Source organism: Vigna umbellata, chromosome 1, assembly GCF_029865625.1.
Source record: "Vigna umbellata cultivar VRB3 chromosome 1, Vumbellata_1.0, whole genome shotgun sequence".
NCBI lineage: Eukaryota > Viridiplantae > Streptophyta > Magnoliopsida > Fabales > Fabaceae > Vigna > Vigna umbellata.
Genome location: NC_142165.1, coordinates 31,385,994 through 31,458,082, shown reverse-complemented (window position 1 = coordinate 31,458,082; position 72,089 = coordinate 31,385,994). Strand labels below are relative to the sequence as shown.

At 34.9% G+C, this 72,089-nt stretch overlaps 4 protein-coding genes and 2 pseudogenes across 6 annotated transcripts; 3 read left to right on the top strand and 3 right to left on the bottom strand.

Moving 5' to 3' along the window:
• Nucleotides 1-16,127: 16,127 nt before the first annotated feature.
• On the bottom strand, nucleotides 16,128-19,018 carry LOC148205141 (uncharacterized). Of its 3 annotated transcripts, none has more exons than XR_015785037.1 (5): nucleotides 18,649-19,018; nucleotides 17,976-18,272; nucleotides 17,434-17,521; nucleotides 16,734-16,976; nucleotides 16,128-16,460 (listed from the first exon to the last, which is right to left on the bottom strand). XR_015785037.1 is itself a non-coding variant. In XM_088109974.1 (4 exons), the coding sequence occupies exons 2-4, from the start codon at nucleotides 18,199-18,201 to the stop codon at nucleotides 16,447-16,449; spliced, it is 483 nt and encodes a 160-aa protein (XP_087966100.1). In that variant the 5' UTR covers nucleotides 18,202-18,272; nucleotides 18,649-19,018; the 3' UTR covers nucleotides 16,128-16,446. The 3 variants fall into 3 exon arrangements, 1 of the variants encoding a protein (XP_087966100.1); XR_015785036.1 differs by having other exon boundaries at nucleotides 17,434-17,516; XM_088109974.1 differs by lacking the exon at nucleotides 17,434-17,521.
• A 1,334-nt stretch (nucleotides 19,019-20,352) lies between these two features.
• Nucleotides 20,353-22,951, top strand: LOC124827836 (14-3-3-like protein). Its single transcript, XM_047300987.2, has 4 exons — nucleotides 20,353-21,011; nucleotides 21,917-22,039; nucleotides 22,366-22,482; nucleotides 22,584-22,951. Exons 1-4 carry the CDS (start codon nucleotides 20,526-20,528, stop codon nucleotides 22,641-22,643), a joined length of 786 nt encoding a protein of 261 aa, XP_047156943.1. The 5' UTR covers nucleotides 20,353-20,525; the 3' UTR covers nucleotides 22,644-22,951.
• A 7,438-nt stretch (nucleotides 22,952-30,389) lies between these two features.
• Nucleotides 30,390-32,091, bottom strand: LOC148205140 (uncharacterized). The gene is made up of 4 exons (XM_088103302.1): nucleotides 31,938-32,091; nucleotides 31,275-31,705; nucleotides 30,973-31,196; nucleotides 30,390-30,552 (listed from the first exon to the last, which is right to left on the bottom strand). Exons 1-4 carry the CDS (start codon nucleotides 32,089-32,091, stop codon nucleotides 30,390-30,392), a joined length of 972 nt encoding a protein of 323 aa, XP_087959428.1.
• Nucleotides 32,092-52,088: 19,997 nt separating this feature from the next.
• On the top strand, nucleotides 52,089-53,612 carry LOC148205139 (uncharacterized; annotated as a pseudogene).
• A 12,310-nt stretch (nucleotides 53,613-65,922) lies between these two features.
• Nucleotides 65,923-66,747, top strand: LOC124827834 (VQ motif-containing protein 9-like). Its single transcript, XM_047300986.2, has one exon. It carries the CDS (start codon nucleotides 65,974-65,976, stop codon nucleotides 66,502-66,504), a length of 531 nt encoding a protein of 176 aa, XP_047156942.1. The 5' UTR covers nucleotides 65,923-65,973; the 3' UTR covers nucleotides 66,505-66,747.
• A 3,432-nt stretch (nucleotides 66,748-70,179) lies between these two features.
• On the bottom strand, nucleotides 70,180-70,494 carry LOC148205138 (secreted RxLR effector protein 161 pseudogene; annotated as a pseudogene).
• Nucleotides 70,495-72,089: the final 1,595 nt, after the last annotated feature.

Below are 72,089 nucleotides of genomic sequence, written 5' to 3'. Positions count from 1 at the left end.
CACATTGTTTGGCTGGGAAGCAACACCGAAAGCCTATTGTTAACACTTCGACAAGTGTACCGAATCGTATCAAGTAATAATAATTGGTAAGACCAAGTATCGTTTTCCTAGAGACTCACAGCCTAAACATTCATATGATTTCTTGATTAATTAGGACTTGTAAACGAAATCATTGTGTTTGTATTATGGAAAATAAATATGCATGCAAGTTTGATCAATTGGATTGAAATATGCAAAGGTGACTGATATAAAATAATGAATGATTATGTTGTTGGGGTTTCCGACTTATCCTATCCACTCTCATGTATTTATGAATTCATCTTCTTCATTAATGTTAATGTCACTTTCTAATTTACCTTAAACCCGATGTCTCGGTGAAGAAAGCCTACTCCTAATTATTAGTTCACAATGTCTTGTCTCCCTAGAATTTAATCATGCATTACATTCGCACAAAAGCTTAAAGGCAACCAACCCTTCTATTCCTATGTCTAGGTAATATTGATTTTGGGAGAATTTCCCCAATTCTAGATTTTCTCATGTGTCCATTGTGACAAAATCAATAATCATGCAATTGAATAAGTTAAACAAAGCATGCATAGAGTAAAGAGGAAAAACCCTAACAATTAATGAAGTAAAACATTTTATAATAAGAATCAATTCAATACATGAGAGTTTCAAAGGATTACATCGTTTCCCCAACAACAATGGAGGTTTAGTTCACCATAGATATGGTGAAACTAGATGAAAATAATGAAAAGAATGAAAGATAGAACCCTAAAAGCTGAAGATCGGAGCTTTGGCATCCAAAATTCGCCTCCAATGGGTGAAAGGAGTGTCTTTTCGCCTCCTTCTGTCCAAAGATATGAACCCTAGAACGTCTAAAACTTTAAATAGTTTCTTCAAAATACAAAAAAATGGCCCAAGCCCAAGTCGTCAGCGCTCAGCGAGCTGCGACACTCTTTTGACCCTCAACGGTGGCGCCCAAGCGTGAAACAGTGCTCTCAGAACTAAGTTGGCGCTCAGTGGTGGCGCCCAGGCGTGAAACAATGGTTCATTTATGTGTCACTTTCCAGCCTTTCATGACTCCAGCTCCTTGCTACTTCAACTTCTTCATCCAATTCATCTTAATTCCTATCAAAACAAGGAAAAAACAAACATAAAACCCATCCAACTCTCTTATTCTCACAACTTAATCAAAAGCATGATTTCAAGCTAGTTTTTAAGTCATAAAGGGTGTTTTTAATATCAAAATTAAGTATAAAAATAACGGTTTTTCAACCGTAATCACCTATGCCCAAGAAAAGTATGTGGAGAGCATAAAAAAAGCTTCAACTTGTGCATTCAGATATATGTGGTCCTATCAATCCAATATCAAACAGCAACAAAAGGTATATTCTGAGTTTTATAGATGATTTCTCGTGAAAAATTTGACTTTATTTCTTGAATGAAAAATCAGAAACCTTTTTACACTTTAAAAGATTCAAGGTGCTGGTTGAAAAAGAAAGTGGTGTAAGCATTGGATGTTTAAGGACAGATAGAGGAGGAGAATTCACTTCAAACTAATTTGGTGAATTTTGTAAAAGCCACGACATACGTAGGCAGTTAACTACAACCTACACACCTCAGCAAAATGGAGTTGTTGAAAGGAGGAACAGAACAATTATGAACACGATGCGATCTATTCTGATTGGAAAACAAGTTCCCAAAATATTTTGGGCTGAAGCTGTTAGGTGGTGTGCTCATAGTCTCAACAGAAGTCGTACAATAGTAGTAAAAGACAAAACTTCAGAAGAATTATGGAGTGGAGTGAAGCCTACTATTGATTACTTTCGAGTATTTGGATGGTTGGCTCATGTGCATATACCAGATCAGCATCGAGCGAAATTAGATGATAAAAGCAAGAAATGTGTTTTATTAGGAGTAAGTGATGAATCCAAGGCATATTGGTTGTTTGATCCTGTCAACAAAAGAATTTTAATTAGCAGAGATGTGGTTTTTTAGGAGCAAAAAGGTTAGGATTGGAAGTAGAATGAAGAAGAATGTCAACATGATATTCTAGAATGTAGAAATAATGAAGAATACGTGAGTGACTCTAAAGAGCTATTTGAAGAAAACATTGTGGAAAATATTGGTGCTCAAGAAATCACAGATCAAACTGAAGATGCTGAGAATAGTTCTGCAGGTACTGATATTTATCCTAATAATTCTCATATTATTAATTATGAGACTTCAGTTGCAGGGAGAGCTAGAAGGAATAGAAGTGAACCAGTTTGGATGAAAGATTACGAAACAGGAGAAGGTCTTTTAGATGATAATGAACTAAATGTAATGGTGGTCACCGAAGATGACCGAATCTCCTTTGAGGAAGTCATTAAGAGTGGGAATTGGAGAAATGCTATGAGGAAAGAAATGAAATCAATAGAGAAAAACATAACTTGGGAGCTGACTGACCTGCCAATAGGAGTAAAGCCAATTGGAGTCAAATAGATCTTTAAAACCAAATTTAAAGAAACTGGAGAAATAGACAAGTTCAAAGCTAGGCTAGTAGCTAAAGGGTATGTTCAACAATATGGAGTGGATTACACAGAGGTATTTGCTCCCGTGGACAGACTTGACACAATTCGTTTAATTCTTGTTGTAGCAGCCCAATATAGCTGGAATGTGTTTCAGCTAGATGTGAAGAGTGCATTTCTTCACGGTGAACTTAAGGAGGAGATATATGTACAACAACCAGAGGGATTTGTGAAAACAGGTGAACAAGAGAAGGGGTAGAAATTAAAAAAAGGCATTCTATGGCCTTAAACAAGCACTGAGAGCCTGGTACAACAAGATAGAGGCTTATTTTGTTCGAAATGAATTTGATAGATGTCTTTGTGAACATACACTGTTTACAAAATCAAAGGACGGAGGTAAAATTCTAATTGTAAGTCTTTATGTGGATGATTTGATATATACTGGAAATGATGAGAGTATGTGTGATGAGTTTAAAAGATCCATGATGATAGAATTTGATATGTCAGATTTAGGAAAAATGAGGTACTTTCTTGGTATTTAAGTGATACAGAATTCAAGTGGAATCTTTATATGTCAGAAGAAATATGCTCAGGAAGTCTTGTCACGTTTTGGCATGGAAAATTGTAATGCAGTTAAGAATCCAATTGTTCCAGGAACAAGATTGTCAAAAAATGATGCGGGTTCCAAGGTTGATGCAACTTTGTTCAAACAAGTAGTTGGCAGTCTTATGTATTTGACTACAACTCGGCCAGATTTAATGTATGGAGTAAGCTTGATCAGTAGATTTATGTCCAACCCCGCTGAATCTCCTTGTTGTGCAGCCAAAAGAATATTAAGGTACTTGAAGGGAACAACTGAACTAGGCATCTACTATAAAAAGGGAGGAAATACAGAGATTGTAGCATACTCTAACAGTGATTTTCCTGGGGATATAGATGATCGAAGAAGCACTTATGGATCTGTATTTTTATTTGGCTCTGGAGCAGTCTCATGGTCCTCGAAGAAACAATCAGTTGTCACATTATCCACCAGAGAAGCAGAGTATATAGTTGTTGCCTCTTGTGCTTGTCAATGCATTTGGATTCAAAGGGTGTTGGAGAAGCTAAATTTAAAGAACAGAAGAACACATTGATTCTATGTGACAACAATTCCACAATACAGTTATCAAAGAATCCAGTGTTTCATGGGAGGAGCAAACATATAGACATTAAATTTCACTTTTTAAGAGACTTAGTGAAAGAAGGAGCTATCATGTTAAGTTATTGTCGCTCACAAGTTCAAGTTGCTGATATAATGACCAAGCCACTCAAGTTAGAGCAATTCTCAAAGTTGAGGAGAATGTTAGGCATGTTGGAAGCTTCAGAAATAAACTAAATGCTACTGCATATATTTTAAGGGAGGGAATATTAGTAATTAAAGATTAATTTCTGTTTTATTAGTAATTAAACGTCAGTTTCAGTTTTAAATTTTCTGTTTAAATATTATGGTCAATTATTGACCTATTATTTAGGGATATAGTGGCTTATGTTTAGGAAACAGCCTACTACGTGCAGAGTCTATTTTCTTTTCTTATAGAGTTATTTTCTCTGTTGTTGTAAGGCTATAAAGCCTATGATCTGTTATTTGAATTAATAAGAGTGTTTTTCACACAAAAACAGAAAGTACTTTATTTGTTTACACCACGAACAAGTCAAGCTGCCACCAGTGTCTCCGCTATTCGACCCTACTCGCATCGGCGCCGCTGCAACTCCCAGCCACCATTTCCGGGTTGGTGGGAAGGTTGATAATGATGGGTGAAGAAAAAATAGTGATATGAAGAATGGAGGTTAAGGTAGAAGCCAATTAGAGAGCGGTGTTTGGTGGTGATGAAGATGTCATGGAGTTAATGCAGCAAAGAAAATAAAATACGATGCAGAAGAAATCCTTGAAGTTAAGTGCGGATTCATATACACAAGATTAAATAAGACTAATAAGCTCGAATAGAAAGACTGGCCTTCACAATTTGAGAAACTAGTTTTCTGTCTCGTTTTCCTTCCTGACTGTATCTTTAAAACTGTGTAGTTGCTCCCTATGTGATCAATAATGCTATGTGCTCTCTAGCTTTTCTTGCTTCCAACAACTTTTCAATGCACTTTATCCCCTTTTTTTCTTGTTTTTTCTCAACCATTCTCTCTTTTTCTCTTGAATGTGGACCAGTGTTTGTTGTGATGATGAAAAAATTTAGATCAAGTTTTTGAATGCTGGTCATGATGATATTCAATAGTGTAAAAATTTTTGATTATAGGGCTGCTATGATTGCCCTGTCCAATAGAGGAATGAGGGAAGAAAAAATAGATGATTGGTTGCATTGGATTGGGTGGTGGTAGCAGTTGCTTGCATGAGCCTTTTTCTGCCTTGCGTGTAGGAGTAAAATAATAGTTGGTAAAGAGAAAGCCAACAAAACGGCCCTAGAAGGAGGGAAAATGCATTGTCATTCTTTCCTATCCCAAAATCTCAAGTTCATCTTCATTATCTTCCTTAGCTTCAACATCGACACTATTATGTTCGACACTAGAGGAAGGTTCTTGTGCATTGGATGGCGATTGTTAGCAATAGGAGACCAAATTTGCAACTTGACAGTAGGATTAATACAGATACAAGGTCCATTAGCTCCGCACTAACCAAAAGAGAATAAGAAACCAATATATCTTATGGATTATCACTTGAGGAATAAAGGTATTTGATAGAATCATATTTTCGTGATGTGTCAATTAATCATAGGTTCTCTTAAGGGAATATATCTTTTGTTAGTTTTTATTTCTTAGAAATTTGATCAGTTGACAACATATATTTACATTTATTTCAGCAAAATGAATGAAACCTGTTAAAATTATTTCTCTTTCCTTGTCTATTTAATTTCTAGGAGGTTGCCTTGATCTCAAATGAAGGTGGTGAAGCTCATTCTAAGCATCACACATGTATAACCATCCATGAATAAGAGAAAGCAACATGTATAACCATCATGAATCAGAGAAAGCAACAGAGAGATATATGTGGAGTGGAAACTAGATGCATAAAGGTGTTTGATGTGTATGAGGCAATGGTGGTATTTGAAATGTCTAAGCTCATAAAGCATTTCTTTTGATGAAGGAAGTTAGAGGAAAGTAGCTGAACTCGAAATTCAGAGAATGGCTAAAGAGTAAAAGAGGTTGGATTGATTTCTACAACATATCATTAAGCTCAAAAGTGAGAAAAATACAAAGACCAAGTGATGACAAATTTATGAACACCGAAAAACGGCGCCACAAACTTGTTGAACAATCGGTAAGTGTGACCGAATCGTTTCAAGTAATAAACTCGGTAATACCAAATATCGTTCTCCCAAAGGACTCACGGCCTAGTTTAGTTATGTGATTCGTTGATTATTTAAGACTTAAGAACAAAATAAGTGGAGTTTAATATGCAAAACAGAAAATAAACATGTATGCATGAGTTTGATCAATGGCTAAAACAAAATACAAACACTTCAATGGAATATATGGATGAGTATGTTGTTGGGGTTATCAATTTCATCGTATCCACTCTCATATACTTTAGGAATTCAACATTCTTTTCATCATTGTTAATGCCACTCTCTAAATTACCTTGCAAGAAGGCTTATCCCTAATTACGAGTTCATACGATTCCTAGCATTCCTAATAATTAGTTCTTTTAGTGCAGGAGCTTAACGGCAACCAATATACTATTGGGAGAAATTCCCCGGATCTAGACTTCCCCGTACGTTCCTGTATCGACAAAATCAATAATCATGCATTGAATGAGTTAAACAAAGCAAGCATTGAGCAAAGAGGAAAAACCCTAACTAATGATGAAAGAAAGCATAGGTCTTAAATATAAGATGTAAAAACAAATTCCATATATGAGAGTTTCACAAGACTACATTGATTCCCCAACAACAATACAAGGTTTAGTTCACCATATTCATGGTGAAACTAGATGAATAATAATGAAAGAATGAAAGATAAAACCCTAGAAAGGTGAAGAGGTAACCTGAGCATCCAAGATCCTCCTTCAAAGGGGTGGAAGAGAGAGTGTTTGCTTCGTTTCTGCAAAGATACAAACCCTAGGACGTCCTAAAGCTTATATACTATTCTAAAATTACAGAAAATTTAGGCCCAAGCCCATAAGTGTGCCGCTCAGCGGTAAAGTACCGCTCAGCGGTAAAGTACCGCTCAGCGGTAAAGTACCGCTCAGCGGTAAGTGCGTGAGTTGGTTTCTTATTTCTGAAAATATGAATAAAAGCATGATTTCAAGCTAGTTTCTAAGTGTTAAAGGTTGCTTTTAGTATCAATTTCAAGCATGAAAATAACAGTTTTTCAACTATTATCACAACCCCAAACTTAGAACTTTGCTTGTCCTCAAGCAAACAAGATGTAACTCAATCTTCTACCAATTCATATGATGGTTCACTCATTCAAAAATTTCTTTTCAAGATAAGCAAAGACTTCAATCACACTTTTGACCAAGATTTCAATCAAGATGTGCACATGCTTTAGTGTTCACAAAGTCAGTTAATATCAAACAAATGCTATTTTTCATGAATGATTAATCAATTAAGCATGGATGTTCATGTGCTCTTGGAATACTTCCTCACCAGGTAAAGTGTTTCACTCACACACAAGTGTATAAGAGGTAATCACTCATTCACTCCACTATCACAATGTCACATGAATCAACTTTGCCTTTCATTTAACCACAATCAAAACATTTACAAGCATGCATCATCACAAGGACTTTTCAATGGCTTATAACGTGGCTTGGCTAATCAAGAAAATTGGTTTTTCTGGATCACAAAATCCTTGAGTTAAGAGAATCATAACAACACAATTATTCTTATTTTTCCCAACTTGTCTTTACATTGAGCTTTGCTTTTTCTTTTCTTTTCTTTCTCTTTTTCTTTTCTTTTCACATTCTTATTCTTAACTTTTTGCTCAATGCTTTTCCTTTTTCTTTTTCATGCTTTCCCAACAACCCCAAACTTGAACATTTAACAATATCACAAAAGATTTTCTACTTAACTCAAGGAAAAGCTTTTCAACAAGGGTTTTCAATTTATGTTCAAGGCTAAGGGTTCAAAGGATAGAACACAAAGTGTTCTCTTTTAGTGGGCTAACTTCATTAATTTGGCCAATAAAAAGGGTTCCAACAAACGGCCTTGATCATATGATGCAAAACAAGCAATTGATTCAATCATAGAAAACCTGGGCAAAATCATTCATGCTTTCAAAGTAATAGCATTCAATCAATAAAAACTCTGGAGCTCAAAACCTCACAAATAGGCTCATTCACATTTGACATACACATCCTGCTTAATCTCACAATCACAATCATAATATCCTGCATTTGTTCACAAAGCTTTGTGAATCACCTGTATAAGCATTTAATGTGCACATCTATCTCAACATCAATCAATCAATAATCATCATCAAGCATTACTTATCACACAATCACAGTCAATAGCAAACCATCATAACAAACCAGGTTTCCAATAGAGTACATCAACCTTAATCTAAAACAAAAGTAAATAAGTTCAGAACACTTAAACCAACAAAAGTATAAGTTCATGATAGCATTCATTAGTAAATGCTATCTCAGCTCCTCCTCAATCTGAGTTGTCCTATGTATTCTCCTTCTTCTTGGATCTTATAGTCTTGATTCTCTTTGCCTGATGAGGAGGCCATCCCTGCATCAAACATAATTCACAAAACCAAAAGATACATTGTTAAGCATTAGTACCACAATGAAGAAATCATCCCCTTCAATGATGCTCTCTCCCAACCCCAAACTTAGATGCAAAACTAGTGAGCAAGTGAGTGAAAGAGAGATTTTCTCAAGAGGGAAGAGCGAAAAGATGTGGAGAACCTTGGAAAAGGTATGTGTGAGTGAGTGTGCAGAGAAGAGCCTGAAAATAGAAGCTTATGCGCAGCTTAGGGTATAAAAATACCCTAATGGGCTCGGGTCCCGCTAAGGGGAAACTAAACCCACTCTACGATAGTACCGCTCAGCGGCACTTTCGTGAAGTGTTCTTCTCCTACGTGCCTCCTAAACATGCCCCTTACTGGTTCCTTGCAATTCAATCTTCAGAATACTTATGCAAAACCTATTATGCAACTAAAATGAACAAACAGAAACATTCAATCAACTGGGTTCCTCCCAGGTAGCGCTTGTTTAACGTCACGAGCCTGACCCAAAATCCACCAACACCCATCAGTAGGTGTTACAATCTTACCAACACCCATTAGTAGGTGCAGAATTTTCTTACCAACACCCATCAGTAGGTGTTACAGACTTACCAACACCCATCAGTAGGTGTTACAAACTTAGTATCCTTCAGTAGATACTTAACCACCTAGCATCCTTCAGTAGATGTTATATCCAATAAAGTATTTACAAAAATAATGTCCACAAATTAAAAGTTACAAAACAAAATCAAAAGTTTTTAAATCACTGGGTTGCCTCCCAGCAAGCGCTCTTTTAACGTCATTAGCTTGACCCAGTAAAGTTCAAATTCCTTCTTCATAGTTGATGTTCTTGTCCCACCAACTCATCAGTTGTTTCCTGTGTACTGCTTTGATTTTTCTAGAATGTGGAGACTCTATCTCTATCATCTCCTTCTCTTTATAGCCTTTCACAACCCACAACTTGTTTTTGATTCTCACAGGTGTACCAAGTTGGGGTCTTCCTTTATTCCAGTCATCAGGAACTTTTCCTCCTCTTCCAATCTGTTCTCCTTTATGCACCTGAAACAACAAACAATGGTTACCTGTAACCTTGGGCTTTTCATCTTTATGGCTAGTCATGTGTGCATCTTGAAATGCAGCTTTATAACTAGCTTCTTCCTCCTGTGTTTGCGTCTCATCTTTAAAGACATCTACAACAACTCTCTCCTTTCGGTCCTGGAGCACCACTATACCTTCGTTTACATCAATGATAGCTTTGGCCGTTTTCATAAACGGTCTTCCAAGAATGATAGGTATCTTTTCTGTCTCCATCTTCATCACCACAAAGTCTGCCAAGAATTGGAGTTTTCCAACACAAACTATGATGTCCTCTGCAATCCCACATGGTTCCTTTGAAGATCCATCGGCCATTACTAAATTAACCTTTACAGGCTTCATATTAACATCGCCGATTTGCTCCAGTAAAGAGTAAGGTATCAAATTAACACTTGAACCTAAATCAAGAAGAGCTTTTTTAATCCTTTTCTTCCCTATGGTACAAGGGATAGAAAAGCCTCCTGGATCTGTTGCTTTTGGAGGGAATGGCTCCTTTTTAACAGTTTTACACTTCTTTGCCTCATCATCTCTACGTCTTTTCTTTGTAGAGACGTCTTCATCAGATTTAGTGTAAACAGTAATTTGTTGTAGAATCTGCTCCCAAGGTGCATCATTATCCACCATCTTGAATAATTCTGTGAAATCCAGTTGTTTCCCTTGATGTATTGGAAAAGGAGAAGTATTTTTGCTCTCTATTTCTCTTTTCTCTTCTGTTTCTCCTTTGTCTAACTCAACTATCTCATTTTTAGCACTCTCTACCACCTTGCATTCTTCTCTGGGGTTAACCTCAGTATTAGCCCCAAAATTTCTATTTGGCCTTTCTTCCACCTGCTTGGTGATCTGCCCCATCTGAATCTCCAAATTCTTGATAGCAGCTTCAGTGCTCTTTTGGGTAGACTCAATTTTCTGTATGAAATTATTAAGAGTGTCTTCCATCCTCATGGACCTTTCATTAAGCATAGAAATCTGCTGCCATAAGGTGGGTTGCTGTTGCTGCTTATTAAATTGACCAGCTTGCCCAGTTTGCCCTTGACCAATGCTTGGGTGTGGTTTCCACCCTTGATTGTAGTTCCCTTGATGGTATTGATTGGTCATGTAATTCACATCCTCCACGGCTTCTGCTGGAAAGGCACATTGACCATTGATATGGTCGCCTCCACATAATTCACACAACTGAGATTGTACCTGTGCAGCAGTTTTCAACTCTTTAGGCAATTGTGCAAGTGTTTTAGTAAGAGTCTCCAGCTGTTGAGTTAGAATTTTATTTTGTGCTAGCAAGGCATCATGTGTCTGTAATTGTAGAACTCCTTTCTGTTGCATAGGAGCACCTCTTTCACTGTTGAACTCATTATCACTAGTAACCATATTTTCAATAATTTCTGTTGCTTCCTCTGGAGTTTTCCATTTAATGTTTCCTCCTGCTGAGGCATCAAGCATCATCTTGGTTTGTGAACCAAGACCTCCAAGGGAGGTAAGGACTACTTCCACTTCATCGAATCCATGCGTGGGTGTTTTTCGTAGCAAGCTTTTGTATCTATCCCATGCATGACCCAGTGATTCTTCCATGCCCTGCCTAAATGAAGAAATTTCTTGCTTGCCTTTGTTCACCTTTGACTGTGGGAAGTATTTATTTAGAAACTGGGTTACCACTGCTTCCCACTCTGTGAAACTTCCCTCTGGAAAAGAATTTAACCAAAGCTTAGCATTGCCTCCTAATGAGAAAGGAAACAAGCTAAGTTTGATCGCTTCATCTGGCACCCCATTGATTTTCACTGTGTTGCAGATCTCATTAAATGTAGTGAGGTGCTCATATGGGCTTTCATGAGATAACCCATTGAATTGATTGCTCTTCACCAGTTGGATCAATGCTGGTTTGACCTCCATGTTAGCTGCATTGACTCTAGGTCTAGCTATACTGTTAAAGTGCTGAGGTCCAGCTGTATTGGTATAATCAGCAAGAGTTCTTCTGATATTATTGTTCTCCATATTTTTTGTGCTATGGTCAGAACCTTGTGGTGATGGTTGCAACAGAGTTTCCGGAGGAGGGAAAAGTTCTCTAGATGTTCGGATTCTTCTCCTCCGTCTACTGTCGTCTAAACCTTCAAGAAGAGGTTTTGCAGTTATCTTGCTCCTAGTTCGAATTGCCTCCTGCATACACAAGAACAAAAAACCCTAGAATATTTGGTTAGCACAAAAAGATATAGGAGAAGATATAAGATTCAGAGAATAAAATAAAATAAAATAAAATAAAATAAAATAAAATAAAATAAAATAAAACAAAATAAAATAAAATAAAATAAATCAGAAAAAATAAAAACAGAAAAATAAAAACAGAAATTCAAAATTAAAGTCAAAGATAATCAATAATCACACAAATTAACCAGTTAAACCACGAGTCCCCGGCAACGGCGCCAAAAACTTGATGACAAATTTATGAACACCGAAAAACGGCGCCACAAACTTGTTGAACAATCGGCAAGTGTGACCGAATCGTTTCAAGTAATAAACTCGGTAAGACCAAGTATCGTTCTCCCAAAGGACTCACGGACTAGTTTAGTTATGTGATTCGTTGATTATTTAAGACTTAAGAACGAAATAAGTGGAGTTTAATATGCAAAACAGAAAATAAACATGTATGCATGAATTTGATCAATGGCTAAAACAAAATACAAACACTTCAATGGAATATATGGATGAGTATGTTGTTGGGGTTATCAATTTCATCTTATCCACTCCATATATGAGAGTTTCACAAGACTACATTGATTCCCCAACAACAATACAAGGTTTAGTTCACCATATTCATGGTGAAACTAGATGAATAATAATGAAAGAATGAAAGATAAAACCCTAGAAAGGTGAAGAGGTAGCCTGAGCATCCAAGATCCTCCTTCAAAGGGGTGGAAGAGAGAGTGTTTGCTTCGTTTCTGCCAAAGATACAAACCCTAGGACGTCCTAAAGCTTATATACTATTCTAAAATTACAGAAAATTTAGGCCCAAGCCCATAAGTGTGCCGCTCAGCGATAAAGTACCGCTCAGCGGTAAGTGCGTGAGTTGGTTTCTTCCCCTCAGCGGCCATTTTGCCCCTCAGCGGATCCCCCGTGAGCTTCTGAGTGCCGCTCAGCGGTAAACTGCCGCTGAGCGGCAGTTGCGGCTTCTCCTTTTGCACTTTTTGATGTCTTTTCTGATTTCATTTCTCTCCTTCTTCACTTCTTTCACCAAATTCACCTTAAAACCTGCACAAAAACACTGAAATCAAGCATAAACCTGTCCAACTCTCTTATTTCTAAAAATATGAATAAAAGCATGATTTCAAGCTAGTTTCTAAGTGTTAAAGGTTGCTTTTAGTATCAATTTCAAGCATGAAAATAACAGTTTTTCAACTGTTATCACCAAGCACATCTATTTATAGCTTGAAGGAAGCCTTAAAGTCTGATTAATTTTCCCGCTAAAATTCAAAAGAAATTAGTTGGAGAGGCCAACTGTCGATGCACATGATCCAGGCCTGCTCACATGGACAACCACACTTCACATGGAAAATGCTTCTCGTAGTGGTTGGGCGCACCAGAGTTTTGGCTGAGCGAAAATCTATTCCGAAAGTCACTCCCCTTCACAAATCCAATCTATGCTTCCCAAACCGAAAGTTATGCAGAAAAAAACCCTTTCTTGGCTCTTTTTCTTCCTTTGACAAGTAAGGCTCTTAGTTGATTGGTCCATGATCTCCTAGCTTTATTAAACCTACCAAAACAAGAATTAGAAGTATTTAATGGTTAGAATCCTTCTAAGGCTTAGAGGAAAAAAAAGAAGAAAGAGCTTTTAAAAGTCCTTCTACTTCCCTTCTTAGCCTTAGCTTAAGTTGATCAGCTTTTAAAAGTCCTTCTACTTTTGAATGGATTTTCCTAAATAGGTTTCCATCAATGAGATTGGTTGTGGAACTTGAGATACACCTTCATCAATATCTCAAGGTCGTTTTCCTCCATAAACAATGTTCCTCATCAGTCGTAATTAACTGAAAACAAAGTCTCATATTCAATTGAGTACCAACTACTCCACCATATTCGGCAACTTGAAGACAACTACTCCCCTCTTGCGGATTAAGCTTGATTCACAACCTCTTCCTGTCCTTCTTCCTCCCTAGGAATTTTGAAGGTTAGATTTTCTTGGGGGCGACAACTTGAGGAGGGTGGATGTTTACAATTGGCCCCTTTAAGGTAAGCATCAAGGACCCCTTGCCCTAGTTCTTGTTACCCATCAGTATTTTATTCTTTAAGCTACAGAAAACGTCATCTTTCCTAATCTTTTGCTCATAATGGTTTATCAGTCTTGCTAAGGTCGAAACATATTCATATTAGCCGAATAGTCCATTACTAACTTGAAGAAGTATACTTACCAAGCATGTCATTCAAGGGTTGGGAGGACAAGTATATCTTACTAAGCTCTCTAATAGGAAGCTGACGAGGAATCTTGTCTAGAAAACTCAAAATCCTCCTACCCTCCAATACCTCATCGAATTGTCAATCCAATAAAAAAGGAAACTTACTGTTGTTGTTCTCAACATAAAAATGATAATGGCCTTCCATGGTCACCATGACCCTAAGAAAACCATTCTTAAATTCTTGAAAGATTCAGAGTAAGAAGCCTGCAAATATGGTCTTGACTGACTAAAGAAAACTAATTGGATGTTGAGGATGGGTACTATAAACATCCAAAAAACACTACGATGTATGGCCTTTAAGAAAGAGAGATAGTCGAAAGTGGCCATGAAAGACTTGGATTCTTGAATGAATACAAAGGACCAGATAACACCAAAGGGTGAAACAAAAGATTAGTAGATCAAACAATTGGAAGGGCAAACTATTTGCATAGGTACCAATTTCACTAGTGAACAAAAAATATTTATCTTTGTTATGCTAGAGAGCAATAAGGACCTATTCGCTTGCACGTCACCAAATATGTCGAGCATTCATGAAGGAGTATGATTGAGTCATGATTAGACTAGTGATAAGTAAAAGCTCATTAAAAAATCTATAAATAGAGTATGTTGGTAAGGTAGTCAGGTTATAATATTGCAACATTTAATACCCTTATAATTGGACCATTATTGACTTGATTATCGCAGTGTTTTCTATAGGTACAACCCAAACGACTTGGACGAACGAACTAGACAATCAAAATGTTAAAGGATTGCTTAAATAGAAAATCAATTGACAAGAGACCTTTGTTTATTGAAGTGTTTATGGTACTTGATCGGTCACATAAAACATTATACATTGCAAGTAAGAAAAATGGTGCTCCAACACACATGCACTTACATAACATGTCTCGTGATGTGTAACATATTCCATGATGACACACTTAGTAACATGTTCCATAACGCCACACAAGTAATAGAATGATAAGATCTTAAATAAATAAGTTAACTTCCAAATTGATTTTGGAAAAACCTAGATATTTTAATATTTTAATAATGGTTGAGGAACCAAATTTTCAATAAATCTCCTTCTATGAAAAGTAATATAACAAGATAAAATTATTTGTCTATATCAAGAATTTACACAATGGATACATGCTTCATTTGAAGATAACTTGAAGCGTTCGTGCTATTATGACAAAGCCAAGAAATTAATATCCCATTTGTGCTTCAATATCTAATTATTTCCCATCTTATTTCATTTCTTTTACTTTATGTTTGTGTTACACTACCAAAATTTCCAACTTTGTCGGGGGTTATTTTTTTCGTTTTCGGCGGTTTTAACCCTCGGAAAGTGCGTTACCTGCGGTTAGGAAAACCGTTGGGAAAAACTGTGTCGTTAAGTAATTACCGGCGGTTTTTTGAGAAACTACCGGTATTAGCAGGGGTTTTGGGAAAACCGCCGGTATTAGTAGGGGTTTTAGGAAAACCGTCGGTATTAGCGGAGGTTTTGGGAAAACCGCCGGGATTAGCGGGGGTTTTTCAGAAATCACCGGGATTTGCGTGGGTTTTCCAAAACCGCCGGTATTTTGGGAGATTTTCAGAAACCGCCTGGATTTGCAAGGGTTTTGCAAAACCGCCGGTACTTATAGAGGTTTTTCAAAACCGTTGGTATTTATTGGGGTTCTCCAAAATCACAGATACTTACTTATTTAATTATTTTTTATATTATTAAAATTATTTAATTATCATTTGTTTTAGTAATAAAATAAAAAATTAAATGATTTAAAACTAGAATTAAATATTGTTATATAAAAGTTGATTCAAACATCAATTATAAGCGAGTAGAAAATTTATATATAGTACAAGCACATTTTATTGATTCAAACATCAATTATTATAAATGAGAAAATTGATATTAGGTTTTTATTGATTCTACAAAAGATCCTTTAAAAAGATTTTATATGCGTTTCTTCCTTAAAATCTTATTCTAAAACTTATTCCTACTTTCATAGACAAATCCTCAAAACTACATAAATACAATGATTTAGTTGAGAGACTTGCATTTTATAACTTAAGTGAAAAAGGATGGAAACAAATGTTACATTTAACGATAAACATATATATTATTAAAATATAGCCAACGATATAAGAAATGGAGGGACACTTGAGAAATATAAGAAATGGAGGGACACTTGAGAAGTTGAAAGAGACTCGTCATCATAAATGATGTCCAATAAAATCTCAAAATTAGGTTTATAATGAATCCATCACATGGGTTCAACTAAAACCTCAGAATCCTTACATTTTATTGATAAAACATAAAAATAAAAAATAGAAATCACTACACTATGATTATCAACTTCAAAATTCATATGCCGACATGTTTATAAACTTTTAAAGATGTACAAAGAATACAAATTAAAATGTAATCTTAAAGATGTACAGAGAGTAAAAGTTAAAATGATTAAAGTCAAACTTACAACAATGGCATTAATTACCCACTGGTACCAACCAAATCTATAAAATTACCCTATATTTCGTATGATGCTTGTTATGAGGGAAATAAAACTAGCGCAACAAAAATAAATGTTACTTAATAATTTACACGCTTCATTATTGACCTACACTTGAACACACTGAGTGCACCTTATCGTTAAGCATCTGATTAAATTTGAATGTGTAATTCGTTAATCTGTTGATCCTCAAGTCAGCATACCTACAAACACAAATTGAAGACACTAACATAAGGGGCATAGCAGTGGGAGAATTTTTCTTATATTTATTATCTTTTAAATATAAGAAAAACAAACAGTGGGACACTTTTTCCATTCTCTCTCACTGTAGGGAAATAGCAATTTGAACAAATGCCTAGGTAGCATAGAAACAATTTACCATCCTAGTTCATAATAAAGAAAGCTAAGATATTGTTGATCCAATATTATACAATTCAAATGTCATTGAGCAAAGTCATATTGATTAGAGAACTTACTTTTCTTTACAGGGAGATTTTCTTTTTCAAATAAATCAGCAAAGGATGTAGATGTGGAAGTAGAAGCCACAATATTAGAAGCACGTTTTCTTTTGATAATTTCAAACCTTTGTGGATGTTGATTTTCTTCAATTATTTGGGAAATAGCTTTCCCTCCGTGCAATCCTTGTGATGTGTACTTATCATCATCATCTTCATAATCACTTAGGTCCACGATCTCCTTTTCCAATTTGAATTTTACCCCTGCATGTACAAAGAATATGTGCTAAAACTTAACATTATTTTGTTAACATGTTCAGGCAAAAGCTAGGAGAATGAAGAGTAGTAGATTCTGGAATATGAGTAAGAAATTGGTTGTTGTCTCAACATTTCTTGAAAAATACAGCCTTCGGCTCTACAAGTAATTAACTACGTATACTTTGATCAAATTCAGAGCAGATACATGTAATTTTTTTTTTGTATGGATAAACAAAATGAGTTACCTTCTTTGCATGCTTCTGTTTGTTCTTTCTTTTGTTCTTATTGAAAGAAAACATTTTCAGGAGAAAAGAAGAAAACACAAAAGAGATGACTTGCAGTTTAAAATTAGGAGCCTCAAAGATGACCAGAATTCTACAACAAATCAAGCAATGGGTTGAACATCTGAGGAAGACAATGAGAACAATGATGAGTTTGGCTTGAGGATAGGAACGAAAAATACCTTAGATTGGAAACATGTGTAATTTGTTTGTGTTGAGGTCCAATGAATGGTCTCACCTACCATGTGGATCACTTGCTCACTACCTTACCTTGCATTTGCAAGTGGACATATTAGTCTATGCTTCAAAATTAAAAAATTCATTATGTAAACTTGGATGAACTTATTAATGATATTCTTACTTCAACAACAAGATTGGATGAAGTGAGGAGTGTGTGTTCTTAAATTTTGTCTACTAGTTGTTGCAAACTGTGATGATTTTTTGAGTATTTGAATGTAATCTGGTTCAGTCTTCAATTAATCCAGTTTGAGTAAGAATTACTTGCCTCGCCACACCATTTCAATTAATTTACTAAAACATGATTTCCGCCAATAGCCATTTCCTTCTCTCAATAAATCTCATGGTTCAGGGCATAAAGAAATGTGACTAAGGTATATTAATCAATTGTGTAATCCAATTAAAAAATTTTAAAGGAAATTATAAAAGGTAAATATGTATAATAGATGTAAGAGATGAAAAAGAGAACAAAATTCCATTTCCATACCTAATGCACCTACAACATCCTCCTTGTTCCCTTTTTTAGGAGACTGACCAGTGCCAGAATCAGTAGAGTAATGAGTATTTTCATCCCTTTGTAAAGAAACAGGTTGCCTAGTGTCATTTTCAAGCTCGTGGTCACTAACATCCTTTTCATCTTTGAAAGCGAAAGAAACTCCAAGATTAGGATCCACTTCAGTGTTCCCAAAATCAGAGGCATCTTCACGCATCATTTATTTTCTTTGCAAGGATGGTTCCCTTTCTAGCTTTCTTTGTCTGGTTCACCACGAAAATGGTAAGGATTCTGTCACAGGCAATGGTAAGGTATGAACCAGTAGTATACAACAATGCTACTTACTAATATGCATATATCTAGCTCTACCATGAATGCATGCGCCACAAAAACATAAAATTAAAAAGGAATCGCGTTCTGCGAAATTTCACCAACTAGGCCAGTGACAATTTAAAAAGATTCCCGAAACATGGAACTTCAGTACAAAATCATGTCAATATTAGAGTGTCCCTACAATTACCAGAAACCAGAATTATGACAAAACATATTGAGTCGAGAACAGTCGTGATTCTACCATTTTCCTTATACAAACTCACTCCCGAGTCTTAACCACTTCTTAAAACTGCGATAAAAAAATTTTGAAGGAAAAAAAGGACAAAAACCTTACCTGTGATTACAATTGCTGATATGGATCTTCTTAAACCTTCAACATAGCTTTATGGACCATGGTTTCCTTGTGTATTTTGATGACAATAGAGAGGCAGCGGTTGTGGTGCCATGTTTCGGTCGTTGCAAAAAATCTTGTTGAAAATGTTAGAAGGGGATGAAACTATGTTGGTTTGAGGGGTTTATTGCGGGTCCCTAGATTTTCGGAAGATAGATGGAGGAGGGATTTCAAAGAGAGAAAAGCCAAAGAATTAGGGATTTAAAGGAGGGGAAAGACATAAAGGATGAGAAATTGAGAAGCAAAGGGAAGCCATTCGCCAAAAAAATCATGGCGCAAAGTGAAAGTTCAAAAACAAGAAAAAGACAGTGGAAAGGATGGGTAAGACGCATAAAAACGCGATTTAGGTAGGGTTAGGATAAATATATGCAAACTTATTAAAACAAAACCGTCGAAACTTTATTTTAAATAAAAGATAATAATTTTAACTACGTTCTTGTAATCATCCACCAAAATTTTAAAATTAAAAATATAGATAAAACATAACTGCGATTTTTATTAAACCCTTTCTAAAATACATAATTTTTGTAGTGTTATATGTAATTTTCAATTTTTTTATAGCAGACAAAATAAATTTAATTTTGAAAGTAATTAATATTAATAACCATTACTCAAATTTATCATACATTAAATCCTATTTAAATCATTATTACAAGAACAAATGTTTTCTAAAAATTACATTTAACAGCATTTATTATTAATTTATATTTAAATATTTACGTTAAAATTTATTACAACATTTAAGATTAATGTATTATCGACGATAAATTTATCTCAATTATTTAATTAATTTATTTTAATAGTTTCCCTTCAAAGTATACATATTACTTTTTTTAATTACAAACTTTCAATATACATGCATATATATATATATATATATATATATATATATATATATATATATATATAATTATTCATCAAAACCCAATTTATAACTGGTGTTTGCAAAGGTCCATATTTTTGTTACCTGTAATTTAAAAAAAGGAAAATGACACTTGAACAACCATTTTTGACAACATTTAGACACGCGCACACGTGTCAAAATCTGAGTGGTCCATTTTCATTTAATTTTTCCAACTGGACCACTCAGATTTTGACACGTGTGCGCGTGTCTAAATGTTGTCAAAAATGGTTGTTCAAGTATCATTTTCCTTAAAAAAAAGGTACGGGAATAAAATTATATATAATTTTGTTTTGGAAAATATACTTTAACAACTTTTATTTTCCTTTTATTTTCTATAAAATTTGTATAAAATGAATATAAATATAGTTTATTAATTTTGAAATGTGATGCAAGCTTCGAATTTGAAACCGGTGGGTACACCGTAACACAGCCATCCACGCTAGTCACCATGGGAGTGCGTGAGTCACACCTTTCCGCCAAACTAAATAATCAAACCCGTGCTTGCCAGCTATTCGCCGTCTCTGTCTCGAAGCATTGAAAACAATATTCTTATATTCTTATTAATAAAAATATAGAGGAAGAAAAATTCGCAGAAAAATAAATAAAAAATTGATAAAATGAAGAGGTTAAAAATAGAAGAGAGAGAGAGAGAGAGAGAGGGAGTGAGGGCTATTTTTGTCATGGGAATGAATGAATGGGATCCAAAAGTAAAAATAAGTCCCTCGAAAACGCAATCATGGGTGGCAGAAACGGAAGCACAGCAAGAACCAATCCCAACCTTTCGGTTCTCCCACAAATAAAATAGTTAACAAAACCCACTATTTGTTGCTCCCAATCCCTCTCACGCACTTTCCCTGCCTCTCTTTCTCTCTCCAACATCTCTCTCTTTCTCTCACATCCCTAATCAGATCCCGCAATGGCCAGCGCTCCTTCTCCACGCGAAGAGTTCGTGTACATGGCCAAGCTGGCGGAGCAAGCCGAGCGCTACGAGGAGATGGTGGAGTTCATGGAGAAGGTCTCTGCCGCCGCCGAGAACGAGGAACTCTCTGTCGAGGAGCGCAACCTCCTCTCCGTCGCTTACAAGAACGTCATCGGCGCCAGACGTGCCTCCTGGCGCATCATCTCCTCCATCGAGCAGAAGGAGGAGAGCCGAGGCAACGAGGACCACGTCGCCGTTATCCGCGACTACCGATCCAAGATCGAGAGCGAACTCTCCAACATCTGCGACGGAATCCTCAAGCTCCTTGACTCGCGCCTCGTTCCCTCCGCTGCCTCTGGTGACTCCAAGGTCTTTTACCTCAAAATGAAGGGCGACTACCACAGGTACCTCGCCGAGTTCAAGACCGGTGGCGACCGCAAAGAGGCCGCAGAGAGCACGCTCTCCGCCTACAAATCTGCACAGGTTTTCGATATTTTTTCATATTCTAATTTTCGTGTTATAGATCTGTTTGCTTTACTCGCCAGATTTGTGATTTGATTGATTGTGAGTAAATTATTCTTATGCGCGCGTGGACGCTCACGCGCGCACCATTTGGTCAATTTTTTTGGTTAGAATAGGGGAATCTAATACGGTTAAAGTGACTTTTTGTAGCTAAGCAGGTTTAAATTTGGAAATCACTTGTTTAGAATCTTAAATATTAAATTGTTAAATGATGTTTGGTCTGTGTTTGATCTACGATTCAAAATATGTTATTATGTTTCAAATTTTATCTTGGAATTGTGGAATCGTTACGGACAGCGATGATGAAATTTGGAATATACTTTTCTGAAATAGAAAGGGCTAAGAGGTTGAATAGTGTGACAGTGGGTAGAATAATATCGCTGGGACAGATTTTAATATAACTCTGATTTAAGTTAAACTTAATTTTGCAAAACTTTACAAATAGTTTTCTAAAGAGAAGATTTATATATTATAAATTGGTCTTTATTATATAAAAAACTTTCAAAAGTATTAAATCATTGAATCGTTTTTCCTGGCGAATTTGATCTACGGTTCAAAACTTTTGGTTGTCTGTTGCAAATTTTAGGTCTAGAAGACTCTGGGTTCTCTGTGGTAACGGTGGTTTTGGAAACGAAGTAATTGAAATTCAGAAGTTATTTGTCCGCAATTGTTAATCTTAAGTAATTGAACAATTTTTGCGTGCGTGTTTGATTTACAGTGACTTCCATATTGTAACGTGAAGTAGATTTATAGCATTGTAAGAAGATTTTCTTTTGTTTGAACGGTTTGTTTGATTATATTGCGAACTGTATATTCCGCTTTTTTGTTTTTTCTGATGTTTTGGTTTAACTTTATTGTGTGTATAGGACATTGCAAACTCTGAGCTGCCTCCAACTCACCCTATTAGGCTTGGTCTTGCTCTGAACTTCTCTGTGTTTTACTATGAGATTCTTAATTCTCCTGATCGGGCTTGCAGCCTTGCAAAACAGGTTAGTGTTAAGAAAAACTTGTCTTTTTATTTTAATAAATGACTATTCGATTACATAAGATATTTTTGCGGTAAAAACAAAACAATGGCTGGACGTGGTGAAATATTCGAAGTTAGCGGTTAATGAATTGGAATAATATATTCATTTCATTGCAACAACAGCATACTATAGTTTCAGTAATGTCTAAGTAACCTTGATGTTCGATTCTGATGACTAATTAAAATCATAAAATGTTAAATGATCGTAACTCGTGATTTTTGGTTGGCCTTCTTATGTAAAAGGTGTATGTAATCGTGAACATTTCTGTTGATTTTGAAATTCACTAGGCTTTTGACGAGGCAATTGCTGAATTGGATACACTGGGCGAGGAGTCATACAAGGATAGCACTTTGATCATGCAACTTCTTCGTGATAACCTTACCCTCTGGACCTCTGACATGCAGGTATGACTTTTGGGATTTCCAACATTTGTAGAGTAATATCACTTTATTCTCTTCAGAGAATCTATACATTGATTTCGGTGTTTATTTTGTTGGGTTTTCAGGATGACGGTGCAGATGAAATTAAAGAAGCCGCGCCTAAAGGTGACGGGGAACAAAATTAAACAAATCATACCGCTAATTAGTCGTTGAACTTCCCTTCTATAATGCTTTCAAAGGGAGAAAGTGCCGATTGCTAATCTCGATGTTACTGAGATTTTAGGCATTCCATGGTCTTTGTTATGAATTGTGGATGCAGTGGGCTATTTTAGTTTGTCCTTCCATTTGTACGCGTTTCTGAATTGCCTACTTTCTTAATGACACTGAAATTTCCATTATATGCTCGTAGAATATCAAGATAATATTCTCTTTGGCAAACATGATGTTGCTCATTAATTTAGGATATGAAATTGTGACACCTTTATTTGTTTTATTCGAAAGCCTCGGAATCATAAATTTGACAGATTTTAACGTGCTTTTGTTTCGTGTGAGGATTGCCAACTTCAGTCTGTTTGGGTCTGTTTTAATTGTTCTTGAGAGCTATTTTTTCGCAATGCACATGGGTTGATCTCATGGATGTGTTTGTTATATGCAGAATATTTTGTAACTTTCTATTGCCTGTTTGATTCCTTGTTTTTAGTGGCTGAATAAATTGGATGTAGTGAAAATACGTAAATTATAGGGACTTCGGAATTTTCATAAATAATGATCCAGCTGTCAATGGTTAATGCGGAACCAAGGTGAGGGTTTGATTATTTCTCGGCTTTTTATATGGTTATGGAAATGCAATCCGTACCAATTGATCTGATTATTATTGATGATGGCACTATGATTAAGGTTCATAAAATTGAAAATATGTTAGAATCATTCGAGGCTTACAAAATTATAAATCGTATAATCATAATATATTTATTTGAAATTCTTCATTTTATATTTATTTAGATTTGGATAAAGAGATGAATATCTATGTTACCAAATGCTAACTTATAATTGTCTTAATTGTGTTTTATTTAATTGAATGATGTAATAGAAAGCACTTTTATTTTGTAATTGAGTATAAATTTTGCTTTTTTTAAAAAAAAAACATTTGTTAGCTAGTTGGATTTTATTTTAATTTAGACGGTTACAAGTAAAGTGTGTAATGACCCTAAAATATAAAACAAGTCTATATATAACATTATCACATATGCAACTCTTGGTCAGACTTAACCAAATATATATATATGTAACATGTTTATATACATTAGACTAATCTTAGACTTTCCATTAATCACGGCTTTTTCTACTCACGTTAATAACAATCATAACAGAAAAAACACAATTAAAAAAACAATGAAGGGTAAGCTAATAATAACTTTGAACATATATATCATAATTTTTTAAATTAAAGGAACTTAAATAGTAAATTATCAATCCACTCTAACAATCAATTTTGCACACATTACAAAAAAATAGACATGTATATACACAAGTTTAATTTAAACTCAATTATTCATATTCATGTTTGACTCATACTTTAGAAGCCTTGTATTTGTTATGAAAAATGAAATTCTTAAATGTTACAAATCAATAATGGTACTTAGTTCTCCATCCTTCATGATAAGGTAAATTCACTTATAATTTAGTAGAAAATGTTCTTTATGAGTATGTGAGTTTAATAAAGTTTAAGATGATTTCAAAATGAGTATCCCTAATTAACGCATAACTTTAAGGTTTAATGTCTCAATAGGTCCCTATTTTTGTTCAGAATTTGAAATAGGTCCCTTTATTTTTTGATGTCTCAATTAGGTCCTTATTTTTGTTAATTTGATGCAAATAAATCCTTTCCGTCAATTTCATCAAACGACGTTAATAAATGTGTGACGTGGCCTTACACGTGTCAATACTGTCCTCAGGCCACGTCACACATTCATTAACGTCGTTTGATGAAATTGACGGAAAGGATTTATTTGCATCAAATTAACAAAAATAAGGACCCAATTGAGACGCCAAAAAATAAAGGGACCTATTTCAAATTCTGAACAAAAATAGGGACCTATTGAGACATTAAACCTAACTTTAAATCACTTTGTTATATCATTCATCCTTAAAAATGACATTGTAATATAATAAAAATTACATCATTTAACTTAAACACCTCATTAAAATCATTTACCTCATTTTACTTGAAATTTCACATTAATTTCCCCTATAATTTCTCATACAATCATTTCTAAATTTTAGCATACTTGCTCAGTAAGATCGTTTACTCGCCTAACGAGCTTTTCGTAGAGAGTTATTTGCTCAGCAACTTGATGTCTCGCCCAAAGAGTCTATCATTGGGACAAAATGCAAAGAAGTTCACCTAGTGAGAACATACTCGTGTAGCGAATCCCCCTCCCGTTACTCTTTGTAAAATTCGAATTTGGCTTTCACTCATCGAGCAGGCCTCCCTTGACTGTCTTCCAAACTCATTTTTGGTATTCGTTCAACGAGATAAGAGCTCATATAGTGAGTCTGCATAACACAAACATCAAAATTCTGCATTTTGACATTACAAACCAATCCAATAGTTCTTCTCATGCTTTAAACAAATCACAAACACACCCAATTCATGATTGAACTTAACATCTCAACCATAATTAATGCCTTTCGATATTCATACCATGGAAACCCCAAATCTAGGACACACATAGACTTGCATAAGAAAACCTTCATCTCATTTCACCAGTTAACCATAATTGAACATACCAATTGGTCATACAATCATAGTTTTAAACGCAAAATCAACAATCAAAACCAAACCAAACATATAATAACTAAAATTAGCTTCCCTCACCTACTTAAGAACTCACACACAAATATCCCTTGGTCTCTCTACTCACTCCTATTCATAGAGAAAGGAAATATTTGCACAAGAAGAAATCATATAAATGATCTGATCATAACCTAACAACCCTAATTGAATAAAGATCCATCAAAAAATTCTAGACTAAACATGTAATTCTACATCATATACATACAATCCTAAAGACCAAAATTGCTCTAAAAAGGACAAATGAAGAACTTACTCTATTCAACAAAGTGATATGATAGAAAGGTAGGCCTCATGACTATGACTCTTACTGTATACTCCAATCTTTAAACAGATGAGAATTGAGATTAAAATTGAAAAGAGATAATAAAGAGAAAATTTAGATAGAAGGTTTAGAGAAATGATAGTTTATAAAAATGATTTTTTATTTATTAGAAATCTATTTATTGTTTGAATTTTTATTATTAATCACTATTACTCTTAGACTTTATTCTAAGTTCTCACAGAGGTATAATAAAATATATTTTTAATTTAATTGAATGATATCCTGGTTGACAATATTTGGTTAGATGAAAAAAATATGTTTAATTGCACTAATATTAAATTGAGTTGTGATTCGATTGTATTAATCTTTAATTGGGTGATGTTGCATAATATAAATAATAATGTGAACTTTTAATTCTATTAAATTTTAATTAAAGTTTAACTTAAACTGTTTAGGTTTTATTTGAACTTAATTTATTCACATAGAAAGGTGAACATGTAGTGCAATCGAGAACTTATAAAACATATTCATACAATTTTACGATTTTATTTGACTATCCTAATTATTTTACTATGTTACAATCAATGTGTGAGATTTGAATAAAAATATTATATAAAAGTATAGATATTATAATTTTACAATTTAAATTTCGATTTCAACACCAATTCTAAGAATGATCTTATTCTCAATTATTCTTTTAGATTTTTATTACTATAATTTCTTGAAGATATTTAAAATTATCTCTTTCAATATTTAATTATGCGTCATCTTGCATTGAAACATGTCATGTCGAGTATTTTTAAACGGGTTAGTTTGTTAGTTTTTTTTCTTTTCTTTTTGGTCAAATGTAAATAAAATATTGAGATGGTTTGTCTTAAATTATTGGTTTTATGTATTCTATATTCTATATTATAGTAATGAAAATAGAGATGTCTTTTTTCTTATCGGCTAATTAATTTTTATTTATTTGGTAGTTCTTTTTTATACCATCTATAAAATTGTTACTATATAATCTTAATTAATTTCTAATAATGTAAAAGTAAAACACTTGACAATATTGTATACAATTATAAAATAAAAAAGTAAACAATGAGAAAAGATAAAAGTGAATACAACAATTAAGGTTAAACGTCAAAAATGAAAAACAAATATTAGTGTTTTGAATCATTTATTTGAAGTTAGGGGAAAAAAACTAAGTCAAACAATTCACACGTACTTGATTCAAATTTAAAGTGAATCGGCAAAAAGTAATCAAATTAAATTAGTTTGATTAAAATTTAAAGTAAAATGCACTGATTAATCAAATTAACTCGAACCAATTTACTAAATAATGAAGTAATTAATCAAATTACTTTAAAGTTTAAGACTATTAAGTTTTACAAACTAAGACTTAATAATGAAGTAATTAATCAAATTTAGAATGTAAATTACTATCATTGTTTATAAGAAATAGGTGGGTATGTATGTTAGCAAATCATCCATTTATTAAAAAGCTACATCTATAATTTTCTTAAAATAAAACTTGGTAATTTAACCAATCTAGATAGGTAGATAAGTAGAGAATAGGTTAAAAAAAATGCAGTCATAGAGAAGAGAAAGGAAAATTTGTACAACATGTGAACCTTTGACCAATAATAATTAGGTGTACGGGCAACTAGGCCCCATTAATGCTTTTCTTTTTTGAAAACAGAATTCAAAATTTCTCAAATAATATTGCACCTTACTTATTTTTAATTTTACTCTTATTTATAACACTCAATTACTTAATTTATCATGATTTAAAAAATGATTTACTTAATTCATAGTAACATGTGTTTTTTTTTTCTTTCTAAATCATCCTAGCCATTAATATTTTCTATTCATCTAATTGTTTTAAATATTTTTTTGTTCAAATAAATTAATGCACAAAATATGTTGAATTGTTTTAGAACAAATGTATCTTCGTAAAATACAAAATAAATACAAAAAAAAAACACTTTGTTATATATTTTAAATTTGGTAGACTTTTTTAACCAATGTCTTAAGAAATTGCTCTCTCTCTTCCCCATCACACTTTGTCTCACAAAATTTCTCACTCAAGTTAATTTCTTGCGCTAAATTTACTAAAATATAGGGTTCAATAATTTACCAAAGAAATAGGTTAGAAAGTCTAATAATAAGTGAAAGAAAGTTAATGTAATAAATGAAAATAAGAAGAGCAACATATATAATTAGAACATGTGTTTATTGGCCATAAAAAGTACAGCCATGAGGTTCTCTGGTTGAAGGTTATGGGTCTGAAAGCCCAAAGGATGCATTCTCTTCATGGGTGGAATAATTCCACTTTATTTTCAATGGCTTAGTTTGGGTTAAATATATTTTTTATTTTTAAACTATTTTTAAAAATTCTGTTATTTTAAATTAAATATATACATATTTTGTTTTTTTAATTAAAGTTGTTTAAAATATTTTCTGATTAAATGACATGTGAAAGCTAGATTATAATTTGTGAAATTTTTCTATCAATAGTTAAACATATTGTTATTTAGTAAAGATATTTTACATAATTTTTATAAAATGTAGAAACGAAATAATTATATATTTAGTTTAAAAATGAAACAATTTTTTAAAATAATTAAAAAAACATTTAATTCTATCTGTTTTTGTCACTTTCTTTTTCTTTTGAAATTTAAGCTAGAATCATCACCTAATTCTTGAATCTATTGCTCTTCATATACTTTTCATTTGTATTTGTTCATACGAATTCCATAGTTATACAGGGTTATACTCCTTAGACTTTGGTGCTTTATTCATTGCTTACAATACACATCTTAAAGAATTGTCTTACGATGCTATGTCAAGAAAATAATTCAAGCTAAAGTACAACGGAGAAGGATAGTATTAGTCTAAACAACTATATGATCAATCAATTAAAAACTAGGTTTAATACATATTTTTATCACCTAGTTTGTTAATTTTATTCAAAGTGATAATCTTTTTAAGTTGTTCAGAGTGGTCTCATGTTTTGTAAAAATGATTCAATTTGATTCCTTTTGCTAACGACGTTAAAAACACCAACGACATAATATCCAACTTAGTGAATGACCTGTCCAAGTTTTTCATTACGTAACAACGTCAGGTGAATTACGTGGCAACGTGAGGTTTATTGATGTGCAAATGTTAAAGGTTAAAGTTATTGGGTAAAAGGAAAGGGGGGTTAAAGTTCGTATTGAAGATGGTTAGGGTTCGCGGAAGTTCTTTCCTGAATTGAGCAAAGTCCTTGTGACGAGATAGATATGACTTCTTTCTAAAGTTGTTCTTCTTGTTCCAATATACGGGGTAAAAAAGTTTCTCATTCCTCACATGGTAGTTGTTGGAGGGGAGGTGAGATAATCCCTATTTGCAATTGTTGTGATATTGCTGTAACCAAATTGGCCAAAACTACAAAAAAATGCTAGTAGACAATTTTGGGCATGTCATCATTATAGGGTTTTATGAATACCCTTTTCAGTTTATATTTATTGAATTTATGTGTTGATAGTTAATATTGAATTTGAAGTTATTTTAGTGAGTAACAGGGTGAATCTTCAAATGGGATGTCGTGTAACTTTTTCAGGTGGTGTTCTGAAGAAAACCTTGATAAAAGAGATGCTACAATTGCCAAGAAAAGGAGGAGGATATATGATCTGGAAAATTTAGTGAAAGTATTGAATAAAAGGATAAAACTTTTAGTTGAAGTTGTGTGTGTTAGTATTGCGCTGAACATTTTGATATTGTGGTTGTGTTTATGTTGATGTTTTTAGGTGGGCAATGTGGTTGTATCTTTTATTGATGTAATGTTAAGGTTAATGTTTAGGTTCAAGTGTTTAGGTTGATGTTTGCAGGTTGATGTAATGGATGATGTATCAATCTCTGTTATAATGAGTTCAAATGAAGAATATGATTTCCTTATGGATTGTTCAATTTAGTCCCCCTTTTTTCTAAAAAATGTGCAATGTGGTCCCTAATGTATATGAACATGATACATATCAAGGATACCTATCAGAATATAATAATATAAGTGGTAATATAAAACACTTAATAACATAAGATTATCACATAATAACATCATAACATTATAACAAATGCACCATCAAAGTGCTTAATATGAGTACATAATTAAAGTGCTTAATATTAGTACATATACATTATCAAAGTACTTAAAGTTGATAATGAAAATACAAATTACATCCAAATTTTCCCAATGAAAGTAAATCAAATTACATCTAAGGAGCTTTCATTATGATATCTAACTTGTTCCTTTTCATTGGTGGAGTTAACTATGGAATGAATTCTTGAGTTGGCTATGGTGGCTGAGGGGATTGGGGACCTGGTGGCTGTGATGGTAGAGGGGATCGGGGAGGGGATTGAGGACTTGATGGTTGTGATGGTAGAGGGGATTGGGGACTTAATGGTTGTGATGGTAGAGGGGATTGATGAGGAGATTGGGGACTTGGTGGCTGTGATCGTAGAGGGGATTGGGTAGTGGTGGCTGTAATGGTTCTATGATGTCAGGACGTAAGGGACAATGATTTCATTGTGCCGAAATTTACAATAGATGCTACATTTCTTTCTGTGGCCACCAACACTCATTTGGATCTCATTCCTAGTTAGCTCACATGCGTTAAACCTTCGCTTTTTCTTTGGTCTACCAAGCAACTTCCTCTTAAATGGTGGTAGTACATCTGGAAAGCTTGTTGTTTCCTATAGCAGGTGCATATTGATAGGATAAATGATGGAGGCATATGCCTCTTCATATGTGGATATTCTGAACCAACTTGGAGTATAATTTTCTTAGTCTACATTTGAGTACTTCATTGCTACAATAGCATGACAACAAGGGATGCCACTAATCATCCACTTCCTACAACTACATTGTTCATTGTCCAAGTCCATTGTGAACTTGTTCCCATTGACAGAAACATGCCTAACCTTAAACACCTTTCGTGCAGACCAACTGTAAGAAATAACGGACATGAACATCAATCAGAAATGAACATGAACATAAATGAGAATTGGATATGAACATACATGAGAATATTACCTTGGGATCCAATATCTTGATAAATTAGATTCCTTGACAAGTCTCTTTTTAATCTTTGGGCAGATAGAAAAATCCATAGATGCCACCTTGGTTCTGTTGGTGGCCCATCATTTCATGAGATAAAGTTTTATCTCCTTTAGCATGGTGATAATGGGTTTTCCTCTAGCTTGAACAATAACATTGTTGAAAGCTTCACTCATGTTGTTATCAAGGGTATCAAACATTGCTTTACTTGTGAACCAAGATGTTGACTAATACTTGTTACAAAAAAATTATGAAAATGGTTTACGCTACATAAGTTTTGTTAATGTGCATGTAAGAAAAAAAATGTACCTCAGGAGAATAACTATAAGGTATCTATATGCTATTATATTTACTTCTTTAATATTTAGCATTTCCCTTTCCCAAGCTTGGGGGTACGTGCTTGTGGCAGCCCTCCACATTAGATTCTTCAATATCTGATCGAAAAACCTTTTCCTAAAGTTTGCATACAAGTGTCTCACACAAAATCTTTGTTCTAACCCAAGAAAAAGTTCCTGGATAGTTGGCACCAACCCCTGTCCACATCAATTTACTAATAAGACCTACATCAATTATAAAGCAAGAAGTAAAACTAATCTAACTACTACACATACCTTTTGTTGGTTATACATCCACATGCATGACCCACACACTTTATTACCCCCAAGGTCTTCAACCAATAACTGTAAAAACCACATCCATGTGTCTTTGTTCTCCACTTCAACTATTGCATATGCTAGTGGTAACATCTGGTGATTTGGATTCCTTACAACAACAGTAAGCAACTCTCCCTTAAATTGACCTTTCAAAAAACAGCCACCTAAACCAATAATGGGCCTACAACACACAAAACTATCCTTATAAGCTTTCAGACAAACATAAAATCTCTGAAACATTAGGTTACCATTTTCACTGTCTACTTGAACCTTAACAGTTGACCTCGGGTTACACCTCAATAACTCATGTGCATAGTCATAAATCCTTCTAAACTGTTCTTTAAAGTCACCTTCAAGTTGACTTGATGCAATTAACTTTGCTTTGCGTGCTTTAAAATTGAAACATTGATATTCCATTTCCTTAATGCTTTAAACATACCTCATTCACCCTTAAATTGGAATTTTCTTGTAAAGACCTATCGAATCTCTCACTCAACCACTTACTATTAATCATTTTAATGTTGAATTGTCTATTGTAAGTATGAGTATAAACTATTTTCCTTAATTGGCAAAATTTGCATGATGGAAAAAATTTACAGTAAGCTACTCATGGATACTTACGTTGGCCACCCATGCATCTCACTTTTACTCTATGTTTATCATTTTTCACAAACTTTAGAGCCTTCCCAGCATGAACAACATAACTTCGAGTGACCTCCTTGAACTCATTCTTATCTGTAAATGTAGTCCCAACTTCCCATTTGTAATCTACCATTGACTTTTGTTTTCCATATGTAGGAAAGGGACCACGACTTGGTCTTTCCTCACTATCATCCTCCTCACTTGCACTATTTTCTAGAGTTAATAGGAATTCAAAATCTCATTCATCTAACAAGCCCCTAGCATGTCCTTTTGGTTCAATATCACTCTCTTGAGCTATATATTCTTCATTATTATCTTCTGCATTTCCATCAGCTTGTACCTCCAAACCAATACCAACATCTTCAACCTCCTCCACGTCCTCATCAACACTAAGATTATCCATATGTACTTCATCCTCACTGTTCAGTTCCATTTCTTCCTCATTGTCCACCTCCACTCCACCCTTTGTGTCCACTTTCACTCCACCCTCTGTGTGCAACAACTTAGCCTCAATCACCAACTTACCCTCAGTCACCAACTTACCCTCAGTCACCAACTTACCCTCAGTCACCAACTCACCCTTAGTCACCAACTCAACATCATTTTGCACCTCTACCTCAACCTTTGTGTGCACCCCCACTTTAGCATAGTCACAATAAGCTATCTCCCTATCTATATACTTAAAGGACACCTCTTGATACATCCTAGAAGATGTAGAGGAGCAGAACCGAGAGATTGGAGGCGCAAGGAGACTTGAACAGCTGCTGAAACCAATGAAACAGTAGCAGTAGCAACTGTAGATTGTGGTGCAGAATTGGAATTTCAGGAGCAGATTGGTGAAGAACTTAGGATGTGAAGCAGCGGATGAAAGGTGTTTATGGTGAATGGAGATGGAGGCTAGCTTGGAGAGGTGATTCACAACTCAGAAGGCTTCCTAGAGTGGAAGGAAGTTGCAATGGAAATCAAGCTAAGAAGAGACTCTTGGAGAAGGAATTTACTATGCATTTCAGCAGAAATTCTTTACTAAAAATCCAAAAGTGCTTTACAAGCTTTTCCTATGAGATTTTATGGATCAATCTCAAGGCTTTAAGCTAGCAATTTTCACGTTGCAGATCTGAACCCATGTGCTACATGTATGGCTTCTAAAACACGTGAAAAATGAGTTTTATGTGAAGGAAAACAATTACTAATGCAGCCCCATAGAAGGATAAGTACACCCCTTCTTGTATAGAAATGTCCTTTTTACCCTTCTCCATGTTTTGGCAGATTTGGAATATCTTCTTGTTCTCCAATTTTCCATCCAAAGATAGCAAATAGTACTTGACCTTGAGGAGAATATTCATCTTGGAGCTTTTTGGCCATTCCTCTTGTGATGGGTCCTATGGTGTTAGACCTTCTTGTATCATCCCCTCCCTCTTGAGAAGGATTTGCCCTCAAATCCAAAAGATCTTCATCTTCACTATCAAATCCTGCAAAAGGTTTAAGATCAGATACATTAAAGGTAGCATGAACACCATATTCAGGAGGAAGATCAAGTTGATATGCATTGTTATTAATCCTCCTGATCACTCTAAAGAGTCCATCTCCTCTAGGATTGAGTTTAGATTTTCTTAGTTGAGGAAATCTTTCCTTTCTAAGATGAATCCAAACTAAATCTCCTTCATTGAAGATTAACTCTTTCTTGCCCTTATTATGTTTCTTGGCATATTTCTCATTTTGTTGTTGAATTTGAATTTTAACCCTTTGATGTAAATCTTTGATAAATTTAGATTTAGATACCCCATCTTGATGAACAAAATCAATAGAATTTGGAAGGGGTATTAAATCCATGGGTGTCAAAGGATTAAAACCATAAACAACTTCAAAAGGAGACAATTTAGTAGTTCCATGAACTACTCTATTGTAGGCAAACTCAACATGAGGTAGGTACTCATCCCAAGATTTGTGATTTCCTTTAAGAACTACCCTTAGTAAAGTGGAAAGAGATCTATTGACTACTTCAGTTTGACCATCTGTTTGAGGATGACAAGTAGTAGAAAAAGATAACTTAGTCCCTAATCTAGACCATAAGGTCCGCCAAAAGTGACTAAGAAATTTTGTATCTCTATCCGAAACTATTACCTTAGGTAACCCATGAAGTTTAACCACATCTCTAAAGAATAACTTTGCAATGTTGCTTGCATCATCTACTTTGTGGCAAGGTATAAAATGAGCCATTTTGCTAAATCTATCTACCACCACAAAGATAGAATCAAAACCCCTAGAAGTTTTGGGAAGACCTAACACAAAATCCATACTTATCTCTTCCCAAGGGGTGGAAGCAACATTCAAAGGAGTATACAGTCCATGAGGCATTGATTTAGATTTAGCTTCTAAACAAGTTATACACTTAAAGCAATGCCTTTGAACATCCCTTCTCATGTGAGGCCAAAAGAATTTTTCTTTCAACATGCCAAGGGTCTTTTCTACCCCAAAATGTCCCATTAATCCTCCCTCATGTGTCTCTTTAACAAGGAGTTTTCTATGTGAACCTTGAGGAATGCAAATTTTTCCTTCTTTAAAAAGATATCCTTCTTTCACATAGAATCCTCCTTGAGGTTTATTGAGACATTCCTCATAGATATGAGCAAAATCAAGATCTTGTGAATATAATTCAAGAATGTTATTAAATCCAAGAATTTGAGCTCCCAATGTGGCTAATAGATTAATTTTTCTTGACAAGCATCAGCCACCACATTGGATTTTCCTTTCTTGTATTTAATAACATAAGTGAATTGTTCAATGAATTCCAACCACTTAGCATGCCTCTTTTGTAACTTGTGTTGACTCTTCAAATACTTAAGTGATTCATGATCACTATGAATGATAAACTCCTTGGCAACAAGATAATGTTCCCAAGTTTGAAGAGCCCTCACAAGTGCATAGAGTTCTTTGTCATAGGTGGGGTAATTACAAGAGGCACCATGAAGTTTTTCACTAAAGTATGCAATTGGGTGTCCTTCTTGTAATAATACTGCACCTATGCCAAATCCTGAAGCATCACATTCTAGCTCAAAAGTTTTGGAAAAATTTGGCAAAGCTAGAATGGGTGCTTGTGTGAGCTTCTCTTTGAGTAGCTCAAAAGCTTTTTGTTGTTTATCCCCCCAATGGAATGTAACATCTTTTTTCACCAACTCATTGAGGGGTGAAGCAAGACTAGAGAAGTTAGGAACAAATCTTCTGTAAAAGCTTGCCAACCCATGGAAGCTCCTTACTTCTCCTACATTCTTTGGAGGAGGCCAATCTTGGATGGCCTTTATTTTTTCTGGGTCCACATGAACCCCATTTTTGGTAACCACAAATCCAAGAAATATGACACTATCAACACAAAAGGTACACTTGTCAAAATTTGCAAACAATTTGTGTGTTCTAAGAATTGTTAAAACAACTCTCAAATGATTTTCATGAGTTTGCAAATTTTGACTATATACCAAGATGTCATCAAAGTAGACAACTACAAACTTCCCAATGCAATCCCTAAGGACATGATTCATAAGTCTCATGAATGTGCTTGGAGCATTTGTAAGACCAAAAGGCATAACTAGCCATTCATATAATCCAAACTTGGTCTTAAAGGCAGTTTTCCATTCATCACCTTCTTTAATTCTTATTTGGTGATAGCCACTTTTTAAATCTACCTTTGAAAAAATTTGTGCTCCATGCAATTCATCCAACATATCATCAAGCCTAGGAATGGGATGTCTATACTTGATTGTGATGTTGTTGATAGCTCTACAATCACAACACATGCGCCACTTCCCATCTTTTTTTGGTACAAGCAACACTGGTACAACACATGGACTTAGACTCTTTTGAACTAAGCCTTTATCTAGCAACTCTTGGACTTGTGTTTCAATCTCCTTAGTTTCTTGGGGGTTTGTCCTATAGGCTGGCCTATTAGGAAGAATTGCCCCTGGAATGAAATCAATTTGATGTTCAATTCCTCTTATGGGTGGAAGCCCTTTTGGAATTTCTTGTGGGAATAGATCATCAAATTCTTTCAAAAGTTTTTGAATGGATGGAGAAAGAGTTGAAGTCTTTGAATCACTAGATGTGCATGTAAGTGTCCCTTGACAAAGAAGAAGATATGAAGGTTGCTCAACTTGAAGTGTATTGATTAAAGTCTTTTTGTTTAAAAGGACTTCATGTTGAGTGACCTTAGGTGGCACACTTGTTGCTATACCTTCCTTTCTTTTTGACTTTTTCTTTTGATCATGTTCTTGCTTTCTTAAGGATTTCATTTGTGCATGATCCTTAGCCACTTGGGTAGGAGTCAAAGGATGAAGCACAAACTTCTTGTCCTTTTGTTGGATAGTGATGGTATTGGTTAGACCATGATGGATAGTTTGATGATCAAATTGCCATGGTCTCCCCAATAACACATGACATGCTTCCATGGGAACTATATCACATAAAACTTCATCTTTGAAGTTCCCAATGGAAAATGCCAACTTCACTTGATTCTTGACTATTATATCCCCATCTTCATTTAGCCAATGAAGTTTATAAGGTTTTGGATGGGGTATAATATCAAGCTTCAACTTCTCAACCAACCTTGTGCTACAACAATTGAAACAAGATCCACTATCAACAATGAGAGAACAATGATTTTCTTGAATTTTACATCTTGTGTGAAAGATGTTCTCTCTTTGTGATATGTGTTCAAGACTTGGTTGGTTGCTAAGTATCCTTCTCACCATGAGAAGTTGCCCATCATCAGCATATATTTCCTCTTCCCTCTCTTCTTCCTCACTCTCACTTGTACTAGTTGGGGTGTCACTTTCACTACTATAAATGTCCTTGCCTTTCAAAATAATGTTTCTTTTTGTAGGACATTGAGTAGCTACATGACCCCTTCCTAGACATTTGAAGCATTTGATTTCACTTGTTCTGTGTGTGAGGGTGTCTTTCTTGGGTCTCTCTTCTATTTTGGCTAGAGGTTTAAATGGCTCTTTTTCTTTAAAAATTTTCTTTTCAAAAGTAGGTTGAACTTGAATTCTTTTAGAAGAAGATTTTCTCAAGTTTTGTTGTTCTACCTTTATACACATTTGAACAAGATCATTCAAATCTCTATAAGGTAGAAGTTCAACCCTATCTCTTATGTCAAAATTGAGCCCACTTAAAAATCTAGCTAAAGTAGTTTCTGGACCTTCTACTATGCCTGCCCTCATCATATACAACTCCATCTTTTGTCTATATTCCTCAACTGTCATAGACCTTTGTTGTAACCTTTGGAGTTTATCCATGAGTTCTCTATTGTAGTAGGAGGGAATGTGTCTCCTCCTAAGGGCAGACTTGAGATCATTCCAATAGTGGATGGGAGGGGCTTGATGTCTAAGCCTCTCTTGGACCAAGGCAGTCCACCAATACATTGCATACCCTTGAAAGCTTAGGGTAGCTAGAGAGACCTTCCTCTCTTCACTCACTTGGTGGCATTCAAACAATTGTTCCACCTTCATCTCCCAATCAAGATAAGCCTCTACATTGTCCTTCCCATGGAAGTGAGGCAACACACATTGACTTCTTTAGGGGGTGGGGGTGCATGAGAATTTCTCCTATGCCTTCTAGAAGTAGAAGGCTGATGAGGGTAATAATCACCCAGACTCATAGACATCCCTCCCTCTTGAGAGTTTTTACTCTGACTTCCCCTAGACTTACTTTTCCTTATCAATCTCAACTCATCTTGAATGACAGCATTTTGAAGCTCTCTATTGGCTTTCTCTTCATTCATTTCTCTTCTCATTTCCTGGAATTCATTAACTAAAGTTTGAAGAGAAAAATGTTCTTTTTCACTATCACTAATCCTAGGAGAATGCCTTCTAGACATTATGATGGACTTAAATGTTATTCTTGAAGTAAAGACTAGAGATTTTCGCTTGAAAGCAATATTCCAGGTAAGGGAGGTGATTCACTAGGAATGCTTAAGTACCAAGCCTTATCCTTGCCAAATATGCTTCTGGCTACTTACTAGAGTCCTTAGATCAAAATCACTCTTAAATCCACTTAAGTCTTAAAGACAACAAAGAAAACACAAAGCAAAGAAAGGACACAACCTAAACTCTAAATTCGGACCCCTAAGAGAGCTTCCTATTCGCACAAGATATATGCTATCTATGTCGAGAATTGGAAAAGCAATTAAAGTGAGGTCTCCTAGGTGAGGCTTAGACTTTGGATCTAAGACACACTCACCGACTACTCAATTTTTAGGTTAGTGAGACTTCTTTGAGTCTAGTTACAAATGAGGGAAGAGCACTTGTGAACTCTAGCACCTCACTTGCTTGTATTTAGAACTTACAACCAAAGTAAACCAATGGAATTACAAAGAAATTTGGTAAATTGGAAAGGAAAAGTTAGAATAGGCTAAGGAAAACAATGTGTGCAGCTTTGGTTGCTCTCAAAGAACTTGAATCTACTGGATTCCAAACAATTCTCTCAGCTGCAAAGTGCTTAAACAGAGAAATTAATTTTCTGTAGTATAGAACTTCTACTACAAGTTCACGGCCTTTTCCTTCTTCAAGACTCAACTTCAATTCACTTTCCTCACCAATTGAACTTCCTTTGATGCTTCCACTTGCAATTGAGCCATTTGAATTATAGTTCACCTATCCAACAAGCCAGTTAATCACAGAAACTACCACCACAATTGCCAGCAAAATCACATCCAAGTGACAGCAACACCAGAACTTTTGTCAAACAGATGGTGTGCAGAGTGTTCAAGATTCAGAAAAACAAGCAATTAAATGGCTATCAATCACGGTGGCACATCAAAATGATCTTAGGAATGGCTCTAGAACAGATTTAAAACGCAATAAAAGACCAGAAACCAGAATCAAACACGAAATAGCTATGCAATGAAAGTGGACCAAACTGTTTGTTGAAATGTCTCAATGAACTTGCATTAATTTTTGACAGCAATGTTCAAAGGTGCAACCAGAATTTCGAAAACAGGATGTATTGGTCCTATTCTGCCTTTTAATGTTTTAATCACTCTTTTTAACTTGAACTTTTGATTATGTTATGGACCAATGGCTTTTACTACATCCACTCTTATTGAATCAAACAGCCAAACTTTGAATCTCTGGACCAAAAAATTTTACTGCATAGCTCTTGGCAGCCAGCACAAATCTACCCAGAAAAATGACCAAATGCACAGTACATTTTATATGCTCATTCCAATGACTTAAACATAGTTTCAATGATGAGTGAAGGACTTGCAGAAACAACTATAATGAGCTAAATCACTGTGTAACAGAATTGGAATACTGCAGTGGTCATTTTTAGCTCAAATTCACAACCACAAAGGTTCAAAATGTAGATTGGCTTTGATTCTGGATTAAAAGCATCAAAAGGAGTCTGAAAATGGTATTTGAAAGTTGCTCAACACAGCAGAATCAACTTAAAAATGATTGGCAATGATCTAGTACCAATCCAACTCAAATTATGCAGAATTTTTTAACTCAAAACACTTGCAGATCGGCTACTGCATTTTTGATGCTTACAACATTACAAAACACTTGGAATCAAATCATTTCATGTTCCAAATGATTCAGACATTAACTCATTCAATTGTTGTTCAATAGAACAGTGCACAATGCTAAATGAACAGTGGAGTTTTGTTACAAGCAGTAACACTTTCTGGAAAAACAGAACAGAAACTAAAAAACCATGCAGATCTGAGTTTGGTTGGCAAATTTAAACACCTGAGCTCATCTCTTGATTGTTCATTGCTCTTAATTGGTGTAGCCACATCCAACACTTTCAGAACCGTAACAACTTGGTTAAAAACCAGATTTGATGACAAAACAAGCAAATTAACCAAACATGACTAAGACAAAACGGAATTGATGCTCAAATGATTAAAATGACTCAAAACAGCAAGAGATAACCGAATAAAATGATGATAGACTCAAGCAAATAGAGCTGGTATCAATAAAACTCAAAACATAGAAGCCTAAACACATCATAGATGCTGAAACAGAAACAGACTTCAGAATAACCACAAGACATAGTAGGAATTGAATAACAGTTTGGAAAATGAAAGATGAAACCACTTATCTCACGGTTCAAGTTAGAACCTAAGCTCTGAATACCACTTGATACATCCTAGGAGATGTAGAGAAGCAGAGCTGTGAGATTGGAGGCGCAAGGAGACTTGAACAGCTGCTGAAACCAATGGAACAGTAGCAGTAGCAGCTGCAGATTGTGGTGCAGAATTGGAATTTCAGGAGCAGATTGGTGAAGAACTTAGGATGTGAAGCAGCGGATGAAAGGTGTTTATGGTGAATGGAGATGGAGGCTAGCTTGGAGAGGTGATTCACAACTCAGAAGGCTTCCTAGAGTGGAAGGAAGTTGCAATGGAAATCAAGCTAAGAAGAGACTCTTGGAGAAGGAATTTACTATGCATTTCAGCAGAAATTCTTTACTAAAAATCCAAAAGTGCTTTACAAGCTTTTCCTATGAGATTTTATAGATCAATCTCAAGGCTTTAAGCTAGCAATTTTCACGTTGCAGATCTGAACCCATGTGCTACATGTATGGCTTCTAAAACACGTGAAAAATGAGTTTTATGTGAAGGAAAACAATTACTAATGCAGCCCCATAGAAGGATAAGTACACCCCTTCTTGTATAGAAATGTCCTTTTTACCCTTCTCCATGTTTTGGCAGATTTGGAATATCTTCTTGTTCTCCAATTTTCCATCCAAAGATAGCAAATAGTACTTGACCTTGAGGAGAATATTCATCTTGGAGCTATTTGGCCATTCCTCTTGTGATGGGTCCTATGGTGTTAGACCTTCTTGTATCACCTCTTCTATCAAGGTCCCACCGTGGTGGACCACTACCTCAAACTTTTCATCAATCATTCCAATCCCTATCCTACAAATGGAAACCAGGACCACTAAATTATCTTAAAGTAACACCTATGGAACTAATATAAACCCCAAAAACGCAACAACTTTAACCATATTTAAACCCAAAAAAAGCGACAAATATAACCATATTTAAACCCAAAACCAGCAACCAATTACAGATAATTACAAAACAATTACAAATTCAACCTTTAACAAAACAATAACACATAATTACAAAATTGATACCACAAAAAACATGCCCAATTAAACAAAATAATACATTTAACAAAATTAACATATTCAACACAAAATTAAACCCTAACACCCCAAGCCAACAATAACAACATTAAGTTAAGAACACTTAACTGACCTACGCTCTTCCAATTGGAAGTTCAATGAACCACAAACCCAAATTAAAGACAAATGTCACCAGATTCTTCAACCCCAATTTGCGAATTGCTTCCAACCTAATTGTAATTTCCTTTAACCTTAACTTTAACTTTTCTACCTCAATAACTTTAACTTTTAACATTTCCACGTCAATTGACCTAACGTTGCCATGTAATGAAAATCTCTGGACAGGTCATTTACTATTGGTTAAGTTGGATATTAATTACGTCGTTAGCATTTTTAACGACATCATAAAAAAAACGAAATTGAACCATTTTTACAAAAACACGGGACCTCAAAAATAGGAGGACTACTGTAAACCAAAACTAACAAATGAGGAGACCAAAATAAATATTGAACCTTGGTTGCCAAGAAATTGGATTCTAAGCTAGGTTTCTATTTTATTTTTGTTCATTACAGGTTAGAATTTGGTCCCTAGATAACCAAATTCTAAGGTTGTCTTGGTGAACCTTGGTCGAGTTATCAATAAGAAGTCGGTTCAGGGAATCAAATTCTGAGCAAGTTTTTTTTTTAATGATTACAAGTCAGAATTCAGTCTCCAGAAAGCTAAATTGTGAGCTTTTTTCGTTAAGATTGTTAGGCTATTAGTCAAAAGTCGGTTCTCGAGCAACTGATTTCTAAGTTAATTTTTTTTCTATTTCATTAAAATAAAGAGGGAGGAAAAATTGAATGTTTTTTTTCTTTTATATTACATCTAAATATATTTTAATTTGTTTTTATATTTGTTGAAAAAAGAATGACTTAATTTCTCACACCAAGAGAGGGTGAATTGGTAAATGTAAAAACAATATTTTCTTTAAATATTTTTCGCAAAAGGACGCCTTTAAAAGCTCTCTTAAAACGCAAGGAAAAAGATTTGTTTATGCAGCAAAAATTAAATCGATTTAATACAGTAAGAAGTCGACTGAATAAAAGAGTGTAGGGATAGAAAGATCAAAACTGGTTCGGCCACGCCTACATCCAATATCCTTCCAACCACAGGAAGCCAATGCACTATAATGATCAAAGTTTTTACAACAAGGTTTTTATAGCGACCTCACGTCAAAAATGTAAAACACCTCTCTAACCCTCTAATCAAAATATAGGCATATACAAAACAGACTAGCAGCAAGAATCCCCTCTCCTCCAGTCCAAACCCTTTAAGCCACCCTCAAAGTCAAGAACGCAATACACTCTTCTTCCTGTAATAACAACAAGGAAACCTCAATCCAATCTTTACAAGATTGTAGCCTCTGACCTCTCAGTTACACCCAATGTGCAGATATGATCAACCTTTGTAAGTGCAGTTAACTTGCTCTTCAAGAATCCACAAGTAGATGATCACCATAGTCACTTCTCGTTTCTTGGAGCTCTTTCTCTTTCTCTGTAAGAATGCACTTTCTGCAAAATATATCACAAACTGTTAGATTCACAAAAGTTCTTACAGAAATAAAAACTGCGTCAATTTATAGATTTTCACAATTCAGACACATTTTAATCGACTTAATCACTAATGCAATCAAATATAGCAATTCTGTTATAGCAGTTAGCAGCAATCAATGCAGTTAATTGAATGGACAATTAATGCAGTCGAATCACAATAAATTCTTGGTCAACATATTCAAAAATATAGTCGTTGTAACATTTAATTCAAGCATTAACAGAATTTCAAAATTGTAACAAACTTAGTCGAATGCAGGTTGCATGTAATCGACTATTCAACATAATTAAACAATATTTTGAAAAACTTTCTCTTTGAAAATACTCACAACACACTTTGAAAAAGTTTGTGCAAATCCACGAGTTTTAATCGACTCACCCCATAATGAAGTCGACTTAAAACTGTTGTTTTGCCACACAATTAAAAGTTCGAACATAAGTGGTTGTGGTTTTCCTTCTATAAAACATCAGACATGCATTCACCAATAAAATCAATTATATAGCACAGTGAAATGCAATGTATCAACACAATCATGTTCTTAATGCTTTTAAACAGATTTACACATTGATTAAAACATATAGCATGTAAGCAATAGAACGTGTAACACATAAACAACACATGTGTTATTAATTATGTTGTCATCATCAAGACCCAGAAGCTTTGAAATTGTAGGTTCAACGAAAGCAGTGCTCTTCCTATCAACAATCTCAACAATATTATTAAACAATAAGAAATAGGTAAAATATTATTGTCATATATTTTAATTCTTATAATTTTTTAACAATAAAAATGGAAAATGTAAAACTACACAGTCTAATAATTAAATTGTTCATAATTATATTTATTATTTTGGTATGAATTATATGGAACATTGCTTTGTACAAAAGATGAATTATTTTGTTAAAGTTTGTTGAAGTATACTGTCGTTATTATTATTAATATTTATGTTAGGGTTGTGTTAGGGGCTTCCAACCCTTTTATTTTTCAGAACTATTGTCTCCTATAAATACAGTAGTAAGTTGTATCAGGTTTTTTAAGTAAAATATAAGACTTTTCATCTTCTCTCAACTCTTCAAGTTGGTATCAAGAGCCAGACCTTTGTGTCTTCCTCGTCTATCGTCGGCGACATCGTCTCTTTTTCATTTTCGTTGTCCGCCGTTGTTCGCCGTCGCCGTCGCCGCTAAACGTCATTTTCTCTGACGAAGTCAAGGGTTTGGTGCTCCTTGAGAAGTGCAACCCAACCCTTGTGGTCCCATCCTCGGAAGCCTCCGTGACTGGGAAGTGCATACCTAGAGAGAATATACTAAATGACATTTTAAGAGAATGGGAAAGAAATTAAAAATGGAAGAGATTAAGGAAGAGGAAACTTATGATTTGAAGATGCGCTACTTGAAGGAAGCTCCAAGATAAGCATCAAAGGAGGACCGCCACTTGCTTGAGCAAGATAAGGTCTGCCCAAAATAGGGACTTTGCAGACAGAATACTATCTCAAAGAAGATTGCAAAAGTGCAAATCAACTCAAAATTCAATTGATTCAAGGTAAGGTTGCTACAAAGGAGACCCCTTAGCCTTCTTATATAGCCCTTGGAGTGAGTTTGGAGAATGGAATTAAGAGATGTGGGACTTATAAGTCTCAATGTCGGCTAGCAGCTGCAACACTTCTCCTTGGGGCTTGGAGTCCCACATTGCTTAATTCTCTCCATCCAAAAGGGTTTATAAGCCATCTAGTTCTCCTAAAGTTCAAAACATAAAAGCTAGCTATGCTACTGATAACAGTTGAAAAACTGTTATTTTCATGCTTAAAATTGACACAAAAAGCAACCTTTACACTTAGAAACTAGCTTGAAATCATGCTTTTATCCATATTTTCAGAAATAAGAGAGCTGGACAGGTTTATGCTTGATTTCAGTGTTTTTGTGCAGGTTTTAAGGTGAATTTAGTGAAAGAAGTGAAGAAGGAGAGAGATGGAATCAGAAAAAGTCAACCAGAAACCAGAAAAGTCAACCAGTCAACCAGAAAAGTCAACCAGTCAACCAAAAAGTCAACCAGTCAACCAGTCAACCAGAATACGGAAAAAGTCAACCATACGAGGATCTTGGATGCTCAGGCTACCTCTTCACCTTTCTAGGGTTTTATCTTTCATTCTTTCATTATTGTTCATCTAGGTTCACCATGAATATGGTGAACTAAACCTTGTATGTTTGTTGGGGAATCAATGTAATCTTTTGAAGCTCTCATATATGGAATTTGTGCTTGCATCTTAATCTAAGATTTATGCTTTCTTTCATCATTAGTTAGGGTTTTTCCTCTTTGCTTAATGCTTGCTTTGTTTAACTCATTCAATGCATGATTATTGATTTTGTCGATACGGGAACGTACGGGGAAGTCTAGATCCGGGGAATTACTCCCAATATTATATTGGTTGTCGTTAAGCTCCTGTGCTAAAAGAACTAATTATTAGGAATGCTAGGAATCGTATGAACTCGTAATTAGGGATAGGCCTTCTTGACAAGGTAATTTAGAGAGTGGCATTAACAATGATGATTTGAATGTTGAATTCCTAAAATATATGAGAGTGGATAAGATGAAATTGACCCCCAACAACATATTCATATATATATTTCATTGAAAGTGCTTGTCTTTTGCTTTTGCCATTGATCAAAACTCATGCATACATGTTTATTTTCTGTCTTGCATATTAAACTCCAATTATTTTGTTATTAAGTCTTAGCTAATCAACAAATCACATAACTAAACTAGGTCGTGAGTCCTTTGGGAGAACGATACTTGGTCTTACCGAGTTTATTACTTGAAACGATTCGGTCATACTAGCCGATTGTTCAACAAGTTTGTGACATCATATTTTGGTGATCATAAATTTGTTCATCAAGTTTTTGGCGCAGTTGCCAAGGACTCTGGTTTAACTGGTTAATTTGTGTGATTATTGATTATTTTTTACTTTAATTTTGAATTTCTGTTTTTATTTTCGGTTTTTATTTAATTTGGTTTTATTTTATTTGATTTTATTTGATTTGATTTTATTTTATCTTATTTGATTTGATTTGATTTTATTTGATTTTATTTTATTTTATTTTATCTTATTTGATTTGATTTGATTTTATTTTATTTTATTTGATTAGATTAGATTTTATTTGATTTGATTAGATTTTATTTGATTTGATTTGATTTGATTAGATTAGATTTTATTTTATTTTATTTTATCCTCTGAATCTTTTATCTTCTGAATCTATATCTTCTCCTATATCTTTTTGTGCTAACAAATCTTTTCTAGGGTTTTGTTTTCTTGTGCATGCAGGAAGCAATTAGAACAAGGAGCAAGAAAACAACAGAACCTCTGCTTGAAGGTCTAGACGAGAGTAGACGAAGGAGAAGAATCCGAACATCTAGAGAACTTTTCCCTTCTCCAGAAACTCTCTTACAATCACCACCACAAGGTTCTGTTCATAGCACAGAAAATATGGAGAACAACAATGTTAGAAGAACTCTTGCTGACTACACCAATATAGCTGGACCTCAGCACTTTAACAGTATAGCTAGACCTAGAGTCAATGCAGCTAATATGGAGGTCAAACCAGCACTGATTCAACTGGTGAAAAGCAACCAATTTAATGGGTTATCTCATGAAAGCCCATATGAGCACCTCACTACCTTCAATGAGATTTGCAATACAGTAAAAATTAATGGGGTGCCAGACGAAGCTATCAAACTTAGCTTGTTTCCTTTCTCATTGGAGGCAATGCTAAGCTTTGGTTGAATTCTTTCCCAGAAGAAAGTTTCACAGAGTGGGAAGCAGTGGTCACAAAACTTTTAAACAAGTACTTCCCACAATCTAAGGTGACAAAAGGCAAGCAAGAGATTTCTTCATTTAAGTAGGGTATGGAAGAATCACTGGGGCATGCATGGGACAGATACAAAAGCTTGCTAAGAAAAACACCCACGCATGGCTTTGAAGATCAGGAAGTAGTCTTAACTTTCCTTGGAGGGCTTGGTTCACAAACCAAGATGATGCTGGACGCCTCAGCAGGAGGCAATATTAAATGGAAAACTCCAGAGGAAGCAACAGAGATTATAGAAAACATGGTTACTAGTGATAATGAGCTACATAGTGAGAGAGGAGCTCCTATGCAAAAAGGAGTTCTCCAATTACAGACACATGATGCCCTGCTAGCTCAAAATAAAATTCTAACTCAACAGCTGGAGACTCTGACTAAAACTCTTGCACAATTACCCAAAGAGTTGAAAACTGCTGCACAGGTACAAACCCAGTTGTGCGAATTGTGTGGAGGCGACCATATCAATGGTCAATGTGCCTTTCCAGTTGAAGCCGTAGAGGATGTAAACTACATGACCAATCAGTACCGTCAAGGAAGCTACAATCAGGGGTGGAAACCTCACCCAAGTATTGGTCAAGGGCAAACTGGGCAAGTTGGTCAATATAATAAGCAGCAGCAGCAACCCACCTTATGGCAACAATTATCTATGCTTAATGAAAGATCCATGATGATGGAGGAAACTCTTAGCAATTTCATACAGAAAACTGAGTCTACCCAAAAGAGCACTGAAGCTGCTATCAAAAATTTGGAGACTCAGATAGGGCAGATCACCAAACAGGTGGAAGAAAGGCCAAATAGAAATTTTGGGGCTAATACTGAGGTTAACCCCAGAGAAGAGTGCAAGGTGGTAGAGAGTGTTGATGATGAGAAAGTTGAGTTAGATACAGAAGAGAGAAGAGAAATAGAGAACAAAAGCACTTTTCCTTTTCCAATCCATCAAGGGAAACAACTGGACTTCACAGAATTATTCAAGATGGTGGATAATGATGCACCTTGGGAACAGATTTTACAACAGATCACAGTTTATACAAAATCTGATGAAAACATCTCTACAAAGAAAAGACATAGAGATGATGAGGCAAAAGAGTGTATAACTGTTAAAAAAGAGTCATTCCCTCCTAAAGCAACAGACCCAGGCAGTTTTTCTATCCCTTGTACCATAGGGAAGAAAAGGGTGAAGAAAGCTCTTCTTGATCTAGGTTCAAGTGTTAACTTGATACCTTACTCTTTACTGGAGCAAATCGGCAATGTTAATGTGAAACCTGTAAAGGTTAATCTAGTAATGGCCAATGGATCTTCAAAGGAGCCATGTGGGATTGCAGAGGACATTATAGTTTGTGTTGGCAAACTTCAATTCCTGGCAGACTTTGTGGTGATGAAGATGGAGACAAAGAAGATACCTATTATACTTGGAAGACCGTTTATGAAAACGGACAGAGCTATCATTGATGTAAATGAAGGTATAGTAGTGCTCCAGGACAGAGAGGAGAGAGTGGTTGTAGACGTCTTCAAAAATGAGACGCAAGCACAGGAGGAAGAAGCTAGTTATAAAGCTGCATTTCAAGATGCACACATGACTAGCCATAAAGATGAAAATCTCAAGGTTGCAGGTAACTATTGTTTGTTGTTTCAGGTGCACAAGGAAGAAAAGATTGGAAGAGGAGAAGAAATTCCTGATGACTGGGAGAAAAGAAGACTCCAACTTGGCACACCTGTAAGAATCAAGAACAAGTTGTGGGTTGTGAAGGGCTTTAAAGAGAAGGAGATGATAGAGATAGAGTCTCCATATTCTAGAAGGACCAAAATAGTTCACAGGAAATAGCTGAGGAGTTGGTGGGATGACAACATCAACTATAAAGAAGGAACTTGAGCTTTACTGGGTCAAGCTAATGACGTTAAAAGAGCGCTTGCTGGGAGGCAACCCAGTGATTTAAAAAACTTTTAATTTTATTTTGGTTTGTAATTTTTAATCTGTTGAACATGATTTTGTGAATATTTTGCTGAACATAGCATCTACTGATGGATGCTAGGTGGTTAAGTATCTATTGAAGGATACTAAGTGTGTAACACCTACTGATGGGTGTTGATGAGAAAATTTTGCACCTACTGATGGGTGTTGGTAAGTTTTAAACACCTACTGATGGGTGTTGGTGGATTTTGGGTCAGGCTCGTGACGTTAAACAAGCGCTACCTGGGAGGCAACCCAGTTGATTGATTGTTTTTGTTTGTTTTATTTTAGTTAGGGTTTGCATAAGTATTTTAAACATTGAATTGTAGGGAACCAGTGAGGGGCATGTCTAGGAGGCACGTAGGTTAAGAAAAGAAGGAGAAGAGTACTTCACGAAAGTGCCGCTGAGCGGTACTCTCGCAGATGGGCTTTAGTTTCCCCTTAGCGGGATCCGAGCCCATTAGGGTATTTTTATACCCTAAGCTGCGCAAATGCTTTTATTTTCAGGCTCTTCTCTGCACACACACTCCTACATACCTTTTCAAAGGTTCTTTACAACTTTTCCCTCATCCCTCTTTAGAAAATCTCCCTTCCACTCACTTGCTCACTAGTTTTCCATCTAAGTTTGGGGTTGGGAGAGAGCATCATTGAAGGGGCTGATTTCTTCATTGTGGTTTACTAATGCTTAACAATGTATCTTTTGGTTTTGTGAATTATGTTTGATGCAGGGATGGCCTCCTCATCGGGCAAAAGGAATCAAGACTATAAGATCCAAGAAGAGGAGGATACAGATGATAGCTCAGATTGATGAGGAGTTGAGATAGCATTTACTGATGAATACTATCATAACTAGAGCAGGACTTATGCTTTTGTTTGGTTTAAGTGTTCTAAACTTATTTATTTTTGTTTTAGATTAGGTTTGATGTACTCTATTGGACACCTGGTTTGTTATGATGGTTTGCTATTAACTGTGATTGTGTGATAAGTAATGCTTGATGATGCTTATTGATTGATTGATGTTGAGATGATGTGCACATTAAAATGCTTATACAGGTGATTCACAAGCTTTGTGAACAAATGCATGATATTATGATTGTGATTGTGAAATTAAGCAGGATGTGTATGTCAAATGTGAATGAGCTTATATGTGAGGTTTTGAGCTCCAGAGTTGTTATTGATTGAATGCTATTACTTTGGAAACATGAATGATTTTGCCCAGGTTTTCTATGATTGAATCAATTGCTTGTTTTGCATCATGTGATCAAGGTCGTTTGTTGGAACCCTTTTTATTGGCCAAATTCATAAAGTTAGCCCACTAAAAGAGAACACTTTGTGTTCTATCCTTTGAACCCTTAGCCTTGAACATATACTGAAACCCTTGATTGAAAATCTTTACCTTGAGTTAAGTAGAAGATCTTGTGTGGTATTATTAAATGTTCAAGTTTGGGGTTGTTTGGAAAACATGAAAAAGGAAAAGCATTGAGCTAAGAGCTAAAAAGTAAGAATATGCAAAGAAAAAGAAGAAAAGAAAAAGAAGCAAAGCTCAATGCAAAGGCAAAAGAAAGTTGGTAATGAATAAGAATGATTGTGTTGTTATGATTCTCTTAACTCAAGGATTTTGTGATCCAGAAAAAACCAATTTTCTTGTTAGCCCAGCCACATTATAAGCCATTGAAAAGTCCTTGTGATGATGCATGCTTGTGAATGTTTTTGATTGTGGTAAAATGAAAGGCAAAGTTGATTCATGTGACATTGTGATAGTAGAGTGAATGAGTGATTACCTCTTATACACTTGTGTGTTGAGTGAAACACTTTACCTAGTGAGGAAATATTCCATAAGCACATGAACATCCATGCTTAATTGATTGATCATTCATGAAAAATAGCATTTGTTGGAATTTAAATGACTTTGTGAACACTAAAGCATATGCACATCTTGATTTAACTCTTGGTCATAAGTTTGATTGAAGTTGCTACTTATCTTGAAAAGAGGAATTTTGAATGAAGTGAGCCATCATATGAATTGGTTGAAGATTGAGTTACATCTTGTTTGCTTGAGGACAAGCAAAGTTCTAAGTTTGGGGTTGTGATAACAGTTGAAAAACTGTTATTTTCATGCTTAAAATTGACACAAAAAGCAACATTTACACTTAGAAACTAGCTTGAAATCATGCTTTTATCCATATTTTCAGAAATAAGAGAGCTGGACAGGTTTATGCTTGATTTCAGTGTTTTTGTGCAGGTTTTAAGGTGAATTTAGTGAAAGAAGTGAAGAAGGAGAGAGATGGAATCAGAAAAAGTCAACCAGAAACCAGAAAAGTCAACCAGTCAACCAGAAAAGTCAACCAGTCAACCAAAAAGTCAACCAGTCAACCAGTCAACCAGAATACGGAAAAAGTCAACCATACGAGTTTTGGGCCAGTTTTCTGCGATTTTATGATCTGTTTGGGCTTGGACCCGTTTTCTATTATTTTTATGTCCTATTTAAAGACCTAGATGTCTTAGGGTTTTGTATCTTTGGCAGAAACAAAGCAAACACTCTCTCTTCCACCCCTTTAAAGGAGGATCTTGGATGCTCAGGCTACCTCTTCACCTTTCTAGGGTTTTATCTTTCATTCTTTCATTATTGTTCATCTAGGTTCACCATGAATATGGTGAACTAAACCTTGTATGTTTGTTGGGGAATCAATGTAATCTTTTGAAGCTCTCATATATGGAATTTGTGCTTGCATCTTAATCTAAGATTTATGCTTTCTTTCATCATTAGTTAGGGTTTTTCCTCTTTGCTTAATGCTTGCTTTGTTTAACTCATTCAATGCATGATTATTGATTTTGTCGATACGGGAACGTACGGGGAAGTCTAGATCCGGGGAATTACTCCCAATATTATATTGGTTGTCGTTAAGCTCCTGTGCTAAAAGAACTAATTATTAGGAATGCTAGGAATCGTATGAACTCGTAATTAGGGATAGGCCTTCTTGACAAGGTAATTTAGAGAGTGGCATTAACAATGATGATTTGAATGTTGAATTCCTAAAATATATGAGAGTGGATAAGATGAAATTGACCCCCAACAACATATTCATATATATATTTCATTGAAAGTGCTTGTCTTTTGCTTTTGCCATTGATCAAAACTCATGCATACATGTTTATTTTCTGTCTTGCATATTAAACTCCAATTATTTTGTTATTAAGTCTTAGCTAATCAACAAATCACATAACTAAACTAGGTCGTGAGTCCTTTGGGAGAACGATACTTGGTCTTACCGAGTTTATTACTTGAAACGATTCGGTCACACTTGCCGATTGTTCAACAAGTTTGTGACATCATATTTTGGTGATCATAAATTTGTCCATCAGCTACCTTGCGCTACAAGCTAAGACACCTTCTTTCTCTTCTTTTCTTTTAAGACCAAGCCATGGAAAGTCCCACATTGCTTGTGCTTAAACGAAAAGAAAGGTTTATAAGCGTTTATTCAACTAGAACTAACGAAAAGAAACAAAGAGGCAAATACAAGCCTATGAAATCTATTCTACTCTTTTTATGCTTTCTGTCACTTTGAAAACTCTTCATTGTTGCCCCATCTATGATCATATCACTCCGCATGAGCCGCCACGCGCCGCTTCTTTCCGGCCAGTCTTGGCAGCGTGTTCCGCACGCGCCGCCTTCCCGGTGTCGGAGTTACACCGCGTCACTGCAGATCGTCTTGCTAGGGCTTCTTGAGTGTGTTTTGGTTCTTGTTTCTCCGTTTCGTTGGCTTGGGCTTATACCTAGGGTTTCCTCCCTCACGTTTTTTGAAACCCTAAGTCTCATTTCTTCTTACAGTTTTAAAATGGGCTCTTCTACTGGAGTTAATTCCTCTTTATCTGCTACCCTATCATTACATTTGCAAAACTGAATTGGAAAAATTATTTATCATGGTCCTCTGCTGTGGAATTGTGGTTTCTTGGTGAAGGACACCATAATCACCTTGAACAAGATATTTCTGTGGTCCCAGATGAAGAAAAATCTCAATGGCATAAATTAGACTTTCAGTTATGTGTTGTTTTGTGGCAATCGGTTGAGCAAGAGGTTCTAGATATCTTGAGACCCTACAAGACATGTTCCTCTTTTTGGAAAAGAGCCCAATATATTTTTGCTAATGATATACAACGTCCTTTCGATGCAACCCAAAGAGCAGTTTCTCTCAAACAAATCAACCATGATATAGTTTCCTATATAGCAAAAGCTTGGGCTGTTGTAGAAGAGTTAAAGAACTTCTTTGTAGCTGATTCATTAGAAAATATCAACAAAAAGCTTGACAAGTTTTACATGGTCCTAATTTTGAAAAGTTTACACTCTAATTTTGATCATGTATTTGATCAAGTTTTAGCTGATGATCAAATCCCATTGATGGATGACTTAGTTACTCGACTCCTTCGGGTACCTACATTGGTTAAAGATGAGAATTTAAGTGATGCTATTGAAACATCAGCAATGGTGACACCATGAGGAAGAGGAGGAGGTAGGAGCAACCGAGGAGGACGTGGTGGTCGAAGTAGACATCCTCAATGCTCATATTGTAAGAGAATGGGTCATACCCAAGATAAATGTTATTCATTGCATGGATTTCCAAACAAAGCTGCTCATGCATCTAAATATGATAATTTAGAATCTAGAATTTTTGATGAAGAGTACCAAGAGTTTTTGAGGTACAAGTCTGAAAAATCTTCTAATCTTGGCCAATCCTCCTCAATGTCAAATGTGTCAACTTCCTGCATTTCTCAATTCTTGGAAGGTCATATTCCATGGATTCTTGACTCTGGTGCCTCAGATCATATCTCTGGTAACATCCCTTCATTTTCTTCCATGTCATCTTCGAAAACTCCTCATTTCATTACTGTTGCCAATGGACCTAAAGTTGCATCTCAGGGGATTGGCAAAGTTTCTTATCTCCTTCACTAAAATTGAATTCTATTTTTTATATTCCTCATTGTCCTTACAATTTAACCTCTTTAAGTCCATTGACTCGTTCCTTAAATTTTTATGTAACCTTATATGCTAATTCCTTTGTTATACAGGAACATGGTACAGGTCGTCTGATTGGAGAAGGACATGAGTCACGAGGACTTTATTTCTTAAAACCTAACTCCTTAGTTTTCTTTTTCGCAACTTCATCCCCAAAACTTTTGCATGATCAGTTTTGGCAATATTTGTGTCTTTTTTTTAATGAAATTAAGAACCAATTTAGGAAGACAATTAAAATCCTCAGAAGTGATAATGTTAAGGAATACTTTGCTGTAGCATTTTCTTCATTCTTATCTTCCCAAGGAATTTTACACTAGTGAACATGTCCCCCACTCCAAACCAAAATAACATTGCAGAGAGGAAGAATAGACATCTGATTGAAACTGCACGCTCCCTGATGTTGAATACTAATATTCCTGTTCATCACTGGGGGTGATGCAGTCCTTACTGCCTATTTTCTGATCAATAGGATGCCTTCTTCCTCTCTTGAGAATAAAGTTCCTCACTCTATCATTTTTCCAAATGACCCTCTTTACCATGTCTCTCCTCGTATATTTGGGTGTACTTGTTTTGTTCATAATGTTTCTCCAAGTCTTGATAAACTCTCTGCAAAAGCTATTAAGTGTGTCTTTGTGGGATACTCTCGCCTTCAAAAATGGTATAAATGTTATTCTCCCTCAACCAAGAGATATTATATGTCTGCTGATGTCACATTCTTTAAGGATACACCCTTTTTTTGTCTCCCATGGAGGATCGTTTATCTGTTCAACAAATGTTTCCTCTACCATCATGTGATCCCTTGGTTACTCTTGCTTCTTTACTTCAAACTCAAAATGCAAATGATTTTGTTCCTCCACCTCTTCTCACATATCAACGTCAGACACAATCTCAAACTCAGAACATTAAAGATCCTCGAGACTCAGATCCTCCTTCATCAAATCCCAAACCATGGATCCTTCATCCTCCTCACTCTCTCTTGACTCAGATAATAATTTGCCTATTGCCCTTCGGAAAGGTATTTGCTCTACTCGTAATCCTTATCCTGTTTATAATTTTTTGAGTTATCATCGTTTGTCTCCTCCATATTTCTCTTTTGTTTCTTCCTTATCTTTCATTAAGGTTCCTAATAATGTTCATGAGGCACTTGGTCATCCTGGATGACGACAAGCCATGATTGATGAAATGCAAGCACTTGAACACAATGACACTTGAGACCTTGTTCCTCTTCCTCCTAGTAATAAGCCTGTTGGTTGTAGATGAGTCTATGCTATTAGGTTGGTCCTACTGGTGCAATCGATCATCTCAAAGCTCATCTGGTAGCTAAGGGATATACTCAAGTCTATGGCCTCGACTACTGTGATACCTTTTCTCCTGTGGCTAAAACCAGTACTGTTTGTATTACGCTTGCTATGGCTGTCATTCGTCAATGGCCCCTTTACCAGTTGTGTCGCAACCAGAATCGCAACGGGACGACGATCCAAAATAAGAACAGGTTTTGAAAAGAGATTTTGGAGTCGCCACCATAGTTTATTATGGAAAACTACGGGAAAACCATAAAGAAAGATGATAGGCTGTCGTTGGAGCTATCAAATTAATACTACTTTTCAAGGCAACTTCAGTATTGCCAAGTAGTATTTAAGAAAGTAGATAGGGTTAACGTAACCCTGAGTCGTCTCCCAACAAACACATAATTGCTTTTGAATATCTGACTCTTATGAATGTTATGCAATGCTTATGAATAAAAGTAATGATTTAAGAATGTTTAAAGAATAAATAAGAAACTTAAAAATAGTTATGATGAAATAGGCTAATTCCACTGCTTTTCCAAGATAGATTCATCATCGGTTATTCACAAATAATTGTTAAATTGATTATTATTCAAGTTTCAAATTAATTAAAGTACATTCTTAATTAATTTGAGGGCGATCATGCATTTAACCAAAGTAAATTCTCAATCAAATGCAAAATCTTTCTAGATTATTCACAATAAATTCAACCAAAGTACATTCTCAATCAAATTTTATTGTGTTTAATCATGTCTATTCTTAAATCTCCTAACCAAATTAAAAGCTAATCAATCAAAGTAAATTCTCAATTGATTATAGTTGAAATTATTACTAATCAACCAAAGTACATTCTCAATTGATAGTAAAAACCATTTAATCATATGAAAGTTCCTAAATTAAATCAAAGTAGATTCTCAATTTAAACCTAGAAACCCTAGAACTCATATAATCAATATGCATGTAGATTCAAACACATTATGATGCAAAAATCTTTGCTTTTAACAAGATAGAGAGATGAAAGACATAGAGAAAGAACAACTTAAATCAATAATCAAAATAAACAATCGTATTGCATCAATCTAACCTCAGAATCCATAATGGAATTACAGCAGAATAGCCCTAGATGCTTAGCTCTCCATGAATGGAGTTGAATACAAGATGAAAGAAAAGTGAGAGGAGTATGAGAGAATGAATTAAGTGAAGTCCCCTGGGTCTCTTAATATAGGGCTTGCTTGGGCTTGGACTCTGAATATTCAGTTGAAAGAATCTTTTATCTCATATCTTCCAAATAACTAAAAGATTTAGATAATTATAACATTATTTGGAAGATATTTTCTGTTGATATTCACAAATTAAATTAATTTAACAACTGAATTTTATTTTTTTAGTTTTTCTGACTTTTCAAAATTGCGCAAATGCCCTGAAACTTCCTCTATCTGCACTTTTGCCCCTTCTGAGTTTCTGAAATTGCAAGAAAGCCCCTCAGTTGACCAGACTTTGACCAGAGAAGGACGCACCAATGGGAGCTCGCCACATGGCTTTCCCCCTTTCTCCCAAATTAGGGTTCAGATGCGTTCCCACTTCCTGCGTCGTTGTTCTCATTTTCGAATGAGCTCGCCCTCTTTGAATCTGGTTTTTCTGGGTTTTTGGATTTGCAGGTCTGAGATGATGATTGGCCGTGGAAGAAGGTCGTGCGACGGCGGCGGCGCGGCTTGAAGGTTAACAGCGGAAGGACGGTAGTGGCGGCGACATGAAGTGTCGAGGCGCGATTTTGGAGAAGCAGTGCGCGGCGGCTTCGCGGTTGCAGATCCAGTGATGGTCTGATGCGTGGAGGCTTCGACCTATGGTGGCTCTGCTTGCGGCGTGGTGGCGCGATGATAGCTGCCATGGGAGACGATGACGATGCTGGGTTTGATGGCTTGGTGGTGCGCGACGGAGGATGACGGCGATTTCTGGGTTCTTGGGTTTCCTTTGGTTTCTCTGAGTGTAGGTGGTAGTTCTCGCAGAGGAAGATGACGGTGATGGAGGTGCGATGGTGATGCGTGACGGAGGCGGAGCGGCACGGCAAGGTTGCGGATGGTGCTAGAAAGTCGCGCCTTGGTGGTAGCTGTCCGGTGACGAAGCGGCGCGGCGGCGCGGTTGATGGTGGCGGCCTGACCTGTATCCGCGACGACTAGCGGGAATGGTGGTCGTGGAGGTTACGGCAGCGGCGAAAGCGAAACGACGGCAGTTGACGGCTAGGGTTGTGAATTAGGGTTTCTCTGTTAGAGAAGATGATGTGGCAAGAAAGGTGATGTGGCGGCATGTGGTTGACTAGGTCTGTGTGGGTAGGATTTGGACACGTGGCATGATTTGGTGGACTCTGGCTTAGGAGGGGTATGGGTAGGGAAATTTAGGAGGTGTATTTAGAATAGGGTTACTGTTTGGCTTAATATTGGGCCTGTTTAAGAGAAGAGGGGTGTATGTAGGGAAATTGGGAGGTGCAAGGGTAAAAGTTGCCTGTTTGGCCCATCTGTACATTATTTTCCAAATAAAATCTGATTTTTGGGCCTTGAATTGCCATTTGGACCAATAAAACTTATATTCTCAGCTGCACAAATAAACATTAAAACATCCAAGAATAATTTATGCGCTAAAACTTACTTTTTACATCTCTTTATTTCCCAAACCCAACAATTTCAATCATCACATATTCACTTAAAATTAATCATTTAAGCACAATTATTCTATCAAAAATTTAAATTGTAAAGCATAAATGTGGGCATAAATATGCACTCATCAAAAGACACGGTCCGCGAAAACTAGATTCAGGGTTCGGGAAGGTGTTAGCACCCTACAACGCCTGCCCTAAGGCAGTACCTTTAACTAAATGCACGAATATGATGTGGTTTTCAAAATGTTTAACTATCCCCTAAAATAAAATTCTAAATAAACAAAATATATTTTTTTAGTTTTTTGGGCCCGACAAGGATTGACCTCGCTCCTACGTATTCTCATTCAGAATGAGAAATCAGGGTTCCGTAGTTCTTTCGGAACTGTTTGAGAAGTTTGTTTGGAAATTGTTTGAAAATTTGTTTTGAAATGATTTTGGATTTTTGGGAAGTGAACCTGACAATGACTAGCCTTGCTCCTACGTATCTCCACTTTTGGTGGAGAATCAAGGATCACGTAGTTCTGGGTAAAAGATTGCTTGTTCAAAAAGGATGTTTTCATGGCTGAAAGATTGTTTATTCAAAATGGATGTTTTTAGTTTTTGAAGGTTTTTTTTTCATTTTTGGTATTTTTTTTATAAAAGAAAGAGTAAAGGTTTTTAGCACAAGGACGATGTGAGTGATCACACATGTACTTAACCTTTAAAATATTTTTTGGTATTTTTTATGAAAGAAAGAAAAAAGGTTTTTAACATAAGGACGATGCCAGCGATCACACATGTGCTTAACCTTTAAAATATTTTTGGTATTTTTTATAAAAGAAAGAGAAAAGGTTTTTTAGCACAAGGACGATGCGAGCGATCACACATGTGCTGAACCTTTAAAATAGTTTTTGGTATTTTTTTTTTGAAAGAAAGAGAAAATGGTTTTAGCACAAGGACGATGCGAGTGATCACACATGTGCTTAACCTTTAAAATATTTTCTTGGTATTTTTTATAAAAGAAAGAGAAAAGGTTTTTAACACAAGGGCGATGCGAGCGATCACACATGTACTTAACCTTTAAAACATTTTTTGATATTTTTTATAAAAGAAAGAGAAAAGGTTTTTAGCACAAGGACGATGCGAGCGATCACACGTGTGCTTAACCTTTAAAATATTTTTTTGGTACAAGGATGATGCAAGCGATCACACAAGTACTCATATCATTAGAACGATATTTAATTATTTTTTGCTTTATAATTTTTTACATTTTATCTTTATTTTTTTGTAATTTTTACAATATAAAAATAGTATTTACAAAAATATTTAAAATAGATTATAAAAATAGTAATAATAGTTACGTAAGGATTTAATATGAAATAAGAATAACAGTTTATAACTATTTGAAATGAAACAATGATATTATTTACATATCTATTTATAAAAATGACAATATTATTTACATAAGTATTTAAAATGAAATTATAAAATATAAAGCAAAAGTACTATTTACGTAATTAAGTATGTTTAAAGAGACCTAAAATTCAAACAAATTAAAATTATACTATAGGTATTAAAAGGGTACTAAATAACTAAGGAACAGTAAGGCTATTTTTGTTATTTTATAATCTATATAATAAAAAACTAACAAATCGAAATTTTATTTATTTATTTGTAAACGGAGATGTATCAGATGTCCTAAAACCATTTTTTTTTTAAATTTTATAATTTTATCTTTTTTTTTATCTTTTTATTTATTTACTTTTTATGATTTTTATTAGATATTTTCATTAGAAAAATGAGTGTGTGAAATGGAATACAGCAGACAAACAAGCCTAATAAAATAAAACACAAGGCAAAGGGGTGGGGTTATCTTAAAAGAGGTCCATGCAGCAATAAAAAAAAGCTTAATTACCTACTTAGTCCCCATGTTAGGAGGTAATTTTCTGTTTAGTACCCAGTTTTAAAAATGTAGGCATTTGGTACCTATGTTTTGAAATTTGTATCAATTCAATCCTATCTAGTTAACGGCGTTATAATTGATGCGAGAAATTAAGGACGTTAATGATAGCCTGGGTGGAATAGCTATCAAATGTTTGAATGCATCTTCATTAACGTCCTTAATTTCTCGCATCAATTATAACGCCGTTAACTGGATAGGATTGAATTGATACAAATTTCAAAACATAGGTACCAAATGCCTACATTTTTAAAAACGGGTACTAAACAGAAAATTACCTCATAACATGGGGACTAAGTAGGTAATTAAGCCTAAAAAAAACTAATAATCAATAAAAACACAACAGCATAAAATAAAATTCAAACAACAATCAAAACAAAAAAGGCTCAATAAGAGAAAAACCAGGGGTGTGTGGTCCAAGCCCACGAGGATAGGGGTGCAACAATGAATTTGCAGGGTAATGCGGGTGAATGTTGGTGCCGAAGGCCCATTTTTTATTCCCAAATCAGAAAGCGCTTAGGATTTTCTTCTTCTTCCGCGTAGAACCAAAGGAGGCTTAGGGGCTTCTTCATTGTTCACGGCAGCTCCATGGCTCCAGACTAGCGTCGTCGCACATCTCCTTGGCCGGCCAAAAGTCACCGTCGGTGCTGTCTCCTGCGCTGGAAACGTTGTTGCCGTTTGTGGCGGTCTAACCTTCGTTTTTATCCTTTCGCTCGCGCGAGAGAGGTAAGCTCCGACACCGTTGCTCGCGCCTCTATTGCTCCTCGTCGCAACGACCTGGACCGACGAAGTTGCCGGCGTCGTCAATTCCGCTATCCTGCGCAAGTCGTCGCTGCGACCAAGCCGGGGCCGTCGCTTTTCCTCATCGGCTAGGAGCGCCACCGCGGACCACCATCTTCGTCTTCTCTCGCTCAGACCTTGCCTACCCCAAACCAGCTACCATGGTGATCTTCAAGTTCAGCTAAAAGGTGCTGCCACCGGTCCTCGCCAAGGCCATCGGTGACGTTACTCACAACAAGAGCGTCGTCCCTCTTCGTAGCGTTCCAAACTTTTCATTCTTCCTTTGTTTCTCTTCTCTCTGTTTCTCTTCTCCCTCTATTTCTGTGATTTGTATTTTGGCGCTAGCAATGAAGGTGATGAAGCTTAGGGATTACTTGTTCTCTATTTTTCAGGTGTTGAACAAATGAAAGATGAATTCATGATGAGGAAGGTGTTTTTCCGTAAGAAATGGATGTTATGAGAATAAAGAGAAATCAATTCTTGTGTGTGAAAGATGATTATCCAATGTTTTTCTGTCTATGTTTGGGGGTTTTGATAGTTGGAAGATGAAGTGCAAGTTGGGTGGGACGATGGCTTTCTGTGATGCGCGTGATGGAGGAAATGGTTTCGGAGGAGGCCTCTCTGTTGAGTGAGTCCAGAGTGAATAGAGGAGTTGAGACTAAGAATTTGTGTCCCCTTTTGAACGATGTTGGTGCTCCCCTTTTCTTTTCTGCCCCTCCCCATTTCATTCAAAATGTTTTCCTCAATGTAACTGTCTCTTTTGGTAAATTGAAGAACCTTTTTTTTTCTTTTTTGTTTTCTCTGCACTCTCTTTTCCCTTTCACAGGCTAAAGTCAGAGGGCATCAGTCAGAGGACACCTACCATCACTCTGCAATCCAGCCACTCCTCCCATGGTCAGAGAAGACCTTTGCCTTTCTTATAATCCAGCCAAAGGTAGAGCAAGTTCGCACATGCCTGAGCCAAGTACTCCCATCCAAAAAGGAGATAGCGTGGAAACAAAGAAAAAGAAAGCAGTCCGAGAGAGAGTTGACTTTTTAGATTTTTTTTGTTTTGTTAATTTTAAACATAAAAATTAAAGAAAAAGACGATAAAAAAAAGACTAAATCAAATAAAGTGAAATAACTAATATATATATATATATATATATATATATATATATATATATATATATATATATATATATATATATATAAAGTAAAATGGAAACATAACTTAAAAATAAAAATGAAAGAAAATAACATAAAATAAGACAAAAATAAAATAAACCTATTAGAGTCAATCCGGACGAATTGGGTGTTGACAAGTTGGACATTAAAAATGTCTTTCTTCATGGTGGTCTAGAAGAAGAGATATACATGGAGCAACCTCCTCGAGTTGTTGCTCAGGAGGAGTCTTGGTTAGTTTGTAAATTACATCGTTCCCTTTATGGCTTGAAGCAATCACCTCACGCTTGGTTTGGTAAATTTAGCCAGGTTGTGCAAAATTTTGGATTGAAAGGATGTGAGGCGAATCATTCAATATTTTATAGTTCTCCTAATAAATGTGTTTATCTAATGGTCTATGTTGATGATATTGTCATTACAGGAAATGACGTCACTAGAATTGCTCAATTAAAGAATCATTTGTTCAACCACTTTTAGACCAAAGATCTAGGTCGACTAAAATATTTCCTATTTATTTAAAAACCTATTTTATTTAACTAAAAAGGGAAAATTAACATTATTTCAATTTACAACCTATTTTTATCCTTTTTATATTAATATGTCTTAATTCTAGAAAATTAAAAGCTAAACTACCCTAAAAGAATAGTATTAACATAGAAAAATGGGGAAAATAGAGAGTTATCAGGTATCAAGGTCAAAGGATTGATGCGTGTATTGGGTTTATGAGGGTGATTGATCTTGGCTAATTTTCGTAAAATAATTAGGTTGGGAAGATATAATAGTTGTGGTGTAGGTCAAGCAATTTTCTACACATCTCAAAGTTGGGTTGGCCTCTATGATGTCGATGGTTCCTTTCAAATCATCGTCATCTTGAATCTAAGGCGTTTTGAAAGTCACATGTCTGCCTAAAATTTGTGAAATCTGAAGTGGAGGATTAAAGGTGCATGGGTTGGATCTCTCTTGGCTTTTTGCGGTAATATGTCTATTAACTATGATAATGGAAAACATCTATGAATGTGTATCATGATTTTGTTGTCGAACCTAAACGAAATATAGCTTTCAAGGTCATCAATGATGTCATCATTATTATAGATGCATGCATGCATACATGGAAGCAACCATTTGAAGTTGAGGTACAAGATGATTGACAAAGGGTTGAAATTTTTGCAAAGTGATAGAAAAATAGAAGTTTCAATATGTGTGTTTTCTAGCAAAAATTGAAGTCATCATTTCAGTTACACATTAGCTTAGGTGATGATGTCACCTGAAATATTAGATGAAATTAAATATGTGTTGCACATGATGATGTGAATCCAACAAGGTTGTTATGCCAAACTCTATCCTACTAAACTCCATGTTGTCGAGCTGATGTTGCCAGACTAATAGGATGTCGAGCTTCTGTGCTGTCAGGCTACTATAATGTCTACCAGGCTCCTATGCTTTTGAGTTACTAGGAAGCTAAGCTTCTATGCTGCTAGGCTTCTATGATGGTGAGCTTTCATCTTCTTATCTATTTTCATTTTTTGGTTTTAAACAATTTCCCAAAATTTGTGCGTCTTAGCATTCTAGCCTAGATAGATTCGTAAAATGAATCAATTCATATCATATGACAACCACAATCCTAACCTAAAGTAGATGGAATTTTTGGAAATAAAGGGACATCATCCTCAATATAATTTTAGTCACAAATTGAAGTTATTAGGCAAATCGTAACAAAGTTCACAAGGGGTTGCGTTTAGGTGAATTGTTGTAATAAATGTCATTATCTTTACATGAACTTCTACCGCTTTCTCTGTTGCCATAAAAAATAACGCCTTAATATCGTCATTTGCAAAGATCGTACATGATCAATTATGTGCAATGTGGCCATATATGAAGATTGATAACATGTATCGTAAGTTAACTTCATATTAATTTAGTGTTAACATGTTGAAGTGGTTAAGGATTGTTTGCTTCACTTCGAGCATAGTCATTGTATTCGTTATCGTGACCTACGCAGTTTGAGAACTAATGTATGTTTAAGAGTAGTTTTCTTATGTAAAGATGGTGTCGTCAAAGTATATTAGATGTAGATGTCTGGGTTGGTTGCGGTAGTGTGTCACTGAGTAAATTAGATTGATCGAACAACCTATAAGTTACTTTATTTATAGGGTCAGATGTTCATTGTGGCCAAGAACAATGATAGTTTCATGGTGTCTACAAAATTTCATGTAACAACTCGCATTGATTCTTTGGGGTTCAAATATCATTATTGACATCCACACTACACAAGGTCTGATAATCATTTATTATGCATGTAGGCTTTAGTCATTATCATGGTGTCTACTAAATTTAATCTAACAATTTGTGAAGACAGAGATTGCCTATATATATGTTCAAGTTGTTGAACTTTTGTAATTGTTGAATGACACTAGTCTGAAAGGGTCAGGTTACAATTTCGCCTATCTAAAGATGTTCTTGAATTACCAAAAATTCTTGATGATCTCCGTAATTTCGCCTATCAAAAGATGTTCTTGAATTACCAAAAATTCCTGATGATCTCCGTAAAGTAGACCTGAGGATGAGACATGAGAATTAGGTTACCAGACATGCTTAATGGATACACATATGGAACAATAGGAGTGACATAACATTGAATGGATTACTAGTTCTAGGGCATTTTTCCATACTAGGGAGTACATGTCGTGGTATGTAGCTAAATTTTGTTTTTATCTACTCTACAAATATTGCATGACCCTAGGATGCATCGTGCCTCGACTTCAACACATATCCCTTCTCCTGAATATGATGACACTAGGCATCAATACAACACTCCAAAAGCATAGCGAATCTCTGATCTAGGCATGCCAACCATGTTTGTAGCTTATGCCCCAACTCCACTTTTAGCTCAAGGTATTGGGGTACCTTATCATAAGTCCTTTTATTATGTCCAAAGTCAAAATCAAACAGTGTCCTCCTCTAGTGCATATCAAGGAGATGAAGATCGACAACATTATGAAGCACAACCTTTACAAGAAGAACCACTTAGACCGCGCTAGGGAAGGAGGAACCCAAATAGGAATAGGTAATGATTGCGATGTGGAACTAGACACCATTATGGGGAATGAATAAAAAATTATTACTTTTAATGCTTGATGTAATAATATTTAGATATTATATTGTTCCTTTGTAATATAAGGCATTGATGTTATAATGAACGAAGATGTTTCATTGATGTTGACTGATTTCCATGACTTAGTCGTGTCTTAAATGTAATTGTTGTGCAATAATTCTCACCCTTCGATTATGATGTTGATGTTATTTTTTGACTAACTTTTACAACACCTAACTTACTTTTTAGGCATTCTGAACTCATTCCATTGTGTTTAGTGGAAAAAATATTTTAGAGTTATCATATTTTAATAGCATACACAACACCAACATTAAGAGTGCAAAAACACATTTTTAATTTTAGTACACTTAAATCTAACATGTATTGTGAGAGGTATTGATAAATAAATGCTATCACATGGAGTCTGCTACAAAGACAAGACTTAACACCTTTCTTAGGTAAGTGCTAAAACACATATTTGTTTTTAGTCCATTTAAATCTAACATGTATTGTGAGATGCATTAATGAATAAATGCTCTCACATCCAATCTGTTACAAAGACAAGACTAAACAACTTTATTGGGTAACCATCCCAAAACATATATTTGCTTTTAGTAAACTTAAATCTCACATGTAATGAGAGATAACTTCATGAATCAATACTTTTATATACATGTCAAAACATATTTTTGTTTTTAGTACACTTGAATTTGACACGTAGTAAGAGATGCACTTATGAATTAGTGCTCACTTTGTTTTAAAAACAATATTAACACATTCATGCAATAAGTGTTATTATTTTTAATAATGTTTTGAGTAAAAAATATTATTATAATCTTTTATCTAATTGGTTATTTACAATTTTTTCCAATTTTCAAAGATAAATAAATAAATAAATAATACTTATCAATGAGAGATAAAAATATAAAATATATATAAAAGAGATGAATTAAAAAATTAAAATTTATTGAATATCTAGTAAATTATAAAAAGTTATTAAAGACTTAATTAAATTTTTTTAATAACTTGAAACTTAATTAAGTATTTAAAATTTTACAGAAAAAAATACAAAAGTTGTATAAAATAGTCTTTTTCATTAAAAATTGCGGTCAACAAATTAACGTACAGTCAAACGTATATTGATAAACCGAACCTCTTATGAGGTAGACCACTCATCTACATTATACATCCATTAACACACAACAAAGACACCCATCACCCTTTTTCTTTTCTCACCATCTTATTAATAACTTCATCACTCTCTTTACTCATTAATTATTATACTCACAACCAACAAACACTTTCCTCAATAATTTCCCACCAAACTCACCTCTATCTCTATTTTCTTTTATTATAATTATTACCAAAAATATCAACTAATTAAAAATTCTCTTAAAAAATATTATTAAACTTTTTATGATAAATCCACTCTCAATTTCACAATAATTAAGTTGATTTTAATCATGTATCATATGTTGCTCTCTCTGTCACACTCTGTATCTATATTTATACCTCAGTATTGGGTTTAACAAGAGAAAGTGTTTGTAGTGAGAAAGCAAAGAAAAGAAAATGGAACACAAAAACTATGAATCATCATCAATTTCTTCAACCTCTATGAGAGATCAGTATCTGAAACAACTCAACAAGCTTTCACATAACATTTCCAAACCCAACGTTAAGAAACCCACCTTCGATTCTCTCCCCGAATCTCAGCCACAGGTGTACAACATCAGCAAGAACGATTTCAGGGACATGGTCCAAAAGCTCACTGGTTCGCCCGGTCACAGCCACCAACCCAAACCGCTTGCAACCTCTCGCCTCCACCGCCTCCGCCCGCCGCCGCTTCCGCAGGTTCTCAGCCACCGTCCGCCGCCTCACCCCGTCGCCGCCGCGCCTCCCTCACCTCTACCGCCGTTTCCCAGTGTCCACGCGGAGTCCCCTGTCTCGGCGTACATGCAGTTTCTGCGGAACTCGATGCCGTCGTCTTCTTCGCAGTCGGAGTTTCAGATACCGGCTTCGCCGGTCAGTTTCGGACACTTGAATTCGGTTTCCTTTGTTCCCCTGTCACCGACTATGCCGGTTTCCATCAGAGATCCTTGAGACTTGTGTTTGTTGTGGTGAGTTACTGTAGTTTAATAAAATTTGTAGTTTCAGTTAGATTTCTGAGAAGGAACCGTTGGACTTAAAAGTTGTAATTTACTGGGGAAAGAGATAAATTGAGGATTCATTTTTATATTAAAGCATGATTTAGCTTAGATTAATGAGCTAATCTTGCTTAAAAAGTTATGAAGATGACAATTTATAAATAAAATTTAGTCTTTTTAACTATCAAAATTAGGATTATTTTACCTATCCATCAATACATATTAATATGACATGAAATGATTGCTGTATTACTTGATTAAGAAACACAATACATTACCATTTTTGTCAAGTGGTATTCGTTAAAGATGATTATTTGTATTAAGACATAAGGTATTTACAATCTTTAGATTTTTTCTTGCCGCTTATAAAATTATTATTTTTTATGTAAACTTTAGTTACAAAGTGTTTTTTTTTTTATATATATGTTAAACTCAAGCTATCTTTTATCTCCTTCATTTTTCTAAGGATTTTCTTTTCAGTTTAGGATTGTTCGGATGAGAGGAATTGCGAAGAATGAAAGAATATCTTTGTTAATTTTAAATTATTGTACAATCATTTTAATATGTTTATAAATACTATATTTGAGGACAAGATTTGGAATAAAGAATAATGTTTGAGTCCTAACTATGAGGGTTTGAAAAGTAAGCGTACACTTACTTTAATATAATCTCATATTTATTGTTTTTTTTTTGTTTATGAATAAAGTTTCCATCATAAACATGTGGTTAACACAAGAAACAATGTCTAGTTTGAAAGGTATTCAATGGAAGCGAAACGGATACATGGGGAATGACCACAATTTATGGGAAGTTTATCCCCATAGTCATCTCGTGAATCTCACCTCAACTTAAAATGTCACTCTTTTTTTTTTCTTTAATTTTTCTTATCGATTTCTCATATCTATGTATGTATTATTTCTCAAATTAAATACTTTTCCGTAATATATAATTTCATTATATTTTAACTTATTTTAATTCTGTTTATTTATAGCATCTTATTTAATCCTTAAGAGTTCATTAAATATGGTTTTAGTGTTCAGATTATTTTAAAAGATTTTGTTTCATCTCTCAATTATATACTTATTAAATATATAATTATTTTATGTTTTGTAAAAGTTCTATAAAATATTTTCTTTTATTAGTAGTGGATGTTATATTATAATCTATCATATCATAATTGCCACATGATAAATGTTATATTATAATCTATCATAAAATTCCGTTTGTTACATGATAAGGTATAGGAATGAAATATGTATATAATAGTACATGTGTATTGAAATATAAAACATCAATAAAATATAACTTATTAAGGTTTAAGTATTTTATGTGTTTTCATTCTATTACTTTTTTTATTTATTGAATATTAAAAAAATATATTTTTTAATTGAGTATTTATCATTTAATTTTTTGGTTAGTTGAATGTTGTGAGTGTTATTTTTTTGCATAGTGATATTCTTTACTTTTATGTCAGTGTTATAAAAATGTAAGGTTTTACGATCAAATGAAAGTAATTAAGGTCAAACAATAAATTATTTTTATAATTTAATTAAAAACATGTTGAATAATGAGATTATAATGTTTTTGAAGGACTTTCATATATCATAATATACAATAATTAAGGAAATATTGTTGTTACCCTCGTTGAAGTAGTTATTATTTAACATAAAATATTTTTCATTTCATCATATATATATAGGTTTAATACGTATTTTGGTCCCTCTTTTCGTAAGGTCTGTTCAAATTGGTCCTACTTTTTTTCAAAAGTTCACTAAGATCCCACTTTTCGCAAAAACGATGCACGTTAGTCCTTTTTGGTTACGGCGTTAAAAAGACTAACGGCACAGCTGCCCAGCTGGCACAAAACTGATGAGCTGTCCATTTTTTTGTTGAGGTGACACTGTGATATGTGTTAAAATTAATTAATTTAAATTAATTTAATTTAAAAGATAGGGTTAAAAAAATTTGACAATTACATTTGGGGTAAAATCCAAAACACATAAAAGTCATTACGGTATTCAAAACACCTTGTAATGGCGACATCCCCAAAATTTCCTCCCAGCATTCCTTGAAGTTCTAGCAACTTTCATTACAGCAATATCACCACTGTGGCAAATAGGGGTTATCCCAACTCCCCTGGAAACAACACCGTGTGAGGATTGCGAAAATCCTTTGGATGTTGCCTTCGAACAGGAAGAACAACTTTGTGATGAAGTCATCCCTAACCCTAAACCTCTGCTTTTAAATTTCAGAACAACAGTACCACGAATGTCCAACAACCCTAACCTTTGCTTTTAGATTTCAGAACAAATGTAGCACGAATCACCAACAACCCTAACTTTGCTTTTTAATTTGGGAAAAACAACCATGAATCCTCTACTTTCAGGATGAATCACCAATTCACAGTGCCACCTCAACGAAAAATGTACAGCTCATCAGTTTTGTGCCAGCTGGGCAGCTGTGTCGTTAGTCTTTTTAACGCCGTAACCAAAAAGGACTAACGTGCATCGTTTTTGCGAAAAGTGGGATCTTAGTGAACTTTTGAAAAAACGTAGGACCAATTTGAACAGACTCTACGAAAAGAGGGACCAAAATACGTATTAAACCTATATATATATATATATATAGAGAGAGAGAGTTAAATAAGAACACTTTGACACACATAAGATGGTTTGTAGATTTTCTTACAAAAGCAGATTTTTTTTAGAAAATTTGCATGAGATTTATAGTTTTGTTAGAAAAATTGAGAAGCTAGCAGTTTTTATCCGGAATGTGGAGTAATTTATTGAATATTCGTCAATAGTAATTAAAATCACATTAAATTTCTTATGTGTTGTTATCTACATTTTTTTCTTTATGGATTTTTATTTCTTGAAGTAATTATTTTTTTATTATGTGATTACCAACAATCTAAAATATAGTAACCAAATAATAATTAAGCCTAATATAAATAGAAGATTTGTAGAACTTTGTTTGACATGAAATTACGGTTAGAAACATGACAATAAAAGAGAGAAAAGAGAGAAATAAACGACATAAGAATAACGTGGTTCGGTCAATAAATGCCTACATCCACGATTACACTAGAAAATTCATTTTTATTTTGGTGTGTTTTTCAAGCTTTATATAAAATTGTTTATATAGCTAAAATAAATAATTACATCTCACAGTATTAAATGATGTGAGACTAAATTAAACTACATAATACTAATAATTCTCCCACTTGAAGCTTGATTTACATTATCTCCTAGTGTTGTTGCCTTCATCATCACTTACTCTTAAAGGCCAGTTGAGGCAATACAAAGCCTCAACTTATTTGTTGTGATAGCCTTGGTCAACATATCATGTGGATTCTCTGCACTTGGAATCTTTTACAAAGACAGGTCACCATCATTTATCAAGTTTCTAATAAAATGATACTTCAATTCAATGTGTTTGCATCTAGAATGAAGAACTGAATTTTTAGCAAGTAATATAGCACTTTGACTATCACTGAATAATGGAGGGTCATCTTGCTCTTTCCCTGATTCTTTTAAAAGATTCTTCAACCATATCATCTCCTTTGCTGCTTTTGAGATGGCTACATACTCAGCTTCAGTGGTTGAGAGAAAGAGAGACTTTTCCTTGAAGTTTAGACTTCCAACTGATAGTTTGTACCACCCAACGTGAAAATGTAACCTGTTGTGCTCTTTCTACCATCTAGATCTCCTCCCAAGTCTGCATCAGAGAACCCTTGTAAAGTGAGATTGGTTTTTCTAAAAGACAAATGCATCTTTGAAGTACCCCTCAAATATCTCAATATCCACTTTACACCTTCCCAATGCTCCTTCCTAGGATTTGATAGAAACCTACTCACAACTCCCACTGCATGTGCTATGTCAGGTCTGGCGTAAACTATAACATACATCAAGCTCCCTACTATAGAGGCATATGGCACCTTAGACATGTAAGATTCTTCTTCATTTGTCTGAGAAGATTGCCCTTTTGAAAACTTTAAGTGAGTTCCCAAAGGTGTATTCCTATTTTAGCATTTCAAACATTGAATCTACTAAGTAATTTTTCTATATATTTCTCCTAAGATAAGTTCAAAATACCTTCAGATCTATCCTTGGAGATTCTCATACCAAGAATTTGTTTGCCTATACCAAGATTCTTCATTTCAAAATTTCCTCACAATTGGTATCAAGAGCCAATTTCTTAGTATGCTTTGTGGTTGCAACTTTGTCTGATCTTCCACATCAGAAAATGTTTGGTTTTCTTTTTTCTGGGGAATCTTAATTTAGAGAAGTCGTGGGAGATTTCTTCAAAGGCAGTGGGAGCAATGGCATTGGACGAAGGGAAGGTGAAGATCGAGAAATTTGATGGCAGTGACATACACATAGGACTCCACACTGGTAAGATATTATCCGCTTTGGATCAAGCCCTAACGAATTTGCTTTTGGTACAACTCCAAAAGGCCTCTTACCAAGGGAGGTATCTTATGTGTATATAAACTCATATCCATCTCTTGTTGACTTTGTTTGTATCCTAACAATCCTCCCCTTAAATAAAGGACTATTGTTCTCCACCTCCCCTACAGGTGAAGTCTTTTCTTATTCGAGTACACTATAGACCCATGGTCATGCCACTAAGCATTTCTTGCTCTCCACCTCCCATGATTCATCTGGCTATCTACCACCAGCCACCTGTCAAGGTTTCACCTGACCATGGAAGGACGTACTCATTTGAGCTTGGTCACCAGACCTGAACCATTGGCTTTGATACCAATTGTAGGAAGGTTCGACATACAACCACTTACTCTCATGTTACAATATTTGTGGTATGTGTAATGCTAAATATAGTTCTTCTATCTTTTTTCTTGCAATTTGCAAGGGATTTTTAAATTCTTCAATCTAAACTATGGTGTCAGTTCTTGTTAGGAATCAAATTATAATTGATGTATTACATTTTACATCAACAATATTCCGTACACTTTTTCTTATTATAATTTATATATTACATTTTAAGTCAACAAAATTTGATTCATTTCTTTTTTTTTTTCTTTTTAGAAAAAAAGGTTATTAATGTTCTGATCAAAAGTGATTACACCCAAGTTATTATTTTCTTTAGAGGAGTTTAAAACTGTCACAATTTTGTTCTTAAAAGACTTTTTAAACTATTAAAGGAAAAATGTATTTAAATTATACTTAACTTCAATTTTTAAGTAATGTGAGACTATTAGATGTATTAGTGATAACGGTTGAAAAACCGTTATTTTTATATTTATTTTTGACATTAAAAACAACCTTTATGACTTAGAAACTAGCTTGAAATCATGTTTTTGCTTTAGTTTTGGAAATAAGAGAGTTGGATGGATTTTATGCATGGTTTTCCTTGTTTTGGAAGGAATTAAGATGAATTGGATGAAAGAAGTTGAAGTAGAAGGAGTTAGACTCAGAAAAGGAAGGAAAAGTGCACAAAAGAAGAACCGTTGTCACCGCTCAGCGCCATTTGTGTCGCTGAGCGCCAATCTGGCTTATGGATACATTGTTTCACGCTTAA

Bases quoted from the DNA above. Each gene is read 5' to 3' on its own strand.
- LOC124827834 (XM_047300986.2), top strand. From the start codon at position 65,974: ATGGAACACAAAAACTATGAATCATCATCAATTTCTTCAACCTCTATG.
- LOC124827836 (XM_047300987.2), top strand. From the start codon at position 20,526: ATGGCCAGCGCTCCTTCTCCACGCGAAGAGTTCGTGTACATGGCCAAG. The intron at 21,012-21,916 runs GTTTTCGATATT...TTGTGTGTATAG, and splicing joins CCGCCTACAAATCTGCACAG to GACATTGCAAACTCTGAGCT. The intron at 22,483-22,583 runs GTATGACTTTTG...TTGGGTTTTCAG, and splicing joins TCTGGACCTCTGACATGCAG to GATGACGGTGCAGATGAAAT.
- LOC148205141 (XM_088109974.1), bottom strand. From the start codon at position 18,201: ATGATGCGTGAAGATGCCTCTGATTTTGGGAACACTGAAGTGGATCCT. The intron at 16,977-17,975 runs GTATGGAAATGG...TTGTACATGCAG, and splicing joins GGATGTTGTAGGTGCATTAG to GGGTAAAATTCAAATTGGAA.
- LOC148205140 (XM_088103302.1), bottom strand. From the start codon at position 32,091: ATGGTAGATTACAAATGGGAAGTTGGGACTACATTTACAGATAAGAAT. The intron at 31,706-31,937 runs GTAAGTATCCAT...TCAATTTTAAAG, and splicing joins GAGATGCATGGGTGGCCAAC to CACGCAAAGCAAAGTTAATT. The intron at 30,553-30,972 runs GTACATTTTTTT...TATTTCTTACAG, and splicing joins CTTATAGTTATTCTCCTGAG to TTGGTCTGCACGAAAGGTGT.